The sequence below is a fragment of the Nothoprocta perdicaria genome, unplaced genomic scaffold, assembly GCF_003342845.1.
Source record: "Nothoprocta perdicaria isolate Ctin4 unplaced genomic scaffold, notPer1 scaffold_112, whole genome shotgun sequence".
Classification (NCBI taxonomy): Eukaryota; Metazoa; Chordata; class Aves; order Tinamiformes; family Tinamidae; genus Nothoprocta; species Nothoprocta perdicaria.
Window position 1 is genome coordinate 842138 of NW_020454228.1, and position 69171 is coordinate 911308.

The 69171-nt window shown below is 48.9% G+C and overlaps 3 protein-coding genes, 1 long non-coding RNA gene and 1 other non-coding gene across 6 annotated transcripts in view; 2 read left to right on the forward strand and 3 right to left on the reverse strand.

Annotated features, from left to right (window-relative positions):
• Window positions 1–1234: 1234 nt before the first annotated feature.
• Window positions 1235–15282, reverse strand: RS1 (retinoschisin 1). Its single transcript, XM_026052293.1, has 6 exons — window positions 15215–15282; window positions 7409–7434; window positions 6650–6755; window positions 2336–2477; window positions 2026–2221; window positions 1235–1388 (listed from the first exon to the last, which is right to left on the reverse strand). The coding sequence occupies exons 1-6, from the start codon at window positions 15264–15266 to the stop codon at window positions 1236–1238; spliced, it is 675 nt and encodes a 224-aa protein (XP_025908078.1). The 5' UTR covers window positions 15267–15282; the 3' UTR covers window position 1235.
• Window positions 15283–17343: 2061 nt separating this feature from the next.
• TRNAV-UAC lies at window positions 17344–17416 on the reverse strand. Its single transcript has one exon. It is a non-coding gene; the product is annotated as a tRNA-Val (tRNA).
• Window positions 17417–20556: 3140 nt separating this feature from the next.
• Window positions 20557–26606, forward strand: LOC112958482. Its single transcript, XR_003251428.1, has 2 exons — window positions 20557–20851; window positions 26484–26606. It is a non-coding gene; the product is annotated as an uncharacterized LOC112958482 (long non-coding RNA).
• Window positions 26607–26623: 17 nt separating this feature from the next.
• Window positions 26624–53030, forward strand: PPEF1 (protein phosphatase with EF-hand domain 1). The gene is made up of 17 exons (XM_026052214.1): window positions 26624–26675; window positions 29935–30062; window positions 30864–30915; window positions 35752–35915; window positions 37641–37755; window positions 39801–39847; window positions 42561–42727; window positions 44186–44222; window positions 44689–44838; window positions 46594–46737; window positions 46834–46893; window positions 48311–48496; window positions 49080–49222; window positions 49852–49958; window positions 50702–50865; window positions 51627–51714; window positions 52187–53030. Exons 1-17 carry the CDS (start codon window positions 26624–26626, stop codon window positions 52372–52374), a joined length of 1992 nt encoding a protein of 663 aa, XP_025907999.1. The 3' UTR covers window positions 52375–53030.
• Window positions 53031–57027: 3997 nt separating this feature from the next.
• Window positions 57028–69171, reverse strand: part of PHKA2 (phosphorylase kinase regulatory subunit alpha 2) — a 36294-nt gene continuing 24150 nt past the window's right edge. The window contains exons 19-32 of one of the 2 annotated variants that reach the window (XM_026052027.1): window positions 69117–69171; window positions 67933–68021; window positions 67339–67472; window positions 65531–65687; window positions 64456–64535; window positions 64163–64241; window positions 63911–64040; window positions 63359–63460; window positions 62616–62734; window positions 60645–60698; window positions 59857–60021; window positions 58783–58836; window positions 57382–57582; window positions 57028–57224 (exon numbers count right to left, since the gene is read on the reverse strand). The exon at window positions 69117–69171 is cut by the window's right edge and continues 119 nt beyond it. In XM_026052027.1, coding sequence (XP_025907812.1) covers window positions 57051–57224; window positions 57382–57582; window positions 58783–58836; window positions 59857–60021; window positions 60645–60698; window positions 62616–62734; window positions 63359–63460; window positions 63911–64040; window positions 64163–64241; window positions 64456–64535; window positions 65531–65687; window positions 67339–67472; window positions 67933–68021; window positions 69117–69171 — 1593 coding nt within the window. In that variant the 3' untranslated portion in view covers window positions 57028–57050. The remainder of the gene's footprint in view (window positions 57225–57381; window positions 57583–58782; window positions 58837–59856; window positions 60022–60644; window positions 60699–62615; window positions 62735–63358; window positions 63461–63910; window positions 64041–64162; window positions 64242–64455; window positions 64536–65530; window positions 65688–67338; window positions 67473–67932; window positions 68022–69116) is intronic. The other variant, XM_026052036.1, reaches the window with a different exon arrangement.

The window sequence follows — 69171 nt, forward strand, 5'->3', positions numbered from 1 at the left end:
TGGGCACAGGCAGTGCACGCGTTGGTGCCTGCAATAACGCTGCAGCATCAGGCTGTGGGCATTGCTGGACACGGCTCCCCGGGCAGGGCAGGGACACAAGCAGCAACGGGCAGGCCGTGGCTCCAAGGCTCCCTCGCTGCACCTTGCTGCTCTGGGGGATGCTGATCAAAGCACCCACATGGCAGGGGTAACCACATCGTCAATTCCTTGGGAGATGTTGCATACCCCAAAATCTACCTGGGTAACATTTTGGGGGAGAAAAACAGTGGATAACCAGCAGACTCAACCATTGCTGAACAGTATTAATTCCCTTTTCTTCATTTTATGCTGAGGTAAACTCTAGAGAATTATGAAAACYCAAGGCAAAAGAAGGCTCTGTGTTCACCCCAAAGAGGACGTGTGTTTGGAAASGGAATGTTGAGCGTGGACTCTACAAGGATGCTCAGGGGAATGTCCCCATGTGCTGGCTCCAGGGGGCTATGGAGAGCTGCCATTAGAGCACAGAGCCAAAGAGCCAAGCACAAAACTTCCTCCTCGAGCTCGTCTGAGTCCTGTTCCCAGATCCCCATTTGCCTTTACRCGTCCACAGCGTGCCGTGGTGATGGTTTCCATGATTTAACACCCAAGACCAGAGACGGCACGTCTCAYGTGAACCAGGCCATGGCAATGAATTGCCCGTGTTTGCTAATGTCTGCCCCATAACTATCCATCAGCTTTTGCAATAGGCTTCAAGCTCCATCGTCATGTGTGCTACAAAGCAAWGTTTTATTCAAGAAAGCCTCAAATTTTGTGGGGCTGGGCATTTACACTACAGCATCATAGCCACAATGCACATCAATAACAGCATGGGGAGGTTATACAGGCGCACAGCTACACATTTGGGTCACCTTCTGTTTTTAAAGAATGGAATTTTTAACCACCATTTTTAAAGAAGAGCCCCCTACGTCGCTACTGAGTACCCTGCAACTTGTGGAAGCAGACACTGAGCACAACACAGCTCCTCGCTATCCTCCGGAGGGTGAGATCAGCCACTGAACTAAATCATAACCAGGGAGCGGACAAAGCCGCGTGAAACGGCGGAGCTGTCCAAACCCCAGGAAGCCTGTGCCGGATTTCCACGCAGCCGCGGCGGGCTCGGAGGTGGCGTCGCGTGGCGTGGCGTGGCGTGGCGGCGCAGGCCCGGCTGGGGGCGGCCCCGCGAGGCCAGCTCGCGAGGCGAGGCCGGGCCGCCCCGCTCAGGAGCACTTGCCCAGGCACTCGAGCAGCTCCATGCGGATGGCGATGCGCACGTGCCAGCCCAGCGGGATGAGGCGGATGTAGCGGGCCACGATGGGGGGGCGCAGCAGGTTCTGCACCGAGGAAGAGCGGTCCGAGTTGCCGTAGAAAACCTGGAGGGAGACGTGGGCGAGGGAGGTGAAGGAGACGACCCTGGGAAGGGGGCTGCAAGGAGTCATTGGCGCAGGGCCGAGGAGTGGGATGGCCACCTCAAGCACCACCTCAYACCAAAAGGACTTTGAAATCCAGACAATTTGCATCGCCTTGACTGTGTTTTCTGAGCGGTCACCTTTCCCCCATCTTTTCATCCTTTTTTTTTCCAGGTAGGCTAGACTTGTGCTCATTGATTCAGCTCTCATTGGGCTTCCCGTGGCCAGGCAGTGTCAGGCACATAGATGGGGCGGYGGATCTCGACTGTTTGCAGTTCATGAGTCAGGCTCGCAGCCTTGACAGCACAGAACAGAAACACTAGGGAAGGGCCTTGCAGCTTTCCCTGCCGCTTTGCTGGGAATGATCCAACTGCAGCTTTCATGACCTGCTTTTCACTGAAAGCTCGGCTTTTCCCCAGGGCTTGCAGCAACTGCTGCTCTAGCAAAAAAATACACTAGAAATGTGATTTTGCTTATGGTGAATCCTCAGGCAACCCTGGGAATGCCATGCACCCGCCCTCCCATCTACCGGTTTTAGGGATCCACTGGTTTAGGGATCCCCCATCTCCCTCCACGAGGCTGCCACACCACGTCTGCTCACCCGGTTGTTGCCGGTCTGGTCCTTGTAGTAAACCCAGTTGAGGTTTTCGTCGGTGCGGTACTGCACGCTGTACTTGGTCATCCACTCATCGGCATCGCAGCGCCCTTGCGTGAGGATGCCCGAGATCACCTTCACCTCCTTGAGGTCGATCTGCAGCCACTGCCCGTTGTCCTGGTACTTGGAGAGCCACGCGCACCTACGGGGGACACCGCCGCGCCTGCTGCTGCTGGCCAAAGCGCCGCTGCGGGCGCCGGGGCCGCCCCACGGCTCCCCATCCGCRGGCGGCATGGGGCCGCGCGCCCAGACTTACCCGAAGCCTTGCCCGTTGAGGCGGGCCTTGTTGGCGGTCCACGAGGAGTACCAGCCCGTGTACTGCTCGGGGTTGGAGCAGCTGATCTGGTCGGAGGTGACGGCGCCGGACTCGAAGCCCAAGGGCTTGTGATAGGGGCACTCTAGGGCACGAAGGAGAGCACGGGCTGGGGSAGAGCTGCTTGTTAAGGTGGGACGCGCGGCGTTGTTCCTTGGTGGCATTTGCTCAGCTGTCCTGCCAGCGCTGCGGCCTGCGGAAGGCCAGGATGCTGGGGGTGCTCCTGGGCCCTGGCTGCAGCCCCGTCAGTGCTGGCTGCCCCAGCACTCGGGGCTCTTCGTTTCTAATTCCTGCCCGGGGTGCAGCCGCTGAAGTGCATGCCATGCCTGGCTGTAGGCGGCCAGCAGCGCCTGCAGGGCAAGATTTCCTTGGCCACTGTGGCCACTGAGGCGCCTTCCTCCTGTACCCAGCCCCCACACTGGAAGGGGCTTCCAGTGTGGGGACCCTTCTGCCGGGTCCCCAATAAAAGTCAGACATGGCTTTTCCTACTGGGCCTTATYGCCTCCAGCTCCTGCGCTCACTTGAACTGTCTTGATTTATGTCTGTGCCTACATGGCAAAATTACTGGGCTGCTCTCATTATCTCTCGACARGCATCCTCAGATCTCTTTTTTTTCCACTATAGGGATGATCTTTGTGCGCTGCAATCAGTTTGCCTCATGGAAAGCCCCGTGGAACTCYACATATTTACGTGGGGAGAAATGCTGGTACACCCCCCCGCCCCCTTTTTTTTTTTCCCAGTGGGAAGAAACTGCCTTTATTGAAAGCTCAGGGATCTCCCCATGAGCTATTGCCTTCACATCTTCCTGCCCCCTTCCCGAGCTGACCTTTTTATGGATGAGAATAAGGAAGAGGACATGGCTGTCCCCACAGCCTGCACAACTCACCTGAACCTGCCCCGGGCTGAGGGGCTCAGGGGCACCGAGTGCTCAGCTAGATCCCTCCCTTTCSTTTCTCCAGAGGGGATGAGGGGAGACTGGTGCTGGCCCCCGGGACATCACAGCACCTTTCCTAGCTGTGACAGTGGCTTGGGCAGACCCTTGATGCCATCAAGGGACGACCAATTTTTCCGGTTTGGCGCAATTTCACAGATTGCAACAGTGAACAAATAAGCCAGGCTCTGTGGACAAGACATTTCCATGTCTTCGCCACAGCTCAGAGACCAGTCTAATGTCTCGTGGTTCAAGGGAGCATCCCAGAGCATTGTATGGCCACTGCCCCCACAGACCTTTCCCACTTCGTTCCTGCGACACTGGAGCACTTCAGCAGAGTGATCAATGTCTCATTAGCAAATGCCACGAGGTCAATAGCCTATACATGGCTCTCTCATTAACATACCTTGTTCAGTCAATACCTCATTAATGTATTTTTCCCCTCAGAAAACATAGAGCTGCTGTCATGGCTTCCTCCAGGCTTGGAAATATCAAACCCAGGAAGTCTAATAACTGCCATGTGTACAGACTGCTTGAACGCCCTGTGCACGTACTGCAAACTTTGCCTTTCAGATGACATTAAGGGAAAAAAAATCAAAAGGAAATGCAGATTAGCTTTTGCCTTTCTGAAGGTCTGAACGTGACACAGTGGCAGGCATAAAACTGGATTAGCTCGCAATGCCACCGCCAGCTTTTCCACAGCATTAACAGCAGTTGCTCGCACGGTGAAAGAGGCTGAGCCTGGGTGGAGGTGGCCCCACATGTTTACTCCGTGGCCAGCCTGTCTCCAGTGCCGTGTGTGGAGGACACGATGGCTWTACTTTTAGCAGCACTAAGCCACCCTTCACCCGACCGTAATGCCATAAGCAGGTCACCTTCTGGCGCAACAGGCTGTGAGACAGAGGCCTGGCGGCCACTCAGCCAAACCAGCCAGGCTGTTCGATGCAGTTATGGCTGACTGAGGAAATGCCTTGAAGGGTTTATTGGGAAGAGGCAAAGGGGAGAGCTCTGCTACCCTCCGGCACGGCCGATGGACAGGCCAGCACAAAACAGGGGTCCTGGGTCCTACCTCTGTGTGTTGCCTGGGCAATGAGTGACACTGAGGACGACGAGTCCTCCCTGTGCTTGGGAAAAAGGAGGCCAGGCAAACAAGTCCATGTACAGAGGTCAGCACTGTAGACACTTCAGTCTGAACAGCCACATCCTCCCTTCGGGGGTTACCTGGGCACGCAGGAAGCACCTGGGCGAGGCCCAAGCTACGTCAGCATCCCCAAAGCAGAGGCCGGGGTGTCAATGCAGCACGGACTGAGGCCTCCCGACAGGGTGAGCAAGCAGCCCCGGGCAGGGCAATGGGGAGCCGGGCAGCCCCGAGCGGGACAGTGGGGACAGGGTGAGCGAGCAGCCCCGAGCGGGGCAGTGGAGACAGGACAAGCGAGCAGCCCCAAGTGGGGCAGTGGGGACAGGGTGAGCGAGCAGTCCCAAGCGGGGCAGTTGGGACAGGGTGAGTGAGCAGCCCCAAGTGGGGCGATGGGGATGGGTGAACGAGCAGCCCCGAGCGGGGCAGTGGGGACAGGGTGAGTAAGCAGCCCCAATTGGGGCAATGGGGACAGGGTGAGCGAGCAGCCCTAAGTGGGGCAGTGGGGATGGGGTGAGCGAGCAGCCCCGAGCGGGGCAGTGGGGACAGGGTGAGTAAGCAGCCCCAAGTCGGGCAATGGGGACAGGGTGAGCGAGCAGCCCCAATTGGGGCAATGGGGACAGGATGGGCGAGCAGCCCCAAGCGGGGCAGTGGGGATGGGTGAACGAGCAGCCCTGAGCGGGGCAGTGGGGACAGGGTGAGTGAGCAGCCCCGAGCGGGGCAGTGGAGACAGGATGAGCGAGCAGCCCCAAGTGGGGCAGTGGGGACAGGGTGAGTGAGCAGCCCTGAGCGGGGCAGTGGGGACAGGGTGAGCGAGCAGCCCCAAGTGGGACAGTGGGGACAGGACGAGCGAGCAGCCCCAAGCGGGGCAGTGGGGACAGGATGGGCGAGCAGCCCCAAGCGGGGCAGTGGGGAGCCGGGCAGCCCTGAGCGGGGCAGTGGGGACAGGACGGGCGAGCAGCCCCGAGCGGGGCAGTGGGGACAGGACGGGCGAGCAGCCCCGAGCGGGGCAGTGGGGAAAGGACGAGCGAGCAGCCCCAAGTGGGGCAGTGGGGACAGGGTGAGCGAGCAGCCCCAAGCGGGGCAGTGGGGAAAGGATGAGCGAGCAGCCCCAAGTGGGGCAGTGGGGACAGGGTGAGCGAGCAGCCCCGAGTGGGGCAGTGGGGACAGGGTGAGCGAGCAGCCCCGAGTGGGGCAGTGGGGACAGGGTGAGCGAGCAGCCCCGAGCGGGGCAGTGGGGAGCCGGGTAGCCCCGGGCGGACGTGGCCTCCGGAGGGAGCGGGCGGGAGCCCCGGGGGACGCGGGCGGGTGGGGGCCAGGGAGCCCGGCGGGGCTGAGCCGGGTCTGGGCGCCCCTCGGCTGAGTCACGGCGCGGCAGAGCCGCCTGCAGAGCTAGCGCGCGCGTGGGATAGGAGCAGCTGCTTCCCCCCTCCTCATTCCTGTGTGCTGATTCCTACAGGCACTGCAAGCCGTGTCATCGCTCCTGTCGCTGGTAAATAACATGGTTTTATTTGTTCCTAGCTTGTCCCGGCTTGCACTCAGAGCACTTCCAGGGGAACTCTTTTAATCTTCTCTTCCTTCAGGGAGGGCAGAGTTGTTGGAAGCGGAGCTGCAGGGTGACCAGTTCCCCCATCCACCTTCCCAGGGTTGCTGGAGGTAGCAGGACACGTCTGAAGCTGCTGCACAGCCTCTTAGAGGAGCTGGGAAAAGGGTCTGCTAGGGGCACATCAGGGGACACTGCATTTGGGACCCGGCCCAGGAGGGCAGGACAGGGGGAACGTGTCTGGACATTCGTGTGGCAGAGGTGTAACTGGGAGCAGGGCTCCTGCAGGACGGACCCACTGAGCAMAAAGCTCCACTTGGCACCACTGAAGCCTTTCTGGGGTAATATGTCATGGAAAACATGGATTGGTCACGGGAAAGGAAAAAGTGACCAGAAATCCCACAGAAACCACAGCCAGGGAGCAACAGCTGCAGGAGCTGCGCAGAGGYAGCCCAGGGGGAGATGAAGGCAAACAACATGGGGGCTTTCTTTTGCACAAAAGCGGGTTACAAGAAAGCATTAAGCCGTTTTCCTTGATGCCTGGGGAGGGCCGCTGTTGGAAGGCACCTCGGTGCCGTGCCGGGTGCGAGGAGAGGAAAGGTGTCACGTGCCACGCGCAAACACTGCGCGGAGAGATTAGCCCGTTACCTGGCATGCACTCCAGGGTGTTAGTCCTGCTGGACCAGACCGAGTTAAGACCCCCTTGGCAATCGCATTTGCAGGCCTTGCTGTGCCACAGCTCCAGCCTCTCATCCTATAGGGAGGTTAAAAAGAAAACCAACATATCACCAAAAATAGTGGCATGAAGCTAAATCTGAGCCCACAAGCTGGAAACCTGTGTAGTCGTGTACAACTACAGCCTCAGCGAAATAATGTGTCTATATCTGAATTTTCATCCTATCCTATCRAACCGTGGTGTCATCACAGCCTTGGGGTTCCCAGGAGACGCAGTYGGCGCCCAGAGTCACTGTGGCCGGTGTGAAGGCCACGAGCTGCAGCTCCAGAGTCGCCTGGCTGCAGCGATTCGCAGCAGAACCTGGCTGTGCAGGGCAACAGGCTCCTTGCAGCTCTCCTGGGGCCGGCAGCTGCTCCCAAATGCTCATCCAYGGTGTGACTGTCACTGACGGGAACCCCGATCTGTTCCTTAGCATCTAGGACCATTTAAGGAGACCTTCAAAATATAGATATTTTAGAAGAGCCTCCACTAAGGGAACCAGTGCTCTGAGACTCGTAGCAAACTAGCACAAAATGTCATCCTAAAACCTTCCTGCCAGGCTCCATTCGGAGCCTGGAGGTGCTGAGTGGTTTCCACTTGTCTCAGCACCTCTAGGCACCCACGGGCTCCACTCGGGGTGAAGTTGGCCCCACAGTATTTAAACAGCAGCCAAATAAAGCAGAGAGACTCACCTCGCCAGGGGACAGTGCCAGCGCCGCTGGGCATGGAAGGAGGAAGAGAAAGAGACACAAGAAATGAGCAYGCTGCCAAAAACCACCAGGAAAGGCAACACAAGTTGATTTGTTGACTGCGCATAAGTGAATCCTGGAAGGGCTGGTAAATCTAACACGCTTGCCCAGGCTGACTGCCACGGCAAGGCCGGAGGGCAGAGGCATCTCCTGTGGGCAAAACCCACAGGTGCTGCGTGTCCCTGCGCGGTGCCGCTCGCTCCCCTGCCAGGGCTTCTTTCTGACCGCCTTGATGTCTCTCCCCTCCAACCGGACATGCCTGAAACATCCCGAGTTGATGAGGAATCCCTGTTGGCTCCCCAGGCCACCACACTCCGACTTATTTTGCCCCTACTCTTTCTTTCCCCGCTTCCTTCCTCACAGTTTTGCATTCCCGCTTTGCCGGTAAAGCCTGTGAGCTAATGATCCACAAGGGTGAAATCCCAGCCTGGAGCCAACAGCAAGTCCCCTGGCTTCAGGGCAGGTGGGAAGCCTCTTGAGGGGTCTATCRTAAGGTGAATCCCTCCGAATGAAATGACAGAAGAAAACGAAATATAAATAAACAACTTCCCAACTTACACACGAACCCSCTTTTCCCTTTTTTCCTTAGAGAAGACCAGTTGTTGCAGGCACAAGACGAGAAGTGCTGTTTTTATAACATTTGACCTGCTTTATCTTCTGCCTGTCCCTGAGCAACAGCTCTTTTATAGGCCCTTTCCTTGATGACAGGTCTCAGCTATTTCCCAAACGTAGTCCAAGGCAGACTAATAGTACTAGTAGTATTTGGAATGGACTCTCACACAACACTGTCCAGGCAATTATAAAATTATATATAAAGAAAGAAATCATACTACTGATATCTCAACAACACAATCCAAATGTCAAMTATTAAGTTTCCAATACCTGCAGTCAACTTGCAAATCACCAAGGACTAGGCTACAGAGCAGGCAAATAACTGAGTACAAGTACAAGAAAATTGCAATCTTTTAGAAGAGATTTTGTAAAGAGGAAAAAGAGGCTCTTAAAGTTATCATAATTATAATATTTACATATTATATGTTACACATTAGTATACACCCACCCACMCACACACACACACATATATATACCACACACACACACACACACATATATATATACATGTGTATTTGTAGTTACAGTTTATTCACTCATGCACCGTTCCGTTTCTGAGCCTGGCAAGGTCCAACTAACGCTGGCAATTTACAGCAACATTCATATAGCAAGTTCCTCTCCAAAGATTCACAAATGCCATGTAATTATAATCAGCTGTACCATAAATTGTGTCCAAACATCTGATTATTAGTGAAACGCAACTGCTCCTGCAGTTTGGCTTTAACGTATCCAGGATCAGAAAGACTGAAATAAAGAACAAAATGATAAAGAATTGCAAAAAAAACCCCAACAGTTTCTTTAACCTAGGACACATCTCTGGGTTTGGTCTTTGGGGAAGGCCAGGCTCATGTGCAACCCAGTGCTTCACCTTTCTCAACCCCGCTGTTACATATTCAAGGCCGGTGGCTGCGTTGTGCAACAAAAGCATCAGAGCAAAGGCGCARCCACCAGGTCACAAAGTTCAGTGCTGCTTATCAGCCGCCTTGTGCAACAGGAGGCAAAACAGGTTAGCTCGAAATAGCAGGAGGGCAGTTTGAGTTAACATACCCCCGAGGTCAGATTAGTAACAGGGAGATCAGGCTCTTCCCGCTTACCGAAACTGCCCCACCTCTGCCAAGAGCAGCGATGCGGCGTGCCGCCTGCCTGGTGTGTCTCACCTCACAGATACTCTCAACACACACTCTGAGCTTAAACCATTAGTGGTTATTGAGTGAGTTACGCTGGCATGAGCGCTGCTCAGGTGGACTGGGTTTACAGCGCTAAAACCAGGAGTGTTCAGGTGATGGCTGCTCTAGGAAGCACGGGGCCTTCTCTTGGATGAGCTCCCTGCTAAGCCAAGAGGAAGGGCTGGAGCAGCCCCTGGGTCGCAGCACGAGTGTGGGGTGTTTCCTGGCAGTGACAGGCTCAGCCCAAACCCCAGCACTGTGTGTAGGGGCACGTGTGCCCACGGCCAAGCGACCGCTGCCCAGCTCTGAGCAGCTGGGGCACAGCGGCTTCGATGGACATAGCTTTGATTTACTCAGTCTTCACAAGCTCAGCATTCAAGACATGTGTTTGCTAAATGCTTTTAGTTAATTTAATTCTATTTTGAAAATACTGWTTTTTTTTGTGAAAACAAAACAAAAAAATAAAAACAAACAAATAAAAAAATGTTTTCTTTCCTGTGGTTAAATGCGTTTTGGACAAGGAATGACCCCATCACTAAGTGGAGCCATACAGAGGTGAAGGCAAAGGTGCCATCACCTCTCTGCCTGATTGGGCTGCCAAGCCACATCCCCAGGGATGGTGACATGAATTACCAGGCTGATGCAGAGATACTGCTTGTGATACATGCGACCCCGTAAGGAGATGTCTCAAGTATTCAAGAAGATAAGATCAGAACTATGTGCCTCAATGGCAGCTGCTGGAAACCCAACAGCTGTGAACAAATCGAAAGGGAAAATAAAAAGGAAAGGAAAGTTTCAGAASGGTGGGAAGGCAGTAGCACCTACTCAAATGAAAAGGAATAAACTCTGGCCACCTGGCATTGTTTGCATGGTTGCACTGCATCTTGAGCTACAAGAGCTGCTGAGCTTTTAAGGTTTGTCAGCCTGGGAAATTACTGCAAAACAAGCAAGGGAGTGAATAGAAAGCACAAAAACAAAACAAAACAAAACAAAACAACCCCCCCMAAAAAAACAGTTTTAAATGCATTTGTCCTGTAAGACCCGAGACATTTAAGGGGTACAAATGCAGCATCAGGTCGGGCAGAAGCCATGTGTCCTATGACTGCACACACTTGGCTGAGGACTTGTAGATACTACTGCTTGGTTCGCTGCTGTACTTGTTTGAAGTAGGAGACCTAACATTGCTTATTTGAGCTAAAAGAGGTTAACTACAAAGGGCTGACTCCGGCAAGTAGCTCGGGCAGCTCAGCAGAGCTGGGAACCACAACTCAGGGAGCGCCAGCGTGGGCCTGCACAGCGGTGGCCTGGGCAAGGACGTGCAAAGTGGCCCTGGTTGCCGCTGTCCCAGTGTTGCTGCCCCGCTCCCAGGGCTGCATGGACGTGCTTGATACTCCTCCATCCAAGAAGAAAGCAACGGGCTTGTCTTTAGGCCACTGGCCATTCACTGAAACAGCCCAAACCTGGGCAGCACAGCCTGAGAGCCTCTTGCTGGCATCGGGAAAGGAGAGAGAAGTGGAAAAGATGCCCTTGACTGCAGCTGTCTGGAAAGAGTAGTAATGGATATATTGGTATGTTWACGGCTGTGATGGGCCCTGTCCTATAAAGGAAATGAAGAGGAAAGCTGGATGTCAATAGTCTAAAAATGTGATGGCCAGCATGCTTTTATAGTGAACATGTTTGCCTTCAAGGGAGGTTACAAAGATAATTGGTAATTGTAGGTCAGATAGAGAATGAATTACTGCAATTCGTGGGAGAGTCATAAGTCCCGCATGGCTGCCTGGGGCAGTTGTTTTAAAAGTACACAATTGAGGAAAAAAGGCAAAAGGGGGAGAGCCTCATTTACATTTAGTGCCCCAGGACATCCAGCAAACCATCAATTCGGTGAAATCAAGTATAATCTGTGCGTGTTCATGAGAGACAGCACGTGCCTTTCCTGTCCTTGCACCCCAGTCTGCGATGTGGGGCCTCCTAAGCACCAGGAGGCCATGCACGAAGGCCATAGGTATCGGGGGGACTGGGGCTCAGGCCATCACCTGGGGACAATTTTGTGCTCCGGCACCTGTGCAGTTCGTTGGTACCTTATTTATTTTCATCACTCTGTGAGTACTTGGCTTAGTCCAGGAGAAACCCTCTGCTTTGCCCAACACATTCAGTTTGATCCCTCAGTAATGGGCTGTCTGGTTTAGATCTAGATCTTTAGATCTTTAGATCCAGTCTCAAAGATCTGAGCTCTTCGAGGTGGGGTTTAGGTCTAAAAAGAGCTTCTCAGCCATCACTGCAAGAAATCCTCTAGCTCCATATGAGATTTGTTTGGCTCTGGCACATTCCCAAGATGGGGAAATCCAGAGCATGCCCAGGCAGTCGCAGAGGAAGTGCTTATGCTTTCCAATAAACATGGAAGGCCACCACGTGGTTGGAAACAATTAAAGGGAATTCAGGTCAAGGCAGGTAAAAGCAGGTAGAAGCAAGATAAAGTGCTTCACATTGAAATATTGGCATCATAGTGACAGGAGCAGATAAGTGAAAGTCTCTAAAAATTCCTAATCATTGAAAATGAGACTGAACAAGAGAGAGAGAGAGGAGGCAGATAAGAGAGGTCAGGAAGTAAGGATTCCCATCGTTTCAAGATGGTCACCTGTGAGAAAACATATTTAAGTATCCCAACCACAGATCCATATTATAACCATAATATAAAGTAAAATGGACAAGTAAGATATAACATGGAGTTAACATCCCTTGTTTTACTTACCAGAGTAAGTTCACATAAACATAGCCATTGAAGGCAAAGTATGTGGAAACTGTTAATGATTTTGCTTATTGGCTTGATACTTTAGGTGACCTAGATGCATGCATCAAGCCTGAAAACTATTAATTTTACCTCTCATCTGTGCAAATAAGAGCTCAGTTTAACAGAGCTCACAGAGATGATCAAAACTATTCTCTGTTAATAAGGCAACTCGGTCCTGGTGTGATTGCTCCTTCTACAGGGCTGGTTAGATTCTTCTCTGTTGCTTGTGTRGGCCATTTTAGCGGGGGGAGAAGGAGAACATTTTGGAAAAAAATAGCAAAAACTGTGCCTGGGAACTCAGAAAAGCTGTCACAGAAACGAAAGAGGTGAGCGAAATGAATGACACGCATTTTATCACATTTTGCTGCAACTTGCTGAATTTTAAGTTGCTTTTTTCCCCCTCGAATGCCACAGCAGGGAGGCAGTGAGGAGGGTTATGTAAGAGAGTGTGTGAGCAGCACAAAGGGTCAAGCTACCGAAAGCAGCATCGTGGAACCTCTTCACTCATCAGGTGCTAGCTTGTGGGCTGCTCTATTATTAACCCGGGGTATTTTTATATCCCACGTACAGCTCTGGAAACGGTGCTAGCAGAGCAAAGCGACTTACGTAAGGCTGCGCCAGCCTGGGGAAAGGAAGGGACACTGGTGGAAACAGGGTGCATTGGCCCCAAAAAAGTGGGAGCTGCTGCAGAGGGAGGCGAACAGGACGTTTTCCTGTTCCGTGCGCCACGCGGTGCCAAAGTGCTTAAGATATTTTCCCCATCAGTGACATTTTGGAGGGCTCACAGACTGGGGGCCTGCTGGGGACAAGGCCGCTGACCCAAGGTCTACAGGCCAGAGCCACAGGGCCTGCATGCAGAGGAGACACTCCTACTTTGTATTCAATTTATTCTATTCAGTTTTTTTTTTTAAATCTATTTATTTCTCCTCTTTGTCCTCATTTCCATGTATTAATCAAAGTTTTTTTTTTAATCCCTTTTGCATTTGCATCATACTTTATTTAATACTCGCTCTTACCTATTTAAAAGTGATAGAAAGCTTACCCAAATTATGGGAATTATACCTATTTAATCAACACTTGTTTTTCTTTCATGCCCACTGCGCTCAGCAACATTTCTACCACCTTTTTTGATGCTGTGAAAAAAAATAGGAAATAACTGAAAAAAAAAAAATCAACATTTCCCTCCTTTTTGAGAGAGAGATGGAGGGAGGTACAGTTATCTTCACTTTAAAAGAGTTCAACTGAAAATCTTTGCTACCGTTTCCCACCTTAGGCTTGTTCCTTGATGTTCTCCCACCATACGCGTGTTCCTTGATGTTGTCCCTCCCRGGTTGTCCCTTCCTCGTTAGGGCTTGGCAGCGCATTGCCCGCATGGCGCTCTCCCTGCATGCCCCAGTTGGGCTGAAGGGTGTTGCTCATGGTGCTACTTGCTGGACAGAATGAGTGGGTGGGTGGGTGGGTGGCTGGACACATTGAGTGGGTGCTCGCTGGCGGCCTGGGCCCCACGGCGGCYGCGGCCTTTGTGTCCGGGCCTGTGMGTGCCCCAGATGCCGCCGCTCGGCGCCGTCCCCTGCGACCGCGTGCCAGGCGAGGGGGGGCCGGGGCGCCCGGCTAAGCCCCCTGCTTCTGCTGAGGAAAATCCCTAAGGAGCTTTTGGGGTCACTGCGCCTGGCTGAGGCGCTGGCCTCAGAGCACCCTCTGCGCRGCGGGGGAGCTTGTGCCACGAGGGGCACCTGGGCCAAGGGCACCAGGGCTCAGTATTTATACGGAGGAGGGCACCCGGACCATGCAGCGGAGTCAAAAAAAAGTTAAATCATGTCAATAAATGGAATACTAAAAGAGCGATGCCTAGAAAGTGATCCTGCAAGGAGTTTTTCACTGCAGGCTCTCCGAAAATATCCTGGCGTGTGGGTACCTATTAAAAGCAAGCTGTRTCTGGGATTCACAGCAAGGTATAAATTCATTCCAAGGACTAACAACAGTTATGACACCAATAGGTGAAAAGCGTCAGAGTGTGGCTCAAAAGTCGCTTCCAAGGAGTTGAGGGACTAATAGCCCTTCCATGTGAAGCTAAGGACGGCAGAGAGATAAGGTAGGAGAACAYGGCACAAGCACCTGATGGATGATTAAAAAGGAACACCTGGTATTTAATTAGATGGAGTGGGGGTAGAGCTAAGCATGATAGGATGAAATGGAGATATGACTCGCTTAGGAACACTTTCCTACTCATAAAAATTGATAGACCAAAATGGTTGATGAAAATAGAGCAGGACTTAAAAAGCAAAACGCTGAGAATTCCACATGGTGGAGGGAAAAGCTCAACAGCCTGCTAAGTCTTTCCCACACTGTGATATATCATTATTCTATTTATACATCAAGGTTGGATATTACTTAACACTTAGCAAGAGTAGCCTCAGCCTCGTTTGAGATAATAGGAGCCTTGCTATTGACTTTGATGAAGTCAAACATTCAAACACAGCTCGGGAAATGATCTCCTTGTTCCACGGCTGGGTTAATTAAAGTGGAAGGAGAATGTGACCCTGAATTTTCTGGCGTCCTATAGCTCCCGCTTATCATTGCCACTCTTATAAGTAAACTTGAGAAAGACTGAAAATTGGTAAATACTTCTTCCATTTTCTTGGCTTATAATGCTTCTTATTCTTTGGGTGTCTTTGGAAGTCTTTTCTAGCACAAAATACCTGAGTCTTTAAGAAAAAGCAAATCTGAATTGGCACAAATACAGTGCCTTGRTGCTAGAAAAAATGACTGGTTTTTGATTAATCAAGAGCTCTGATTAATGAAGGACCAGTCTTTCGTGCTATACTGTACCTCATTTTTCAAATCAGCATTATTATTTACTCACTGCCTCAGCTGCACTACAATTTTCCTTGCAAATTCATATTTTGACAAATTATATGGCAATTTTTTTACACTGCAATTACTTCGTGAAACAGAGTTGTACTACTGAATATTCATAGAGCTGTAGGAACGCTGCTCCCTCATGTACATAAATTACACATCTCCAGAATTTTCCTGTTCCTCACATCATTATGCTTCCAGGAGGACGCCAAGAAGAGCTCGCTCTGCACCCTACAGCCAGTGGCACGAATAAAGGAGCATGGAGGACGCGGGGATTACAAGGAGGGCCACCCAAAAGCCCCTCTGGGGAKGCAAAGCGCATACCTTGGTGCCAGAAGAGAAGAGACAGCAGGAGGCTCCCCATCTTGAACTGCATCTTTGCCTTCCTCTTTCGGGAACAGCCGGTCCGCGCACAGCTCAGTGCCCTGTGAAGGCATGAGATTAACTTAAGCATTGCCTAAGCACCTTACTCTGCCTTCCTCTTATGATTTTACCAAGTACCTTCAAGCCAGCTGCACAGTTCCTAGTGTCAAGCTCCGTCCTAGGGGATGCATCAAGAGTAACAGCTTTGCAAAGGTAGGAAATAGCTACCAGTGTACTGGATAGGAGTGTGAGTGCATACACTGGTACACATCCACGTAAACATGGATACCCTCCTATAAAACCAAATATACTTCCCCACCATCATTGCCAACACACAGAGGCTACTAAATTCAAAGCTTAAAAAGTATTGCATATGGCCTAAAGCTTATAAAGTATTGCATACGCATGTGCATGCGTATGTATTAATTATCCCCCACCCCAGTTATTTACATTTACACCATCAATGCCTTTCCTAATAATTGCTAAGTATAGGAAATGAGCACTGGCCTTGCTGCTCTTTCAGCCAGCTAATCATGAAGGGCTGGGAACTGCAATTACTTGATCAAACAGGAATAGCACATGTTGGTTGTTTATTTGCTGAGCTGCAAAAATCTCAAACCGAAAAAATAAACCTCCCCTCCCTTACAGCTCTGCTTATTGGACTATCAACCAATTTGCATCAAAGACAATTATAAAATTTGGTTTTCAAATGACTGAAAGATTCAAGCCTGCGACAGATTCCAAGTGATTCTGCTTGGATTTTGGGACTGCTCCTATAATCTGTTAATTATGTACAACTAGCAGTGCATTTTTAATGGAGACTTTTAAAAGGGATTGCATTAGAAGCAGCTCCATTCATTCCAAAAGATCTCTGATTTTATGGGTAGAGAATGGATTAAATCATTAAATCACTGCATGGGGTCACATGTTGAATTACGCTGGTCGCCTCTCTAGTCCCTTGGTCTTTATCCATTCCAGAAAGACGCTTGTGAATAAGGATGCTGGTTAGGAGGGCAGCGGTCCTTCAGACGGCAGGTTCCCAGCAGCGTAAAGGTATCAAGCAAATATAAACCCTCAGCTGTGCAAACAGCATGCCTGCATAGGAGCTGCTCCAAATGCTGGATTATTTTAGGAAGCAAAACCAAATTCTCTCCCATGCAATTTAAAATGATACTTTTTTTTTTTTTTTAATAAAAAAGATCGATTCCACCCTTAATAGAGGCAGATTTAAGRTGAGCCATGCAGCAGCAGCGCAGCTCTACCCAGGGCTGTGCCATTCCAAGGGGCATCCTCAGGGCTGCCAGCTCCCCTGCCACGTTTTCTCCCCTGCAGGAGAGGGGCCGCCTTTGCTCAAAGACACGTTTCTAGCATTAAAAACCAGCAGTAACGCACAGCAAGCGAAGCGGGCTCGCGGGACGAGCGGAGGCCCTGAAATGGCTGCCCAAACCCCGGCGCGGCCCGGGTGCCCGGCACCTCACGTCCTCGGCTTGGACACGCGCAGGCCTCCGGGGAAGGGGGCGGCGATGCCGGGGGGGAATCACGCACCGGGAAGGGCGCCGTTCGCCCTTGGTGGGGAGGAAAAAAAAGGAGAAAAAAGGCCAAAATGGGTCTGTGGTTGATAGCGGAGCAAAACTGTCCCTCGTGTAAACAGCTCTGAATAGGGCAATTTGGCGATACCGGGACCCGGGGTGCCAACCAGCCCCACTAAAGGGATGGGGGTCTGGGAGCCGCAGCACCACGGGACACCACCCTYGTGCTGCGGGGCTGCTGTCTGAAATGTGCCCACGGGCTTAGGGAAAAGGCAAAAATCGGGGGAAAAAAAAAAAGAGTGCTTTGGCACAGCTGCCGCTTGCTTTTATGGTGGGATTTATGGTGGGATCAGGTTCCACTGAACCTGGTGCTTGGCGAACCCCTTTTGTGCCTCCTCTTGCTGGGCTTCCCTGGTTGAATGGAAATCAGCAAAACRCCAGCTGCTCCCCTGCCTCCAGCAAACACCCCCTTTCTTCTTTTACCCCATAAAACGCTGCCCCCTCTGTGAAAGGAAGCGAAAARAGAAAAACGGGGGAAGAGGAGAAAACAGCAACGGGCATTGGTTCCACTGGGGCTCGAACCCAGGACCTTCTGCGTGTAAAGCAGACGTGATAACCACTACACTATGGAACCGCCACGCGAGCAGCTCCCCGCGCCGCTCCTCTCTGCGCGCGCCGCGCGCTCCCTCCTCCACGGCCCCGCCCACGCGGCACGCGCCGACCGTTGGGGGGGGCGGGGGAGCGCGCGAGGAGCCGTTGGGCGCGCGGGCAGCGCCGCAGGGAGGGCGAGGCCTGTTTTATTTGTTACTATATGTTTGTTGCTTTCCAAAAACTACTGGTCGATTAAAAAGTGGTCATTAAAACTTTACCACCCCGCTTCCCCCTTGTATTTTTTGTGGCGCTCGGCTTGCGGAGGAGGAGTGCGGGGCGCTGGGTCACTGCCGCCGCGCCTGCGCGGTGCCGCGCGTGGCGGCAGCTGCCCTGCTGCGCAGCCGGCAGGGGGCGCCGCCGCCGCGCCGCGCCGCCCCGTGCCCCGCGCGCGCTCTGCCCTCGGCGCCGCCCGCGCTCGGTGGAAACACTTTTCTGATCATTTCCCACCATGTGTGTGATGGCTCCAGTAGTTCATAGTCCTTTAAAAAAAGCAGACGTAATTCCTTTGAGATACTGATCCTGAGCGCTGTAGGTAGTGGTTGTCTCTAGGCTCCAGCTGGAGGAGGGCACATTGTGCCACCAGGCACTGCTGTCCACAGCAATCTGCAACCGGACGATAATTTGGGATATATATATATTTTTAAATCTCATTTCAGAGAAGGTACCTGGATGCGTTCATGGTGTTCTGGTCTAGCTTCTTGACCTGCAGTGGATTCAAGGCCCTACAGCTGCCTTTTCTTTCTTTCTTTCTTTTTTTTTTTTTTTTCCCCCCACGTTTCTGATTTTCTGTTCCCTTTTCCAAGGATGTCAGTTTTGAAGTCTATTTATTTATCATCTCACCCAGAATTGTCCATTTTGGGGGGAGAAATTTCCTGCCCATCCAAGTTAACCTTCTCATTGAGATTTGTGATAACGTGTTTCTGACCTCTCACTGACTGAGACGGAGTTTAATAAGGAAGTAAAAAAAAAAAAAAAAATCAGGTAAAAATGTGCCGTTTATTACCCTTCTTCTCTTTTTTAATTCTTCTTATTCTTTGTGTTTGGGAAGGTCTGTCAATCAGGGATTTGGCCTCTGGCTCTAAAATACCTTGTTGGCTCATACAAAAGTAGCTTCCTGAGCGCAGGTAGCCTACGAGGAGAGGAACCATGGTCCGAGTGCAGAAGCAGCACACTCGTGTTGACTATGATCTTCAGTCTTCTTGGTGGGGGGAAAAAAACACAAGAAAAGCAGAAGCAGCAGTTGCATCCCCTTGCGGGGCGGCTCTCGGAAGTGATCCCGAAGCAGAGCCTGAATTATGTATGGGGAGRCCAGCATGGAGGCTCGCTCGGAGCTTAGTGTTTCCAGAGCATTCCAGGCAGCGGGCGCATCGCCTTGGCTGCACGAGGGGTGCCCGGAGAGGCCGCTCCCATGTAGTGGAACTGGCGGCTGGTTTCTGCGGTGCCGCCGGCGCGGGGCAAACGTCTCCTGGGCATCCCAAGCRCAAACGGTTGTAGGGCGTGTGGCCTCCTGCTGGGGCTGCTGTTTTCTTTGCCCTATGTAGACAGGAGGGGGTTTATTTTTGTTCTGTTTTTTGTTTTTTKTTTTTTTTTTTCAGGTGCAGCCCTTGTCCTTGGGCTCAGGTAGGAAAGGTTAATTTGGAAAGCACCTTTGCTGGTGTGTCCTCAAGTTGCATGTTACTGTGATCCCTGTGCGTAACTGGAGAGGTGGCTCCGTCCGGCACACTGACTCTGGCACACTGCTTGGTTGCATCGGGCCCCCAAGACAGAGGTTAAACGGCTTTTATGAATATCAGGAGAAAACATGTGGTGTAAATCTGCATCCCACAGCACCGACGGGCTCCGGGTTTGGCCCCTGCCCTGTTCAGCTTAAGTGATTCTGATGGATTCCTGGCAGCTGGAACAGACCGTATAGCATCTCATTAGGCAGAAGGCTTGGTAAATGCCAGTGCAGGTGAGTTTAGCAGATACAGTAAATGTTTTGCATATATCTTCCGGAAAAAGGTTATGATGCAATTTTTGCTGGCTGAGTAGCATGATCATACATAAGTGATTAGCTACTGTAACTCTGACTGGGAAAGGTGCATCCTAACAGAGAAACGAGCATTAAAACTCTTCTGGGTCATGCACAATTATCATCCCTCATATGTATTTTATTTACTACCTGTTTCCACAGAAAAGGAAGAGCCTTGAAAAGGTGTCTGTAATTTCAGAGCCTCCAGGAGCCGCCCCAGTCAGTGGAACCAGCACAGCGCACTCTGCTTTAGTGGCTTGGCACTTTGAAAGCAGTTTACACAGTGGGAAGTGTATTTGGTGCGTCGGAGCAGGGGGATTTTTCCGTCTGTCCCATGGCACGATGCAGTGACGGTGCCTGAGTCTCCTCTTGCCCTTGCAGGGAGAGCAAGCTGCTCGTGGCCGCGGCAGAGCTGCCATCCCACTGCGTGTCCTCAGAATGCAAGTGGCAGTGTTATGAGGCCTCTGGGGCAAACGGGAGGCATCTTGCTCTCTTCCCATCTTCTCTCACAAATCCTTTGTTCCCTATCCGGCCTGATTTCCCTGAGGGAACAGCACCTGTCCTTGGGGAACTCCATTGTGTGCAGTGCAAGGGGGCACTGCAATCCCCGTTTCCTGCTGCTCCATGTGCCCACCCCAGGCTGCCTTATAACCTGTAGCCACCTCTAGAGCCCCAGGCCCCACGGACTCGGCTGCGGCGCAGAGGCCGCAGAGGCCGGGGCAGCGGTGCCTCCCCGGCGAGGGCAGGGGGCTGCAAGGGCACCGGGTGCTCCCTGCGTGTCTGGGCTTGGTGAGAGCTGAGAACGCTCGTGTCGCTGCCATGCGGAAGCGATGCCTACGGGTACAATCYGCTGCCCCCCTTTCTGTCCTTGGTTTTGTAGCCATGCCGGCCACGACAGATATCCGCGTACCTGAGCRGCCTCTGTGTGTTTTTCCCTGCAGACTAGCTCTGCTAAAATGCAAATCATCGTCTTGCCACGGCAGCAAGGCCGTTCCTCCTGAAGGATCATGTGACTGGAGATGTGAAGCAGATAACTTCAGCCCATCCCTTCCTCTGCCTGAGATTCGGGAAGCAAAGGGTTGGCAAAACGTCACCCTGGAGCTGCATCCGGGCAGCCATGGGCTCCCGCGTCGGGATGCACCGCGAAAACGCCTTTTCCCGCTGACTGCTTTYGAAAGGCAGCGATCAAGAAATTTCCTCTCAGGAAGCCACATAAGAACGTGGAGAGCAACTGTGCTGCAGCTCGAGAGCCCCAGAGGAAACCAGAGCACCTGTTCTGCAGATCTGCACCCTCCTAGCGCAGTTCTGGTTTCCAAAAAAAGGACTGCTTTATCTCAAAAAAAAATCTTCTAAAGATATTCTGATGAGAGAAATCTCTGCATTACTGAAGCATTAAAACAGAAACAGGTAATCTCTTTGGGTGACTATACTTTTTTTCCTAGCTCATWTGCAAAAAGCAAATTGCCTGCCTCCTAAGCCTGTGAGGTGAATGACAGAGGTATGTGGTGYTATTGGTGATTTTGCCTTGATGAAAATGTGTGTTTTGAGCTATAGTGTCTGAACTGGACCGAGTCACTTATACACAACTTCTGACTTCAGATGAGGTAGTTTGCATAGTTTTGTGACTATTCTATCTCATGTATATATTTAGGAAAAAAGCTGGGTTTTTTTTTTTTTTTTTGTGATGATAAATATGAAACTTACTATGATGCTTAGCTTAAACTTTATTAAGACCAGTATAAACTYCAGCTGAGGTATGAATTTCATTTTTAAACTGACTTAGGTTTTAGCACATGTTCAGTCTATTCTGGAGCCTTGCTTTTTAGCCACTTCCCCCCTGCAGATAAAGACAATTAAATGGCATGTCTTGAAGAGTGTGCTTAGTAACTGCAGGATGGTGGGAAATTCAGATTTCACTTCTCATCTGGCTGTTGTTGACACCCTCCAGCGGAGTCCAGTTTACTAGAACTAACTGTGATCTCCAAAGTTTTCTTCACGTTCCTGGAAAAGCATCTGATGGCTTTGTTTATTCTTTCAGGTGAGCTGCACCCTATTTACATACTTCACTTTGCTCCCCTCTCCTATTATTTTTTTTCACATTCTCCCAGTCAAAGTCTTTCTGCACAAAAAAGTGAATCATTTTCCCATAGACTTCAAGTTTGCATTCAGTTCCTCAACTCAGTGACTGCTTGAACAACTTCTGTATGTTCACACCTTTGCAAATCTTGCTTATATTTATTTCTGCATTGGATTTTTGGGCTCAGGAATACACCTTCCACCTTAATAATATACCTACCTCCACCTTAATAAGCTGGTTTGTCTTCACTGTCATCTCAACAGGGCATTCGTGGCTTTCCMGTATCTTGCTACAGCCATCCCCTATTGACTGCTGGCTCAAACACTGAGATCAATCAACACAGCCATTCCTAGAAATTACTCCATCAATTCTATACTGTGCTTAATCTCTCTCTCTTTTTTTTTTTTTTTTTCTGAGTAGAGTGAAGGAATTATCTGTCTGTTACTTGTATTTTTGGTGAACGTATTGAAACAAAAAGGCTTTCTCATTTCTTTCATGTCTGAAAGTCACTTGATAGAAATGTCATGATTTCTCTTTGTCCCATGGTTGAAACTGGCAGAGCCATAATCACATACTGGTTTGTCTGTGCGTGTTGTTCCTCCATCAGCTCCTTGGTAGACCAAGTTCAGCAGTAGTGTCAAAATTAGAACACCTGTATTTCATAGTCTGTGTCTCTTTTACTCCCCTAGCTGACAGCAGCTGCAGCAACCAACTTTCTGCAGAGTGGATCATTTAGCTGATCATATAATTATAGAATCACAGAATCCTTATATTTGGAAGGAACCTCTAGAGATCATCTAGTCCAACCCCCCTGCACATGCAGGGTCACCTACAGCACGTGGCACAGGGCTCTGTCCATGTGAGTTTGGAAGATCTCCAGAGAAGGAGACTCCACAACCTCTCTGGGCAGCCTGTGCCAGKGCTCTGGCACCCTCACAGGAAAGAAGTTTTTTCTTAAGTTCCTGTGGAACTTTTGGTGCCTCAGTTTGTGGCCGTTTCCTCTAGTCCTATCTCTGGCCACCACTGCAAAGAGGCTGGTCCCCTCCTCCTCACTGCCTCCCTTGAGGTATTTATAGAGRCTGATCAGGTCCCCCCTCAGCCTYCTCTTCTCCAGGCTGAACAGGCCCAGCTCYCTCAGCCTTTGCTCATAGGGCARATGTTCCAGGCCCCTGGTCATCTYTGCAGACCTGCGCTGGACTCCCTCCRGCAGCTCCACATCCCTCTTGTACTGGGGAGCCTGGAACTGGAGTGTCTTTAACTCATCTCTGGATTCCCAGCCTTGAAAATCCCATACCTGGCAAAAAGATTGTTTTGAAGGGCTGCTCCTCTACCTCTTCTTGCCTAGTTATTATGTCCTAATGTTGGGGCTCTCCTCTCCAGTGCATCTTGCTCTCTCTTCTGCTTGATTCCTTCAGGAATGCGTGGGAACCCACATTATAGCATCATTCTTCGTTCTTTGCAGTTCTCATAGCCAAAGAAAGCAATTCCAAGTCAACTCTGTGTCACAGAAAATTAAAAAAATAGTATCAAGAAGACATGAAGGCAAACCATCTGGCATGAGAAGGATCCATCCATTAACCTATCCTGTCCTTGTGGAGAAAGCTGTCCCCGTTTCACAACCACTCCAACCACATGTACCTTCCAACACAYGCTATGGAGGAGACCAGAACAGCCTGATCTCAAATATTGTTGAGAAAGGGCCAAAAGGCAGAGGAGGCATCAAAACAACTTGCAGGTGAAGCACCATAACTGTGGAAATCTCAGCCCAACAAAAATAATGGGAGCAACCTTTTATTCTTTGTTTATCAAAGTAAGAACTAAATGGAACAAGGAGAGCATCGTAAGTTAAAGCCTAGTGGCTCATTTTTTGATGGTCTCCATATCTGCAGGCTTCACCTAGCTTAGGCTTTCMTGCCAGTAGCACAGCTCATCTAATTTTTAAAAATTACGCTCTGCTTGAAAGGATAGCTCCGTGCCCAAAGGACCTGCCACCTGATTTCATTAGAAGTCAGCTATAAATCTTTACAAGGTTTCCATTTGTTCCTGAGGCAGAGCAGTCTTTATGTGACTGATGTACTGAAAGCATGATTGATTTGGGGCAGCCCCTGTTAAATCCAAATCAAATGGTACTTGTTCATCATCTCTGTAAATCAGGATCTTGACAGCTCGGGTCTCGAAACCTGAGTTTCTGAGCACTCGTGGCAGGTTTAGACTTCAGTGACCCCTATCCAGGAGAAGAACAGTGTGTGTCCTGGTGMGTAACTTGGCAGCACTGGAGTGATGTTTTATGTCGCATCACTGGATSGGCTGTGTATGCAGTCCCTGTCCATCACAAAATTGCCTTCTTTTTGCTGAACTGAGRGAAATGCAGTAATTTCTGGGAGTTATTTCTGGAAGTGGGACTGATCGTTGGCCTGTAGATACTGAATTATTGTCTCTTTTAAAATGAATGYGACACCTTCTCTCCTAAAATTAAATGAGTGGTTTGGTAGGCAGCGTGCTAACGCTGCATTGTGTACCAGGTTCTCATACAAYCAGGGTGACTCTGAGGCCTTTTCTGATACCATGGTAGATGAATATGGTGTTTAAAATACTAGTTTTCCACCCTTCTCCCCAACGGTGGGTCTTGATGGTCTTTGCCCGGTGTTTCCCAGTGAGTTGGCTCAGGAGGGCAGAGGCACCCTGGGCAGGAGGTGCCTGGAACTGGGGTACCTGGACAGGATGGGTCTTCCCCCTTGGGAGCTGCTCACTTGGGAACAGTGAGGAGCTCTTCCCCGGGGGAGCTACCAGCGCTTTCCGCCCTCTGTTGTTCCAGTTGTTCGTGATTCTCTGGTCAGACCAGCAGGGCCCGGCGGGAGCTTGCCAGGCCTGGGTGGAGACTCTGCTTGAGCCTCTGCTGGCCGTGGCTGCCTGCAGCCCAGGAACACAGGCTGGCTGCTGGCGTTGGCCGGCCGTGCCCGCCTGAGAAACCTGCACGAAGGCCGATGGGAGTTGGTGTGCCAGCACTGTTTGCATTGGGATGCAGGAGTCTGGCACCAAAATGGTGACTGCTCTCCTGGGTAGCTCTTGGAGGGCCAGATTTGGCGTCTTCAACTGGTATTTTAAGGATAGGAAACACCTGTACAAGGTTTCCTCCAAGTTTGGGTGTATATTTCAGGCTTTGTTCACTACTATTACCATAAAATTTCTGTTTCCATGACTCTTTTTTATTTCTTGGTTCAGGGAGGTGCTAGAAGTCCAAGGATTCACACAGAAGTAAAGAGAAGAATGAGGGTGTTTAGGCCAAAAAAGATTTGGATGGTTGAAAGCGGCGAGTGGGGAGSATCCCGGCTCCCCGCTCGGCAGCGCCTGCCCGGCGCCGAGCGGGTTCTGGGCTCCGCCGTGGTTCTGTTTGCCTGTCCGGTTGCCCGGACACTGGGTGCAGAGCAGCCTGCGCYGCAGCAAGGAAGGGCTTCCCAAAGCTGGGCCTAGGCCAGAAGCTCCAGCCTGCTCCGACGTTACGGTCTGGGGCCTAGACCAAGGCGTGACCGGTGGCGCTGAGAGGGGCTCATGAGGACGCAGGGTTCTCCTGGGCAGGCAAGTGAGGAGGTGGCATCGGGATCCCAACCCTGCTCTGGAGAGGAGAGTGGAGCTGCTGGCAGCGTCCGTGCTGTTGGCTGTTGCTGTTTGGTGTTGCCAGAGCGCGTAACGGCGCCTGTTCGGTGTTCAGTGCTAGCCCCTACGGAGGAGAGAGCAACAGAGGACATTGTGGGGAGAATTTTCAGTGTTTATTTCCTATATTAAATAAACGCTTATTTCCTRTAATAAGTACTGGCTTAGAAGTTGGTTATCCCGACGCAAGTGTAGGATACCCTTGTGTTGGGGGACCCTGAAATAGCCCAATAAACTCCGCCCAGCTATTGATGTTGAAAATGGGCTAGTTACTAATTTGTTGCTTTTTGCTCCCATCTCTTATCTTCCTGTTATTTCTGTGCTTGCTAATGTAAAACAAAAGCAAGAAGAGGAGTGCTTAATTTTATGCCGATGAATTTCTTTTGTATTAAAGTTAATTAAAAGATAAGGAATATAATAAATGCAGTAATTTAGACATGTTAGACATGCTGGAGAGAAGCAGCGGGGMGGGAAGGAGTGGGGTCAGAGCGCTCCTCTGAGAAATCCCCAGCTAAAGCAAAACTCAGCCTCTCTAAAAGCATCAGTGACTTGTTTTTGTTACTTAGAAATTAACCAGTTTTGTGTCTCAGTGGAATTTTACTCATTTGAACTTGGTGTTGCAAATGATAAGACTTGATGAGGAGATGAGGAGAGGCCACGTTGCAAGATGTACTGTCTTCATTTATTTAACAAAATCCAATCTTTTATTTAGGATGCTTCAGGAGAAGTGCAAGAGAAAGCTGGATGCATACTTTAAGTGAAATCAATTATGAAACCCTTAGCTATGGTGCTGTCCCTCCTTGYAAACTTCATGATGCTTGCGATTCTGTTGAGCATAAATATGTGATAGGGATTTCTGCTCATTTGGCAGATGTGGGAAAACTTTCTCTCTGCAAACCAGCTGATGAACAGAAGCAGGACACTGAGCGATGAAGTGTTAGACACTCTCACAAGGCAGGTTTTCAAATGGGCAGATATCAGATGTAATTCAGAGTCCTTAATGCTCTGCAGTCCCCATTTTCAAATCAGAAAGATAAAAAGTAACATTCCTCTGCAGTCCCTCGTCTCCCTGCTAGGCAGGCCTTAAGTAGCCCTGCTTTCCACTTAGAGCTCACTGGTGCATGTGGCCTTTCAGCGAGCAGGTAGGTAGGAAGGAGGCCGCCTTTGACAGCAAGTTGATGGTGACATGATCTGAAAGCTAAACCCAGTCTGGGTTCCACGCTCCAGGTGTGGGACTGAGCTGTCATTCGGAATGAGCTGCAGCTGCCTAGATGCCCTGTGCTCAATTACTTTTTCTTCTCGCCCTTGCAGTTGTGTTGCTCTCAGGACGGGTAGGACCTCGCAGCTGGTCACTCCTCGCGCTGAAGGATCACCCCAGCAAATGTGACAGCCCGGAGAAGCTGCCTTCCCATCAGGAGCAACTAAACTGATGGACAGTCTGCACCGGAGCCATGGGGTGTAAAACTTCYGTGCCCTGCAATGCGACGAAAAAGTCAGAGAGGTGTAAGTGCTGCCTTTGTCTTTACAGTCAGTGGTGGTTCTCTCTGTAAAACCAGAATGGGTAACATTTTACCTCCTGTGCAATTGTCAAGTACTTTTTCAGTTAAACTATTCTGTATGCCATCTTTAAATGCTTGCATAGCTTCTCGGGGCTTTCAGGAGGCCTGTGTACAGCAGCTGTAGTGTTGGATCACCCAGGAAAGGCTGAATTTCAGGTGCACGTGTGCTCTCTCTCTCTGTTACCAGTGAGGGGTACGGGGCAATGCATTGAGAGGGGCCCTCTGCGGCCTTTCAGAACATGGATTTCCTGAGCAAACTGCTCCAGTTTCCCTCCTGCTGGGTGACCCTGATTATGAAGCTGCTTTAATAAGGCAGAGCAGCTGCAGTGACCTACAGAGTCATTTTCCTGCCACACGCAGTAGTGGCCCTGAGACTCTCTGTGATGGTCACTGGAGCTGTCAGGTGCACATCTCTGCAGGGCCTGGATCACAGTTCAATTAAAATATCTGTGTGTCAGCCCCTTGCTTTTAAACACATTTCACTCCAGTATAGACACATCTTGGCTTTGCATAGGCACATGAAGACCAGAATTTGAACAAAGAAGTCTGTTTGGACCTTTCCAGGTCTTGTTTTATCACAATTCCTCACAGTCATCACAATTCACATATCTGTCAGAAGCCGTTACACAAGGCCCAGTGTGTTGTCTTAAGAGACTACAGTGAATAACCATGGAAAAATGGGTCCTGTTTCTGGCTACAGAGCAACCAGACCACAAGTGTCAGGAAACCAGTGGCTGTAAGAAGCTGGCAACTTAGTCATGACTATGGGGGATCCAAGTTAACTGGTTTACAGTTGGGCTCTTAGCTCTATCTACATCACTTGTCCCTGCATCATCCTTGATGCTATATAATGCATTCATGGCATGAATTTTAGAGGTGCTTGACCTTTCCCAACACTTCTAGGTGAGCACTTTAGTGCAGTGTGAAAATCATATTCTGTCTCATTTATTACTGAGAGTAACAGTGCTGTAGTAAGTATATAATTAAAAGCAAAATCTCAGGAATATTCTGTTGGAGTTGCAGCATTACCCCTCATTGCCGATAAACACGTCTGCCCCGTGTGATTTCTGTGGCGCTCTGCTGTGTTACGTGCCCAGGACCAGACCATTATACAACGCAGAGAGGTTGAAGCGATGTTTATTGGTGTTGTCCCAGGGAAGTTTGTGCTGGTGACACTGGAAATGTGTTTCTGGGTCCCACGCTGCTCTCCTAAGCAGGGAAGTTGATGCCATCCTTACTGTGGGCTGACGGGCTGCAAAGTGTGTGTCCATTCCAGAAAGGACAGAAAACAAGAGACGTCCCAGAGGCCTGTGGAGGGAGGGTGTTCTTGGTCCTATCAAGCTTAGGTTGCTGTCAGGCTGGAGGTTTCTTTTTCTAGGAGGCATGAGATATTTGCAGGATGGGAGCCCAAAGTGATAAGTGATCTTGGCCTAGTGTGCTGGAGACCATCACCACTTCAACTGTACTGCTGTGTTTTTAAGCAAAAAGTCAGCAGGCATATTGCTATTTCAATTCCAATAAATGTTTTCATTAAAATGATTACATAGTATTAAACATATATTAAACATATATTAATCACAGAATCAGTTTTCCACCTCATTTTAWTTTTTTTTAACCAGTTTGTCTGTCAGTTTAGGAAAAAAATACTCTTACTCATGAGACTCCATTTATCCAAGTCTTATAATACCTAGTATTTGTGATGAGCTAAAATAATTCATTGGTGTAATCTGTTGTCCCTGCAGTGCAGAGCTCTTCTGGGCTTGTTTCCCAAGGCAAAAAATCACTTGAAGCTCTCAGATGGATGTTTTGTTTTGTGTTATTTGRCTTTGATAATTGCTTTTTATTTCAGGAAATAGAACAGAGTGCAAACATATTAGTGTTAAGATGTTAGCGTTGTTGCTATTTCCCATTTTCTTCCTTGCTCATAAAGTTTTGCAGTGCTGCACAGTGGTTTTTTTTTTTTTTTTTTTTTTTGTAATTCTGGAGCACTTTTCAATTTTATTTCCTTTTTTTCTCCCAGTCATCTGTGTTCCTGGTCAAAGACAGGCCATGGGCCTTGGGAGCGCTGGGAGCCCAAGATCAATGGACCCCTTTGGTCCCGTGCCCTTGCCAGGGTGGTTGTGCAGCTGCTGGGCCTTGCTTCTCCAAGGTCAGGAGAAGCACGGAGACGTTTCCCTGTCACCACTGCTCACTGTACTCGCCCATTGAGGGCTGTGTCCCTTGGGAGATGGATTGACATGAGAYGTTGGCTGCAGACTCTGCCTTGGCATTTCTGGCCCTGTCTGCCCAGCTGAGAGTACGAGGGGGAAAAGTGTGCAGAAAAAGTGCCAGGAACCAGTCAAGAAAGCACAGAGCTGCCTTCAACTTCAAGCAAGTAAATGTGACTTGTCTTGAGAGCAGCTCCCCCTCACCTTGTTTTACTTGTGTTTCCAGGCAAGGGTAGGGCCCAGACTTTGYGCCTGCCTGCGGATGGCAGCGTGAGCCGGCAGCCCTGGCTTCACAGGCTCACAGAATGGTTGAGGTTGGAAGATGGAGATCTCTCTGGAGATCATCCAACCCAACCAACCCCCTGTTAAAGCAGGGACACCCAGAGCACGTGGCACAGGGTGGCATGCAGGTGGCTTTGGTTTCACCCTGGTTTCAGCCCCTGCTGCCGACTGGGTGCCAGGAATAGCAGGGGGTGTCTGTGGCGTGGTTGGGAGAGAGGGATGCCCATCAGCTCCAGCAGCTCCTGCCCTCGCTGCTCTCACTAGCTCCTCATGGCAGCCTGCAAAGGCGAGGGCTTTTTACTGCAGCTTGGCAAAGAGATACATTTCATTTGCAGCCCAAATTGGTCATCTTCCTTTCCTCACCTTCCTCAAACCCACATGCTGCTCATCAKCTACACCTGGCTGCCTTCTTAAATGGGTAATATCTTCTGCACCATCAAGTGGGAGAGGTTTGTTATGATATTAGCCTGAACAAGTCAGCTCATTTGGGACCTGCAGGCAGAAACAGTCGGCACATCATATATTCATCAGCAGGAAACATTTTTGCAGCCTCGCTTTGACGGAGCCCCATCTTAAAGCCGTGTGGGCACAGCGGGCTGGCTTTGTCACCTGCCTGCTGCTCTCTACAGGGGCAGGCGGCATTCCYGGGAGCAGGCGGCATTCCCGGGGCAGGCCGCGCGTGCCCACGTGTGCTCCCCCGCTCTGTTCCGGCAGTGTTGCGAGCCGCGCTCCTCATCCAGAGGTGGTACCGCGCGACCATGGCCCGGATAGAGATGAGGCGCCGCTACTGCCTGAACATCTTCCAGTCCATCGAGTACGCCGACGAGCAAGCCCAGCTGCAGGTCGGTACGGTCGGCGCCCCCACGTCGACATGCAGCTGTGGTGGGGCCAAAGCTGCATGTGCAAAACGTGTCGGGGGTTGCAGGGTTTCCTCGTGCAAAACTGGGAGCTTTCTGCACAGAGCTGTATAAAGCCACTTGCCTGCCTCGCAMGTGGACTGTGTAAGTGTGGTGAATCTGCACAGGCAGCAGGACATCGTTCTGCCTGTGCAGCCTCATCTGGGTCAGATGTTTCTGTTCTGCTAGCCACGGGCTGCAGGTCATTGCTCTATGGGTGATCTTAACTGTGCCAGTGAGGTTAGACGTGTGCAAGAGAGACGTCAATATCACAGCAAGTCATCCCAGGCCTCCTTCAGGGTCAGTTCAGGGTATTAGGGTCTTCTAGGGCATTGCATTCATCCWGTGTCAATGTCTTAACGTGAGTGAGGTGAATTATGGTGGTTTCTTTTTATTGGTTATAGAGAAAATCAAGGCAAGTAATTTGGATTGTAGGTAAAATGAATGACACCCAAAAATGTCAGTAGAATAGATAGAGGCTTGGGACTTTTCATATAGTGTCAACCTGCTAATTCACAATAAGAAAGAAAAGAATAAGCTGCAATTTTTGTAGGAGGACAGAGGCTGGGTCATAAATATAGATWGATGCTATAAGATGGGAAGATGGAAGTGGTATCTTCCATCTTGGGAAGATAGAGTGGTATCTTAGATCCCCCAAACAGGAAATTAGTAGTGACTGACTAAGAGAAGGGAATGGTAATGCCTGTTGGAACTCATCAATATGTGTTTGTTCTTTTCCTTAYGCAGTTATCCAACTTTTTTACATTCATGATGGATCAGTTTTCTCAACCTGATGCAGGTAAGGAAAAAAGTCAACGTAATAGGAGGATTCTGTTTGAAAGACTTASTGGGAGATAGTTAATTTTTCAAGTGTTAAATTTTAAAACTTGTTCTGGGTTTTGCTGCAGAAGATTTACTATCAACAGGAATTTGGCTACGCTCAATTGTTTTTAAACTATTCTTGTTTGCAAGTATAAAAATTAGTACTTGGAGATGTTACAGTATTCCACATAACATGTCATATAGCTGAATATTTTGGTCTAATTTAAAAAAATGAATTTAATTTTAATTATGTACTGATGTCACTTAAAAATTAAATGGTAAGTACTATTGACTTGACATGATTAACAGTTTCTTTGTTACTGCCTGCCTGGTGTTTCCCTCTGTGATCCCTCTGTGAATGAGAAAGTYCAAAGGTTAGGGAGCATTCAGACACAAAAGCTGGAAAAGCTGAAAGGCCAGAACAGAGCGTGTCAGGGGAAGCTCTACAACAGCAGTATATTGTATCTTTATCTCAATAACGTATGAATGGAGCAAACATAACATAGGAGTGCAAAACTCCTATGGATAACATAGGATAACCTATTCCTTAACATGGAATTCCTTAACATAGAATATATGGATGGTTAAAATGAATAATTTAAATTGATAGGGATAAGAGTTTAGTAGGCAGCTCAATTAAAGAAATGGAAGAATAACCTTTAATTTTTGAAGTATGAGGAGATGCTAAGATAAAACTCAAGTTCAACAGAAGGCCAGATTGAAATGACCTTTCTAATTCCAGGAAACAAACACCTATTTCCCTGAACAACTTGCAAATAGATCTGTTCCCTTATGAATTGAGAGGATGCTGCCTGCCTCTTACTGAATTATAAGAGGCTATCCTTTCTCTTCCATCTGGTCCAGGTGCATGTTACTCCAATTAAAATTTGCACAAGACACTGATAGGAGAGTGAAACCACAGTGAAACCCTAAGTGGTTCAGTGTTCTAATGACAACCATTATAAATTGCATTTTTTCTCCCTTAAATACTTTAGAGTGCTTAATGATCTTGGGTGCTCTGCAGAAAAGGAAATTAGATTTGCACCTTGCTCCAGAGCCAAGATGGATGATGCAGTAGTCCTTCACTTTGAAGTTATTTATTGCCCCTGCATTCTGCAAACAACCTGCTTCAATCATGGGACTTCCTGGGAAGGAAGTGACCCATTTTAAGAAAAGCAGGCTCTGCTCACATCGTTTATCTTTCCTATATACCTTAGCGTGCCTTGGTTCAGCTTGTCTTCTGAGTGGGAAGCAAAATATTAGTGCTAAGCCTGAGAATTGGGTAAAGCAACATTAATCTCCATTGTCATTAAAATATCAAAAGGGGATTTTACATGTGCCCCCCTGGAGATGTGATTTGTCCACCTTTACTAACTAAGTCTATTGACTTAAGGCCTTGAGTGGCAGAGGTGACACAGACTCTACCCTGGCAGAGCCCAGGAGTGGCCTGGCTGCGGACCCAGGCTCTTCCCATGTCGGGGCAGGCTGACCTCTTTCTTGGGACAAATATTAACCATGCAGACAYGGTTAATGCTAAACCATGTGAAAAAGTGTATGGTTTTTGGTAAAGCTCCCCTTTGTCTTCCTTACGCAAAACTTCCATCTGTTAGCACTGAAAATGGTAGGGCTTGAGACCTGCCCCAAAGACTTCATTTTTGTCTTGGTTTGTTTTTCCCTTTCTGATACCCTGTGTAACTTATATCTAAACCCCACTAAGAAATGGAAGGTTTCCAAAATGGAGAGGCAAACTACGGTCTTGTGTCCAAAGGGGCTGTCTTTGGTTTTTAGACTGAATATGTTGAGTGTAAAATTGAATTTGTGGTTAAGCTTGTCCAGCTGCTGCCTGCGTGCACACCTCATTTTAAGCTCTTGGTTGTCTSCCCTTCTTCGTGGCCTTGGCAGCACTTTGCTCTCCCTCATTTAAGCAAAATCGGTGCTGAATATAAAGTTTCTCCAGCAAGTGCTTCCAATTCTGCTGAGTCACAGTCCTAAGATGTGAGGCACTGTGAATGCAAAACATAGCAAGCAGAGAGGCTTCACCTTAGCTTTGCTATTCCCAAGTGCATTCTGAAACCTGCAAACTTTAGCTTTTTGTTTTTCATCTGTGTGTGCTCACTTAAATTACGGTGGTCAGATATGATTCAAAAGCCCTCTCTCTGAAGATGGTATCCGGTATTCTTACCAGAGCACAGCTTACCTGTCCTACTCGGTGCTGGATGATGAGGAAGMTACCTGCAGATTTTGCGACTGTTTTTCCTTCCATTATAACCCACTGAATCTCCCCTACTTAGCACATCACTTTCCTCTCTTTCATCTTCTCCTTCAARATATGTTTTATTGAAAGAGAAAGCAGTCCCTTTCTCATTAGCAAACTAGAGCTTTTCATAGGATTGTTTTTCTGCCATACCCCGTAGCTCTTTTCATCCTCTCATCCTGTTTGAGATGTCAGTGMAGGTTTAAATCCTTAGCCGGTGCATCTCCTGGGATAGCACATCGCTGTGTATCRGAGCCCAGGAATCCGAGGTGTTTATCCAAGCCAAGGAGCGAGCTGCTTTCCTGCYGGGAGTGGATCCTTGCAGCAGTGTCGGACTGGCCGGGAGCAGCCGCAAGGCGCCGGTGTTGGYGGGAGAGGTGGTTGCCCCACTGGTGATGCTGCCACGCGCGCTGGTGCAGCGCCGAGTGCGGCTGCTGCCCTGCCGGGGGGACACGCTCGGCTCCCAGCTTGGGCTGCCCCCCGTGCCAGAGGATGGAGCAGATCATCACCGGGGCTGTGCRTTTGCAGAAGGGTATCTCCTGCTTTAGGCTAGGGGCTAAGCCAGGCACTTCTAGAGTCATCATCCTTGTTTGTGCTTACGGACTAAAGAGCCTGGACAGAGGGACTAGAACCATGGCTTTTAGTTGACCGAAATGAGGGTGTCCTGCAGGATTCATCCCGCACAGGGCTGTGGCGAAGCTGGGGACTCCAGGCTCAGGGCACGCTGCTCTCCTGGCGGCTCCAGGGCATCTCTTCCTGGATGAGGGGCTGCCTGCTCCCAGGCAAGACGGGAAAGAGCCTTAACATCTAGCTGAGTGCCCAGGGAGGGTGTAGAAGAGCTTTCCAAGCCTAAAAACCACAGCTGGCTCTTCACTCCACATCCAGCAGCAGAAAATGGGGGTGCTTTTCATGCCCCCCTTCCCTGTCAGGGAAGGCGGTTCGGTTTCTTCGCCTGGGCAAGCACGAAAAGCAGAGAGAGACATCGAGGCCGGTGGGCCCCTGCGTGAGCCCTGGTGGGCAGGGGATGGCTTGGGTGGTGTGAGGGAGCGGCCCTGTTGGGGGCAGGGAGCCGCTTCCCGAGGGCAGGGATGCGGGAGCGGCCCTGTTGGGGGCAGGGAGCCGCTTCCTGAGGGCAGGGATGCGGGAGCGGCCCTGTTGGGGGCAGGGAGCCGCTTCCTGAGGGCAGGGATGCGGGAGCGGCCCTGTTGGGGGCAGGGAGCTGCTTCCCGAGGGCAGGCATGCGGGAGGCGCCTTCGCGTGGGTGCCCAGAGCCAGTGCCCCGGCGAGGCCCTGCTGGCTCTGCGGGTGGCCCGTGGCCGAAGGCTGCCRGTGGGGCTGCACAGGGGGCACCGCCAAGCCTGGCACCTTGCTCCTACCCGAGCGTGCTCCCAGCTCTCAGCAAGGAACCACTGGAAAGCAGAGCTTTTTATCCAGGACTGGTAAAAGGGGAGCTTTTGGCTGCTTGTTCCTTTAAAATGAATTTTCTGCTGTTACAAAACCATCCAGTCTTTGTGAATCTCCCGAGGCCACGCGCGGGTTTCAGCTGCCGTCGGCTTTCTGTCCCGGCCGTAGATTGCATCCAGCAATAAATAATACATCTGTTTCCAGTTGCATCTCATGAAGGTTCCGGAACATTTACCTGCAACCCAGCTAAAAGTGCTTTGGACCAGTCGCCTCACAAGAGCAGCCCTGTAAGAGCCACTGCTGTGAACACCGTCATTTAGCATTCTGGCTCCCTCTTTTGCCACGAGAGATGGTAAAGACAGTCTGCAAGAAGAAAGCACTTAATTCTGCTTTCACGCAGATGTAGATATCCCAAAATATTGGATGGAAGCAATTAGCCCTGTTCCCGCTTTCTCCGTGCTCCAGGAAAATCCGAAGAAGCTGTGCTCTACTTTTCCACCCATGCTTGTGTTTTCTGTGTTTCATCCAATGATTTTATGGCAGCCAGCCAGAAGCTGGCCTTGCCTGCGGCGCTTTGCACACCACTGGGAAGAAATCGCATTCTGTTGTTGGCCTTCTAAATCTTCAACTTCTGGTGTCCGGCTTGCAGGGAAAACGGGAGTGGATTTTTAGAACAGGTATTAGAAGTGTCGTATTGAGTTGTAACGGGGTGAAGGTCACTGAATGTTCAGCTGTGGCTCTTGAATCCCCTTGCTCCATAGGGGTCAGAGAAGCCGCTCTGTGACAGGTTGTGTTTCTCAGTGTCTGGGAGAGCAGATTGTTCCTGAATCTCCGTGCAAAATGTTTTACATCCTAACCACAGCTACTGGCTGCCAGGGGGATTGGTGTTTTTTGTTTCTTTGGGTTTTGTTTGTTTGTTTGTTTTTGTTTGTTTGGTCTTGTTTTTAGTATTATGATATAATTTGGGGAGATAAGGAGCTGTGTACAAGGTAGGAACAAACCATAAACCAAGAACTGTAACATTCCAGGGTATTAAGCATCAGTTACACTCATAGGTCTGGTCACACTGTTGTCATGCTCTGAGGGACCTGTGGGGGTTTCTACATTGTCACACTGTGGGGGCTTCTACGTTGTTTTTCTTCCTTCTTGTTCCAGATTCCAAGGGCCCTAGTGATTTAGAGATGACAGAGTCAAACTTCAGTTTAGCAGAATTTGAAAGAAGGATTGATGTCCCAGATTCCTATTACGGACCACGACTCAAATTCCCCCTCACTGTTGCAGATGCCAATGCTCTTCTTGATGCTTTCAAGAAAGAAGAGGTGGGTTGCAACAATTTTTATTCCTTTTTCCTCATTCTAACTGCCTGTCAAGCTCCACAATCACTTGCATCTGTACTTCTGCCAAGGTGGGTTTCTTGCTCATCGTCTTTTCCATGCCTAGTTATGCATTTCTGCTGCTCCTTGTCTGACGTGGTGCCTGGAGGTTACCCAACAAAAACCCACCCGGTCAATTCCCAGCTGGACTTAGTCCCAGGGTGGGCTCACTGCTTGGGCAGCACTGGGGAAATGGCAGGGCCTGCTGAGCATATCCTCTTCTGGCACTGAGATTGTGGTGGCCTTGAAATGGGAACCACCAGCAGCTGTTAGATGGGAAGCAGTGAGGATATAGGATGGGGAAATGTTCCCTAAGTCAGTCCAGAGACTGGTTATCTTCTTTTTTCACTTTGTTAAAAATGAAATTGAAATGCACCAGGCGTAGCCCAATGGACTCTTTTTAATTTCACCCTGTTTTTTCAGAGGAATTGAGGTACCAGAGTTGATCACCTTGTTCTGGTGTGTGAGATCTCCCCCGAAAGGGAGCGAGTGAATACAAACACTGCCAACGTAGCTGAGCAGGGTGGTACTACAGACCTCACGAGCTCTCTTTCTGCTGCCGCCAAGGCCCTGAAGAGGCTCCGTGCTGGTCCTCTGTGCTTGCTCTTTAGGAAGCCCCCTTGCCCCTAAGATGGGGGCAGGATGGGGAAGCATCACCTGGCCGTGCTTCGTTGGACCTCTTAAAGTTCGGCATTTAGGCTTAACAGGGTATTTACTAGAAGTAGAGGACAGCAATCTATCTTGGTACTTAATTTACTAAATAATGCTCTTTTTGGCCTCTAATTTTGTGTGGAGGCTGCTCGTACAAGTAGACAGATATAAAGCACGTGTTAAGTGAGAACACACAGCCTTCTCGGTCAGCTCTCTAATCTCTTTCTGTGGTCAGCACTTTTTTGAGGAAGTGATTATGTGTAATTGGCTTTTTTGTTTATTTTGAAAACATCCGTCTCACAAAGTCAATCTGTGGCCTAGCTGTCTCCTGTACCAAACTTCCTCAGAGATTGCTGTGTTTGAGTTAAAAGCCTTAAAAATCACTGCCTGACAAAATCACCATAGAAAACAACAGCAGAGCAGAAGCCCAGAAAAGCACTTAGAGGAGCAAGGACATAAATCTCTTCGGAATCTTTAAAGACTGAACGTTTCATTCTCACAATGTGTGAGCAGAAACAATGAGCAGAAAGATGAGTATTAATGAGGTAACACTCACTGGAGTTTCCTCCACTCATGTGTTTTTAATTTGCTAAAAAAATTTAAAAAATCATTTATGGCTTTTTTTTTCCCCCTCTTCTTCCTTTCTTAACTTGCAGCTAGAGGTAGTTGCTGCTGGTTTTAGTTTCTTTGAGCAGATGAATTTATGCAATGCTTCTAAGAAGTGTGGTACTACCTGCTTTCTTATCCTTTCTTTAGAAGGGGGGAGAGTAAAACAGCACAGTAGGAATAAGGGGAGGAAAATGAAAGCAAGTTCATTAAGGGCCTCCTATCTGTTCAGTGGTAAGGGAGAAYAAACCTGTGAACATTCCTAATTCCTGGCACTCCTGTTTTAAGGAGAGGTGTAGTGTAAATAATTTGATAGAGCTTCCTTGGCAATGACTGCATCTGGTATTAATGAAGCAGGCAGATTTCTTGCTGCTCCTAATGAGTCTCCCTGGTYTCACCACGTTTTTCCTCCAGCTGCTTCATGCCCGCTACGTCCTGCAGCTACTGCACGAAACCAGGAGGGTGCTCAAGGAGATGCCGAACATCACTTACCTTTCCACTTCCTACTCCAAGGAGATCACCGTCTGTGGTAAGGGCCACAGCAAAGGCCTGCTGCTGGCAGCAGGCTCATGCCCTGACAGCTGGGGGGTGGTATGGATGTTTCCAGCTGTAGCCATTGSAGGAACGTTCTTRATTTWTTTTTTTTTTGAAAAGTGCAAAATGGCAGAAACCAAGAAAAATAAGGTTACTGAGTCACTATAGCGTATTTTAAGAAAGTCCTTCACCTCCTTTTCCCTTTTCTCTTCTTGCTAAGTGTTTCTGAATGAGTCAGTATTAAATCAGCTAACACTGCAGCGTAGCCTGAATATTCCTGCACTTCCATCTCTGAGAAGGCACTGAGTGTTGTSATGACTGGCTGCCAGTCTCACCATTTTCTCCTCTTACTGAGAAAAAGACTTTGCCATCACAATTTACTCGGTAATGCTTTTAATGAGAGCTTAATAGGGGTGGCAAAAAAAAGACCTTGCAGTGACAGCATGACTGTCTGGAATAAATTGAAATATGTAATCGACTCATTTCTAAAGGGACTCATGGGGATGAATCAGTCTTTGTACAACAAACGGATTAGCCTCACAGAACAACGTGAGGTGTCCCAAGGTAAAGGCCTCGGAATTAAGAGCCCATTGCCCATCGTTTTATTATGCTCTTGTAAATTATGGATAAAGGGATGCTGCCTCATGCCTTGTCACAGGGGGTGATGGTGGCAAAACAGAGCAGCAAGGCTGACATTAACTCAGAGAGCTAACAGTGCCTGTGGTGTGTGCAGTAGGAAAGGGCACTACGACACACGCTGAACAGCTACTAACGTTTTTATAAGATGTGGTTGTGCAGCTCCTTTGATTGCCAGGCAGGGAGTTGTTTACATGAGATTTTGCATAAACAATAACTCATTAATCAAGGAGACAGACCCTCTGTCCAAGCCAAGGGAACATGGATTCATGTTTACTCGCTACAMAGCGAGCATACCTCCTCTTAGTTGCAATCACCAAGCAGCATCTAGAGGGTTCCCCTTCCTGCCCATCCATTTACAGCTTTKGTCATCAAAAAGATCTTCTGTGAAGGACAAAAGACCAGTTTTTTAAAGGTATCAGGTCCAAAAGGTTCATTTCCTTAAAACAAGGTGTCCCTCATACCTTTTTAATTTCAAAGAGTAGTGAGGATTAAACATGCATCTGAAATGTCTGCACCTCCCCTGTGATGTAAAAGCTAAAGGAGCCCTCAGAGTGACTTCACCTCTGGATGAATACCAAAAGTTGCACAGAAGCCGTATGGATGGGACAAAAAAAGGCCACATCATCTCTATCTCTCTCTCTCCCCCTCTCTCTCTCCCTTTTCTTTTACTCCAGTCAGCGGTGTTGAATCCGTACTGTCACAAGACAACTATCAGAGGTGTCCCATGGCCCTGTGGTGGTGAGGGCAGGTGGGAGAGGGCAGGTTCTGTGTGCCTGAGGTTTGCTGCCCTCCAGAGGGGAGCTGCCCTGCTGCCTGCTCCGGGCACAAGGATGAGGYCAGGATCAGGTCCGTCTGTCCTGCAGCCTCCGCCCCGGGCTGTGGGCAGGAGGGAAGTCCCGGACATCTCCACCAGATGCCAGCTGCTGTAATCAAGCCCTGGGTCAGCCCTGAGGATGCGCAGTGTGCAATGGACTGCTCTGTAAATTTGAAATCTTGTAGTAATTAGTGGTCTGTCATATTTCTAAAGTACTGATTCCTTTCTGTGACACACTGTGTTTCTCAGATGCATAATGTAGTAGTTCATCTTACTCACATTTCTCTGGACTGATTTTTGGGCTGTGTGACTGGTTTGATCTTCTGATTCAGTCAGGAAGTCAAAAAAAATGTAAGACATGTATAAACTCTATTAAGTATTTCATTGCCAGATTTCACTGAGCAACTTGAGTAGGTGTTTTAAAATGCTGTAGTTCTATTGCAAAGCAAATTATTAAGGGGAAACATGAGGGAAAAGTTAGCACTAACTCGTTTTTTTAATTCTAGTTTTCTCTCTTCCCTCTTTCATGTCAAAAAAAAAAAAAAAAAAAAAAACCAAAACCCAAAACTTGTTTTTGTTTCCTGTAGGAGATTTACATGGAAAACTGGATGATCTTTTGATGATTTTCTATAAGGTAAGTAGGTGTCCTGTGACATAGCATTTTGAATTCAAGGCTTGCTGTTAAGAACACTTACTTAATAGTTTTCAGCACTTTTCGAGTGGTTCATGTGGTGTGTGTGCATCACACACGTGTATGTGAAGAAGTACTAATTTGAATGGTCTGGGTCTGTCTAAATGACAATCTGGAGCGTGAACCCAAACTTAAGAAGGTTCCTTGCAATTTCTCTAAAGTCATGTTGCTGTTTTGTATTCTGTATTGGTTCAGGTTTTCTAAAATCAGGAGCTAACTTAGCTTCTTATGTGTCGGTACATCAGGGGCCATTTTGGCCCTCTGTAGTGAATGCAGAAGCTTTTTTGGGCCCATTTACACCTTCCATCAATACCTGCAAAATACTTATTTATTATTATTTGTTTACAGGAAGCAAAAAGGAGTAGCATCTGCTTAAAAGCCTTTTAATTCCTGAAAGTAGTCAGGTAACTTGCACAAAATGGATGTGCTTTGGACACCATTTACGAAGCTTTCAACAGCTGTCCACTTCTCATGTTAAACAAAGCAATTCGGTTTTATCGATGTCCAAAAAAGCTCCAGGCACTCTTTTCCACATAGAGTCTTGCAGGGTGCAAGATGCAGGAGTTTTCCTGTGTTTTGTTGCACGTTTCTCTCTAGCATGAAGACACCTCTCGTGTAGCAGATGTCCCCTCTGAATTTTCAGGGGCAGAGGGCTTGTGTCTGATGGTTGTGTGAAAGGAGGCTGTAATGAGTTAAGGCAGCTGCTTCATGGTGCAGTTCCCCGCTGCTTCCGGCTTCCATGCACTTCAGCCCCCGTTGGCTGAGTGGGAGGCTTGAGCCAAGCACACGCCTGAAGCTGCAGGGCTCAGCCTTCCGTATGGATCAGTAACTTCAGCTGATCCTTGGCTTGTTGTATTTAAGTTGTTACTTTGACTTGATGATTTTCCTATTTGAAACTGGGTATTAGAACAGAATAGGAGTATSATTCAGATTGGTTTTATGCACCTCACCTGGGGTGGAACAGAAGAGCGATTTTGAAGATAAATGCTCAGGGGTAGCTATATTTATGTGAGGAATTGACCTCATAGTCTTTCAGAGCTGGCAGAAGATGATTCCCTTCTCCTCCTCTAAGGAGATAATCCRAAAGAAAAATTCTCTTAGAGCAAACATGAAAACCCAGCACTAGTAAATTCAGATAAAAAGCAGCCACAGATTTCATGGGCTCTGCACAGAGCAACCAGCTGGCAGCCTGTGGGTTATCAGTGGGTTATCAGACCTATACACACACAGTTGTGTCTATAGGTCTTAAAACCGTTTTGCGTGGTCCTAAGATAAGACCTTTTCCTCAGTAATCTGCAAAATTCATCCAGTCTCTGCCGGACTGCAGCATTTCCTAAAGTTCGGTGAGACCCCTGAATTTTAAGTTCTGGATTGCTCACCGAGCTTGCTGAATGGGTGCTATGGATAGAAAGGCCCTGAAGCCAGAGAAAAGGCAAACGACAAAGGGAAGTTCATTCATCACTAGCCCAGAGGATGCAGTAGTGATGCCTAGCAGCAAGTGACCCTGCAGCACTTTCCTCCCAATCATCAGAGGGCCTCATGCACCTCTTTGGTGTGTCAGAGGCTGCCACGCTCGTTGATTTAGCGTTGCTCTTACTGCTGGTCGGAGCTGCAGGAAGGGAAGTGAGAGCTTTGCATGAGTGAGGAACAGAAGTGTCGCATCGGAGGGGAGACTTCAAAACAAACCCGCGTTTGAAACTAAGAGTTGTGGCTAAGCTTTTCCAGGAGAAGAATGGTAGGGAAGATCCATATCCCCGTGAGCACTGCAGCTGCATGTGCTGACAGTCTCCTGGTAATTCAGACACCTCTTAGCTGTGAGGCAAAGTTTTGATTAGTGCATCTTTCCATGAGCTGCTGCCTCGTCTGTTCCAGAAAAAGGTGATTCCAGAGATCAGGACGACTCCTGATCTTTTTGGCCTTCCTAATAACAGCACAGGSTTCCAATTGGGACAAAAGAAGAATGGGTTCCAGTGAAGAGCATAGTTGGGCCMCTGGCCAAATGGCACATCCCACAGCAAGCCCGTTGTGGCAGTGCAGTGCTGGCCACGCTGGCAGGAGTAGCGTTTAGCAGGTGTGATGTTTTGTGAAGCTGCCAAAGCTCACAAGCCTGACTTCAGCAATTGTCATATGACTTAGGTATTTCTTTTTCTTTTTTTTTTGAGGAATGTCCTCTAGACTCCAGTTTTTCTTAGGAACTTTAGCAGCGTGGACTGCAAACAATATAAGGGTAGGAAATCTGATTTCTCATTGTGTAAGGGAACACAAGGACCTTCAGAATTTGTGCCATAGGAGAATTTTTCCTGAACTTGTTGTCTCCCATAGAAAATGAATGATTCTTTTCTATTTGTAAGTGTGTAGCTTCCTGCCAGCAGTTCCTTTAATTTAATAAAATTAATGTAACAAAGAAAAGGGCCAGAGACAGCATCATCAGAACAGTCAGGGAGGTCTTCCCTCCTYTGATGGCTCATACAGGGTGTCTGGTATGGGGACATCTGCCCCAAGCACTGGGAATGCAGAAATACTCCATTTTAAACCTCTATATTAGGCAGACTCTTGYAGATTTCCTCACACTCTGATCTCATTTGGAGTGCTGTTTCTTTCATTACAGTGGCACAGCAGGGTCTCCAAATTTCCTTATTTCYGTTTCCTTCTGCAGAATGGTCTGCCTTCAGAAAAAAACCCTTATGTCTTTAATGGCGATTTTGTTGATAGAGGGGACAATTCTATGGAAATACTTATAATCCTGTTTGCATTTCTTCTCATCTACCCCAACGATTTACACTTGAACAGAGGAAACCATGAAGACTACATCATGAACGTGAGGTAGATTTTACTGGTCGGGGATGGGGGGGGATTTGTTTTTTCATTGGAAATGTTGGAGTCTTTGATTACAGCTTTAACCACTGTGCCACAGGTTTGATCCCTACAACAGAAGGGGTTTCCTGTGAATTCTGGTGTATTTCAGCATTTTTAATGGGGCAGGGCGGGAAGAACATTCTCCTGACACACAAGCCCTTCAATTCAACTCATTTCTTGTCTCTCACCTGCTCAAAGAGAAACCCCAAATAATAACCTTGGGGAAAGGAGGCTTTGGCTTGTTCCACAGCATAGCAAGAGCCGTAAGAGTACAATAAAATGGAGCTAGGAAACCATGAGTTAACATTTCATTTTCCCTTCTTCACTGCTTTTCCTAGGTGTCTCTCTGTCCTCACTTTTGACCAGGATCTCATTTCCCAGAGGCAAGGCGCTCCGTTTCGGAGCAGCCCCGTCCCCACACCCGTGCCCGGCTGTGCAGCCCTGCCAAAGGGAGGTCACAGCCGGCGTCTCTGGCTAACGACAGGGCAACTCCTGGGCAAAATCATCTTCCCAACGTGAGAAGAACCCAGGAATATTGGTCCCTGCAATTCTAAACTCCTACAGTAAACTAAACTAAACCAAGTGGCTCGCAGGGCACTCCTTGCTCTCACTTGGTGCATGTACACACAATGTATTACTGCTTTAGCACAGACATGCACCTGGGTTAGCAGCCCAAGTTCAAATCCTGTTGATGAACCATGTAAGAGAGACGTTTTTTACATGCTGCTTACTTTTTCCTGGCACTGCTTCAGAAAAAAAAAATAAAACAATGGAGTTACTTTGACTACAAGGGAGTCAAATACCCGCTAAAAGCAGTGGAGAACATTATCTAAGACTGTGATGGTAGATGGCAAAGAACATGGACATTACAGGCTGCAGCTTTTTGTTGCACGTTTTAGTTGGCAGTGTTGCACACGAGTGGATTGGAAGGCTGAAGTYGGGCCTTGTGAACATCCCTCACGGGAGGACTGTACTGGTGTTAAAAGAACAAGGAAGCAAAATCCTGGTTCCTTTGGGGGGAAACAGGCATTATATTGGCTAATAAACACAAGTGATTTAAAATGGAAGCCCTAGGGAATTGGGATATTTTGTGGGAAAAAAGTCCCAGTGCCCATGTCCATGAAATTCCCTTGAAAATTCTCACTGGTATCTAGAAGGTAAACTCTTTCATTTAGATGAGAATTAGACCACTGTTACAAATTCCTGTCTGGATTCTGTTCCTGATCCCTTGTATGTGCAAGAAATGAGTCTTAAGTCAATTCTTAATTCTTAAGCCAGGGCAGAAGAAAGCAGATTTAAACTGAGGTGAGACCGAAATGGAAGGACAAAAGAAAGGATAGAAAATTTGGGGCAATCACTGTAGTGCAGAAAGASATGCAGATGGGGTATAATGGCAACCAGCTCATGATGCTTTCCTGTTTTCAGATACGGCTTCACAAGAGAAGTTTTGAGGAAGTATAGGGTAAGATTCCTCCTCTGTCCTCTTTCTTTTCCTCTCAGCATTGCACTTGTGAAAGTGAAACCTATCTAAGCAAGGGAGATTCCCACCAGTCTATATAGGTGCAGTGCAGGGTTATTTTAGGAAGGTAGTTAAAAGTATCTTGGATTTTCAGTGGAATAACTGTCAACACAGTTACAAAGTTAGCCTTTTATGCTCAGAAATCTATGCTGTAATATAAAAAACATGCATAGGGCCACTTAGGCACRAAGAGAAAATAAAAAAAAAGAAATGAAATGAAATGCTCTAGGTACAACCAAGCAGTTCTTAAAGGAAATTTCAGATCATGTTTGTCGATGTTGCAGTTCTGGGTGTTTCACAGATGAGTGGAACTGTTCAGACAGCTGCAAGCACATTGAAAAAACCTTGAACTTAGAAGCAACAGGACCTGCCAAAAATAGGATCTGACTTTAAAAAGTTTATTTTACAGGTCCAYGGGAAAGTAATCCTGTATCTTTTGGAAGATGTCTTTAGCTGGCTTCCCCTCGCCACTGTAGTTGATAGCAAAGTTCTCATCCTACACGGAGGCATTTCGGACACCACCGATTTGGATTTCCTGAATTTGTTTGAGAGAAGCAAGGTAAGAGAGCACGTTCATGTGGGGTTACTTCTGTCTTCTTTAAAGAATTTAGCAGCATAATGCGAAGGTGTTTGCATTAGGAAAGGAAATGGATCCAAGGTAGAACACGCAGGGAAARAAGTCTTCTTCTTCAGTCTGTAGAAAGCAAGGATTCAGAGCTGTTGCRAGGCAAATCTTTGGCTACTGACAAAAAACATGGGTCTCTTGACTTCAAAGTAGTTATAAAACTCTTCAGACGCCTCCTTCCCCCAGTGATGACACATTAATGAGGGAGTATGAAAACTCCTGCGCGCTCAGGCATTCCTGGGCTCCAGCCTCGCCAGCTGCTGAGCTCTGCCACGTGCCTGCGGCTCCGCTCCTGCTGCCCGCTCCGCGTGGGAGCGCTCCCGCTGGGCGGGCCCTCYGCCGCGCGCAGGAGCCTTCCCAGCAGGATCGGCACGTGCAGCGCGGCCTCGGGAAAGCAGAGGCCACTGCTCGTCAGCACGTGGGGAGATCAGTGCAGGCTCTCTCAAGTGGTGAACAGGGAGAGTTCTTTCAGACCAGTGGGAAATGGTGGATGATTCGGTCCTGAAGAGCTGGACGACTAAACTGACCTGTCTGCGTGTGAGCGGGGCACTTAGGCTCCTCATAAACAGTGGASACCAGAAAATCCACTGGCAATCCAGGGCTTATCGTTGCCCAAACAGCTGGGCGATGGCCAGTGTTTTTGATGGAGGCACTTGGTGGCCTTGGGATGTCCTGGTCTGGTCTTGCTCAGAGGTCTTTGCCAGAGGTTTCCTGCAGGTCCAGCTCCTATCTGCCCACCTCATGCTAATGTCTCAGGTATAATAGAGCAGCTCAAATTGCACACACACACACACACACACAAAAAAAAAGAGGTATTGTTAGAAAATATCAAGAGGGAAAAAAAGATACTTCTGGAGTCTGTGTTAATGGGTATTCACAGAGCCATAGTGCCCAGCTCCAGGAGAGTAAATGTCCATATGTACTGAAGGTGGTGGTTGGGTTTATTTAACAATAAAGGGCCTGAGGCAAAACTTGATGAAATTCACTGTTATCCTGCTCATAATCCATTAATTTCAGCTGAACAAACCTAGCAGATTACTCCTGGATAAAAGCCCTGACTGTCCTTTGACTGTCAGTGTGACATACAGGGATATTTTGAGTTTCCAGTGAAGCTGGGCACTAACCCATCTGCTTGTGTTTGTGGCTTGTGATGATGCCTGTATCTTACTAAGAGCATGAGAGTAGTTCTGGAGAGGCTGATTGCTCAYATCACGTATTTATATTTGTAAGGCAAAATTGCTCCAAGGGCTAAACACCAGCAAGTCCCAACAAACCTGTGAGATCAGGGCATTACAGGAGTTAAATACTGAGTAGAATTACATCCTGAGTGCAAGCAAGGGCAGCATGATGTGCTTTTCACCTGCCTTCTCTGCATCACTAGGAATAGGACTAGAGGAAATGGCCACAAGCTGAGGCACCAAAAGTTCCACAGGAACTTAAGAAAACACTTCTTGACAGTGAGGGTGCCAGAGCCCTGGCACAGGCTGCCCAGAGAGGTTGTGGAGTCTCCTTCTCTGGAGATCTTCCCAATCCGCTTGGATGCAGCCCTGTGCCACATGCTCTGGGTGACCCTGTGTGAGCAGGGGGGTTGGACTAGATGACCTCTGAGGTCCCTTCCAACCTTAAGCATTCTGTGATTCTMTGATCACCTTTATGCTCTGATTCACATTCAATATTTTGTTTTTCAAGGTGAAGTCTTTGATGCGGCCACCCAGGTCCGTTCTAGACATGAGGCTTCAAGTGAAGGAGAAAGGCCCCAGCAGCAGCACGCCCAGTAAGCACAGAGCCCATCAGGGCGCTTCAGAGAGGAGGAGAGACCAGTCATCGTCCGGGGCCAGCCCGAGGAGGGACGTCTCCCCCTCCGGCGCGGCCGCCCGAGAGCCCCAGAGGCCGGTGCGGGCCGGCGCGAGCCCCGGCCTCCCCTCTGAGGCTGTGGGGCCTCACGAAGAAGACTCCTCTCGAGATCCCACCCAGAAGGAATGGCAACAGGTATGGGACACGGGCCTGGTCACGGCGGGTGCCGTACCAGGCACTCTCATAGAGAGTGGCACAGGTGACACACAGGTGTGTGGCACAGGTGGCACACACGAAATGGGAGCTGCCCCGTGCAGAGGGTGTGGGCCAGAGCCAGCCTCTGTCCCTCTGGACAAGAAACCCGTCATAAACCCATCATTCTCAGCAGGATGCTACTCAGCCATTAAGTATTTGCATATTTTTTTGTAGACCTAATGCTAGRAAGGGCATAATAAGGGCATGTGATTTTTAATGCCTTCCAAGTACACACAGTTTAAAGTATGTTTTTCTTAGCTAATAGGATAGGAGGAAGAAACTGCTCAGCATGAGATGTGGTGGCATGCCCTCGTGTCGTTGCACATCTTGGAACATAGGTGGCTGTCAGTTGAAATAGGCCAGACTTTGCTGTTTTATTTTATTTTATTTTATTTTATTTTATTTTATTTTATTTTATTTTATTTTATTTTATTTTATTTTATTTTATTTTATTTTATTTTATTTTATTTTATTTTATTTTATTTTATTTTAYTGTGGTTTTAGCAACTGAATGCTGCTGATATCCTACAAAATTGAGCTCCTGAGACATATAGACTGATTGTTGAGAGAGGGAAGTTTTTGTCCTTCTGTGCAAATTTGAGTTTCTCTCCCGACAGCTGCTTTAAGAGGTAGTCGTCRTGTTTTGCTTCTTGAGAAGCCAGCCTCTCTCTGAAAATGCAATTTCCCAAGATAGGCATCTGACCTAGAAACGAATGTCATGGACACGAGCAGACTCCCAAATCTGGCACTCCCCCAGGTAGCCAAGTTTCCACAGAGCCCGGCCTGCAAATGGGAAGCAGAACAGGTCACCTTAAACCTTTTCCAGTGATGTTTAAACAAAGCGCCTCTGGCCTCGGCTTTGCTGCTGAGATGAAAYCCTGCCTGATGCCTGAATCCTGCTGGTGGCAAAAGCTGGTTTTGAAACATGAGCTCCCCAAAGACAGGAAAATCAAAGACAAATACTGTCATGTTTAGAGCAGCCATTCCCATAGCTATGGGGGAAACCCACATAGTTATCACACGCTAGGAAATAGGAAATGGCTTTTGCACCAACAAGCACCATCAGCTTTCAAAGTAGCTTTCCTGTGTATCTTTCCTGCTGCAGAAATCTTGGCTATAAAAGGAGGTGTATTTCTGATAATAGTTTGTGTGAAGAAGTTATTGCAAAATTTAGATAGTGTTTCTTAAAAGTGTAAAAGTAAAGCAAAAGTTTCAGGCTAAAACAATGTCCTGCTGAGGAAGCGGGTGCTGGAGCGATAAACCAGAGCTACTTGTCAGCCACGTTTCTCCCTGCCCTTTGGGACGGTGACTGTGGGCAGTGTTTTACTGTGTGTCCTCACGTGCTGCTCTCCCACAGACCCTTGATATCCTCTGGAGCGACCCGAGGAACCAGAGGGGCTGCATCCCAAACAAGCTGCGCGGAGGGGGCTGCTACTTCGGCCCCGACATCACCGCCAAGTTGTTTGAGAGGTACAACCTGAAGATGCTGATCAGGTCTCACGAGTGTAAGCAGGACGGCTACGAGATCGGTCACGGCGGCAAGGTGAGGTGCTGGGGYGCTGCTCCAAGGGAACTGGGGAAAATGAGGAGCAACCTCCTTAAAACGGGTTTGGGGGAACTGTGCCCTGTGGGCGTAGCGGARTGAACCGTGGTGTTTTGGAAGCAAATGGCTTCAGGACCGCAGGGAGCAGGGACGCACTTCTTACTCGGCTGAAAACAGGTAAACCTGAAATCCCCAAGGACAGCGTGTGTAAATGCAGTCCCATGGACCTGTGGCTCTGGAAGCCTCCACTGCACTGAGCTGCATCTCCTCTGGGTTTTTCTTCTGCCAAGGTGCAGCAGGAGGCCACCACAGAGCCTGACAACCAGGCCTGTCTTAGAGAGGTTTCCCTTGAACAGCGAGTTCTCCTCTGCTGTCTGCAGCGCTTCCTTCCTGGGAGAGTCCAGAGAGGCCTCAGCTCTGATAACCCCAACCCTGCCTTTCWTACCCATTTTGCATATGCATTTTGTAACCTGCACATTCTTCTAAGATCAATTTTAGAAACCCGCCCCTCAAAGAGTTGTTTTAGCCCATCCAGTTTTGGTTTTTTTTCTCTCTTTTTTTTTTTTTTCTCCCCTATAATCAGGTTATCACTATTTTTTCTGCCTCTAACTATTACGAAGATGGGAGCAACCGAGGAGCATACATCAAACTGAATCCTGATCTGATTCCTCGGTTTATACAGTATCAAGTCAGCAGGAACACCTGCAGGCAGAATCTGCAGGAGAGGTGAGGATGCACCCTGTGCGTGCTGTACATCCTGCCCTTGCTGCCCATACTGTCCCTGCAGGTGCACTGAAGGAGTATGTATGCAGCATGCAAGAGTACTTGCCACAAACATAGAGCTTAATTACACTTGAATAGGCACCTATTTTTCTTTTTTACAATGTAACACAGAAGATCAAATGAGTTCTGAGAGCGCTGACTGGTCTCCTGGGAAATTCCCCGAGGCAGTTTAAAGGGATAAGCTGCTACAGCCACCGATTGTTGGGGGCTCTTAAGGTGCCTGTTTCGGTCTGTCAGGTCTGCTTTAAGGCTGCAGCATTAATCTGGAGCAATCCTGTTATGAAGTGAGTCCAAAAAGTTTAGCATTACAGCTTTGCCATGACTGGCACTCTGCTCAGATTTACTAAAGCAAAGCAGCTTAGAATTACCTGCATAAACTTGATTATCTCATAAATCCAGATTATTCTTCTAGGGGTTGGCTTTGTGGGTTTTTTTTTACCTCCCCCAGTGTCATCTTTTCAGGTGATTCTGGAGAGAGGGCTGTTAAAGGATAGCAGAAGGTGATAATGAAAGAAGAAAAAGCAGGAGGCCTGAAATCCTTTAGCATTCCACTCTGCACATTCTCCTCCTAGGATAAACACGGTGGAAGGGGCTGCCTTAAAGGCCTTACGGGAGAAGATCTACGCCAACAAGACTGAGCTCATGGAGGCTTTTATGAGCAAAGATCTCACTGGCGCAGGTAATTCCCGCTCTGCCCAGCGCCAGGCTGGAGGCGGCCGGGCCTCGCTGGCCGCCGTCGCCCCGTCCACACGGCAGGGTAGAGATGTGAGGGGGCAAATAAAGCAGCTTTGTGCTGGCTGCTGGGCAGCGAAGTTGGACAGGCCAATCCGGTTCCGAAGGCTYGGGCTGCCGCCTTCGTGTGGAGCCCCTTCAGTCGGGGGGGAGCTGGGGGCTCCGGTGAAGGGACGTGGCCCCTTCTGAGTTGTTGGCTGTGGCTCGTGCTCACCCAGCAGCTGAGGAGAATCCAGTGATAAATGAAGGTAGGAGGAGCAAAGTGTTGATGACTTCCAGCATAAATACAACCTTTCCTCATGATGGCATCTCCCCTGACAGGGCTGTCACTCGTGCCCCTAAAATGGGCACTCAGTAAGATACTTTTTTTCATTTGGCAGCTAGGCAACGCTCACCATGTTTTTGTCTTGCTGGATTTTCAGCCCAGCCTGTCTCTGTAGCTGCAGCACACTGCACATCTGCAATATTCATTATGGACAGCATTTGTTTTCTCACAATATATTAAAGCAGGTGGGGATGTAGTTGTAGAACCACAAAATTGTTGGAAGGGACCTCTGGAGAGCAGCTGGTCCAACCCCACYGCTCACTGTTTATGTTTTGCAACTGTTCTGAAACCAGCTGGAGAAAGGCTGGTAAGGGAGGGGTCTGTGTCACCCACTCCGTGTAACCACGATCGGCCCCTCCTGGCAGGCAAACTCTCCGTCAGCGACTGGGCCGAGGCCATGGAGTCCGTCCTGCAGCTGGAGCTGCCCTGGCGGACGCTGCGCGCCCAGCTGGCGCGGCTCAGCGCGGACGGGCGCATCGAGTACACCTCCTGCTTCTATGACCTGGAGATAGAGAAGCCTGTGGAGGAGGTAAGGAGGAAAATACCCAAAACACGCCCGTGAGAATCTCRGAGGAAGAGCAGCTGGGGCCGCTTGAAGGCACCGGACAGGGTGGTTGGATTAGCTCGACACCTCCATGTGAACTGGTTGCCTGGCTTCCTTCTCGAGGCAGCGGGGAGGTGGGCACAGCCCCTGCTAAGGCAGAYGCTCAGGACAGGCTGGATGATTCACGTGCTAGTTTTGCTTCTTTCAGTTGCCTCTACAGGGAGCTCAGGAGAKGCAGCCTCCTTCCCAGAGCTCTCAGCCCTCCCTCTTCTGAGAGGAGCTTTTCAAAAGCGTTCAGAGCTATGTCAGGCACCTGTACAAGAGCCACATTTGGAGATGGGCTATTACACGTTTGATGGTAACAAGAGATCTCTTCTACAGAGCCCACTTTTAGCAGAGCAAGTACTCGGAGGGTTGTGTTTAGCTGCCTCTGACCTTCCAAAGCCCAGCAGGACTGGAGCACATAGGGATGGGGAAGCTTTCTGCAAGTGGAGGACATGCAACCCTGGGCCTTTCAACAACTCATCCCAGCAGCTGGGAGGTGCAGAGGGCTCCCTGCACCCACCAYGGCAGCACGGTGAGGGAGGCAGGTTGCAGCCAGTTACTTGTTGAGGGCAAGGCACGAAATACCATTCCTGGGAACACAAGYGTTTTCCTAAGGTTTCACAGCTCCAGCTTTGAGGGGGAGGGAGATACTGTGGTTGCTCAGCCCAAGGTCTGAGTGGGTTTCTGTATGATTTCAACAGCAGGTTCAGCCATCGTTGGTGGAAACACTGTGCAAATACAGAAAGGATCTGGAGATGATCTTTAACTTCATTGATAAGGATCAGTCAGGTAGGTCCAGCTTCCTTTGTAGTAGCAACTCGTGGAGAATGACACTAGTTATCATCAGTGCCCACTGTGTTTCCTCCCCAAGGCTTCTAGATAWAGAGAAATGAGAGATGATGTAATTTTTCTAGCTTAGTGAAGACTAAGCACTGAAACTGCACCTGTGTAAGGGGCAGTGCTCAGAACCCACCTCAAGGCAAAAAGTTTCCACATAACCTGTCTGCAAGGCTGCCTCCCTTCCTCTCGCACTTGAGCTACTGGCTGCTGCCTTAATTCTGAAGGGGAAAGCACCTTGAAGTACTTCAAGCACCGCCTGAAGTAAAAAACAATGTCCTCAGCCATGGAGTGGCAAAACCTGTTCAAAGGCCTGAGGGGTGGGTAGCATCCTCGCCCTGTGGGRACGTGCATGCAGGTAGGCAGGAATGGGAGCAAGCGCTGGAGAAAGCCGCCTGTCCCCTCCTGTGTCCCCCCCCTCCAGGGCTGATTTCCCTTGAGGAATTCCACCACACCTGGAGGCTCTTCTGTGCTCACATGGGCGTCGAAACGGACGACGAAGCCATCATCAAGCTGGCCAACACCATAGACTACAACAAGGACGGCTACATCGACTTCAGTGAATTTTTAGGGGCCTTCCACGTGGTTCATAGACTAGACAAAGGCAAGTGAATGACGGGGCAGAACATCTTGTGAGTTCCTGCTGGAGGCTCTGCTTGCCTCTCACACRAGGCACGGGGCACTTGGGAAGCCCCTTTCCAGACTGGCAAACGACGACTGGGCTGCTTGATGGGGTAAGATTGATAAATACATGGGCTGGAACCAACAAAAGCATCGTGCTCACTGTGTAAGCCTTTATTTAGTCCCTTCTGTGTGACACACACCTGCTCRTAATGCCACAGAGGAGATGAGAACCAGCATTACTAACAGTGTTACAGCATCCCTGCCACAGCTGCATGTTACCCTTTATCCTCACYCTGTGACCTGCCTGGGAACAGTGCTGGACCTTAGCGTGAGAGAAACCCTGGTATGTTTTCCTTAGAAATCATGGAGGAAGTGTCCTGGTTACCACAAGGACCGTGCCAGCCAGACTAATAATATGGGATTCTAACAAAGCTTAAGCAGCCTTCTGTGGACTAACCAATCTAGGAGGGGAAAGACAGGGAAAAAAGAAACAGCTAGTTAAAACATATAGTTCTGCATTTAACCTTTCTCTTTGCATGATGCAGTGACACTGAGCAGCCCAGGCCACTACCCCTCCTCTCTGAAGTTTACAGACACAAATCTAAAGGTTACTCTCTTAAAAGTGTTTACACGTGGTAACAGGATCTATCCTCTGGCCACCGGTTACTCCTGCCTGCCTTTGTGGGGGTTTGCTCTAACCCCTGGTCTTAATGAATGCTAATTCCARAGCATGTTATCTTAACACGACAGATAACACAAAATAAAGCTTTAGCTTTCACCATAATGGTTAAAAAAGCAGTGTCCTTTTGTATTTTAGTATCCTACATATATTACAGTAAAACACTGCTTTCCCACCCGCCCCAGAACGTCAACGGGATTTCCTCCAAACAAAGAGCCAAGCAAGAACACAAAAGTAAAGAGATGTCAGTACTCCTGAATGTAAAGTCAAGCCTAACGCCTTTGATGTTGTCAAGCACAGGAAGCTGCTGTACACGGGCCTGTAAGTGCCGGCCCTCCCTGCTCCCGAGGGAGCTCCAGCCCCGCTCCTGCGCCCGGCTCCCAGACCAGCACCCTGCTGCAGGCTCTGACCGGGCGCGTGACCGCAAAGGATCAAGTGCTTTTGGGTGGGGAAACATCCCCTGAATCACAAGTGAAGAGCTGTGGTGTATTCAMGAATAACAGTTTTTAAAGTACAAAAATAGCACCTTTCCTACTTGGTCCCCACAGCCTGTAAAGGTGGTCTGTATTGAAGGTGCTGTGCTCCTATTCTTTATTTAAATCACTTAGACTTTGTTCCAGTAATATCCTGAACAAACACACATGCACTTTTACTGGAAAGAGAGGAGAARACTCTTTATGAGCACAAGCCTAGAGCCTGGAGTAACGTTTTAGCAGCACTGGTGCTGTTGAGTGGATGGCTCTAGCAGGCAGCTATTGGGCTCCGTGCCCGGAGGACACTTCCCTCCCTACTCCATGGGGCCACCAGAGGGAAGCTGCTCCYGGCCTGGCTGCCCCACACGGTGCTTGGCGAGATCTCACTGCCCTGCTCCTCGCTGGGGAGCAGCCCAAGGTGGAGGGCACAGCGCAACTTGGAGCCCTTTCCCACAGCCCCCCATTCCCTGCAAAGCGCGAGGGCAAAACCGGGGTGCGCAGCAAGAGGTGGGAGCTCAGGAACCTCCCGCTCCATGTCCCCTTCCCACAAGGCGCTCCTGAAGCTGCCATTGAATTAATTGGAAGGCTGCTCGCCTTGAGGGACCCTTCCTGAGCTAAAGGTAAGGGTGTAACCCAGGGCTTTGCTTAGCAAGCATCAAGAGCAGGGAAGGATGGGAGGGCCGGAGTCAAACAGGCACGGAAAGGAGGAGGAAGAGAAAGATGGCCCTGCCTGGCAGCCATTACAGGCCCACAAGAGGCTACGGCGGGGACTGTAACATGTACTGCCAGCAATAACCATCACCTAGAACTAAAGCTGCAGAACTAAAGCTCAAGTGAGCCACACTCACTGAGCAACCCCACTGCTGGCCTGGGTTTCCAGCTGCTTAATAAACACATGTGGATCACGCATGTGGATCCTCAACCCATGGGGAGCTCCCGTGGGCCCCACAGGGGCTGCACCTGAACCCTTASCTGCCGAACCAGGTCGGCACGGGCTGTGGTTCCAGGGTGCTCCTGCGTGAGGGGCAGCGCGGCAGCGGGAGCAGCAGGGCCCGGCCCGGCGGCAGAACGGGCTCTGCTTCCCCTCCCGGCGCTCCAGGTCCCATCCGCATCCACTGCCCTCCTAGCCGAACTCCTCAGGGCACCAGGCAGGGGGTTTCAGGTGCCTGAAGATCTGAGAAAGTGGGAGAAAAATAACCCTAAGAAGCACTGTTTCAGGGCAGCATCTCATTAATAAGCTAGGCCATGGTATGACTTTCAATTTGAAGAGGCTCAATGCTGCCCCCATTAAAAAAATATACAGTCAAARGTGAGTATGTATGCGTTGCTGTGGGCTGCAAACCACTGTCTTAGACCCGAATGCAGCCTAAATCTAAAACCAGCCATTTTAACCGTGCTTCTTGTTTCTGAAAAATTCTACTTTAGGACTTTGTGCTACAGGAATAATAAAGTAAGTCTGAGGGAAAATTATCTTGCATGTCTCAAAAAAGGAGTCCATGAGAAACGCAAAAACACCTGCATCCCCACACTTCACATAATGCTGACTAGGACAGGAAACTGCCACACACGCTTTGGTGTGCTTGGGCTTGGTGTGCAAGCCTCGTCYCTTTATACTATATGAATGATTTTACTTCTTTAACTTACTGGTAAACAATCTAAGCGATCTCTCAGATTACATAAATACCCTAWGAAGTGTAATGAAAGCAAAACTACACAAAGGCACAGCACCAATAAAGCACCTTCCACGCCCAAGTGTATTAGTCATATATGAACCATATTTTATAATGAGCATCCCAAGAGGTCTGCGGTTCTCATGGTGGTGGACACAGTACCTGTCTCACTGAGAGCGTAAGTGCACCCAGTGCATTAGGATCCAGTGCGTACTGCACATACGTGTCCATGCAGAGAACCGAGCACGCTGCTCCTTTCCTAGAGCAGCCCACGTTCTCTGGGAACCCACGCTGTGCCCCCCGAGCTCCCGCACCTCCAGCGCTGCCCTCGCTCCCCAGGGCGCCCGGATGTTGCGAGGGCAGCGCCAGCTCCACACGAGGCAGGAGGGCCTCCCGGACACCCTCCCGCGAGCCTCTGCAGTGGAGGCCCCAGGTGCCTCGACACCTCACGCGCCCTTCGCCTGCCAGCCAGACCCGCTCCGACCCTCTGCGCCCAGAGCAGCCGTGTCCGTGCCCCTAACGCTACTGAATGGGGCCTCAGCAGGCATCAAAACCACAGCCCACGTCAAAGGCAGAATGTCCGTAGGCTGTCACACCAGTTCTGTGCGGTGGCAGTGCCAGTAAAAGTGGGACACCACAGCTGGGGCCTCTCCCTTCCATAGGCTGCCTACCTTTGCTTCCAGCTTAACTGGCCACAGAGCCATTTCCCTGCAGGACATTCCCCCATGTCTCCTTACAGTGGAGAAGGGTCATCCTCCCGCCGGATCCATGGCGCGGGGAGGGCTCTGCAGTGCTGCACCCGCTGCACCCGCTGCGGGATGAGTCTGTGCAGGCTGCACGCGGGGCAGCCGCGACCGCCGCCCTCCRGCTTCTCACCGGAGCGCCTCCCCAAACCGCCTCTCACCGGCATCCTCGGGGGAAGAGGCAAAAGAAGCAAAACGAAAGGAATAAACCCACGGACACCTCCCAGAAATCCAGCACATGCTGCAGGGGCGGAAACTACACTGCTCTTGACTCTGAGACTCCCCACGACGGGAAGGGCTCAGGACTTGATATGGACATTTGAGGGGAGGAGGTTTGTCCTTCTCCTTTCAGGGGGGAGAATCACAGGCAGGAGGTCACCTGTCCCCTGGCAGAAGCTGCAGCCTGAGGTTTTGGCTCCAAAGTTTGGGGGGTGCAGGGAGGGAAGTAATTTTCTTCATATTAAAAAGAGAGAAACAAACAGCTTCCTTAGTCAATAGTCTCTCTCAAATTGGTGGGTAGTGCAAGACATTTCTCTCCACTGGTGCAAGCCCTGCACTACACAGGTGCAAATGAGATGAGAACCAGGATAAACCTGTATGAAACTATTACCTGTTTATTTCAAGTTATTCCTCTTTCTTTAATTTACATGTCCCTGGCTTATTTGCACTGTGCATTAGTGATTCACAATGATGCAGGTTTACAGACAGCAGGAGAAAAACTAATGATTTCCACTACATTCCTTATTGGAGAGGCTTCATGCCTGAAATACAGCTCCCTCATTATGCCTTTTCATCCCCACAGTCTCCTCTCTCTTCCTGCTGGCACAGCAGCATCGTTCTTGCTGATTTGATCTGAATTGCACCTATGCACGATAGGCAGAACAGGCCTCGGTGCGTGTTGGTTTCCCACGTGCTCCCTCGGAACGAGGCCGAATCCCAGGTACCTGCCTGGTGCGGGCAGGGGCCGCGGGCTGAGCAGTGTTGGTGCCGAGGGAGAGCCCGGACCCACGCGCAGCAGCTGAGCCAGAGGCTCGTGCYGGCGCACGCGGAGAGCGAGCCGGGCTCTCCCTTCCTCCCTCCCTCCCTCCCAGGGCAGCGCCTACTGCATGGTGCAGGCTGTGCTGGGCAGGAAGTCCTGCAAGTAGGTCATGATGGCTTTTGTCAGGTAAGTCATCGTTCCGTAGGCCCCACTCGGAGCGCTGTCATAGAAGAAGTGGCAAATCCCCGTGGCTACGTCCTTCTCCAGGATGTAATCTGCAGCTCCAAACGATTTCTGTAAAGACACAAAGAACGAAGCAGGGGAAAATTTAGTATCTATGCTTATTTATCAAGTAAGAACCTCCTGGTGAGCGTTCTCTATTTGTGCAGGTAATCCCCCCTTTCCTCAGGATTCCTGGACACGGCTTTCCAGCACCGCACTCCGAACTCACCTGTTCCTGCAGGAACAGGTCGTTGGCCATGTGCACGATGCGGTCCACGTGGACGATGCCCCCGATGCTGTTGACCTCAACGTCGCAGAGGAAGGTCAGGACGAGGATGGCCTCCACCAGGAGCTGCCGGTACTCGGGCTGCGACACGCGGTTCAGCACCGACTCCACGTGCACGGCAAACTTGATCTCGCACGGGGTCATCTGGCGGCCGGGCACGCAAACAGAAAGGAAAACTGACACTTCCAAAGCACCAGCTTCCCATGCCCTCCAAACACTTGGGCACACGCTCCCCTTCGCACACCGGGGCGGCCGGACTGAAGCCAGCAACAAGTCTGCGAGGCCTCGTGCCTAGAGGGACTTGTCGTGTCACCAGATCCTGCAAACTTGTTGTGCAACTTCCCCCAAACTGCTGCAGCCCCACAACCCATCACACACACACGGTTTAGTTGCATGCAGGAACAGTGATGCTTAGCGTGCAAATGAACTCCTTGCTTCGAACGCAACAACAGCCTCATGCAGTCTCTCTTCAAACCATCTTTCTGGCACTGCARGTTGGCTGCAAAGCCAAAATTACTTTGGTGATTCAGAAAGAGCCATGTGCCTAAAATAAGCGCTGCTTCACACTGAGCTATAGCCACGCTGTTTGCAGAGCAACCTAATTTGCACTGGCAGAGCTGTGTGGATGCTACGTGAAATGCTGACGCCCTAGGAGGTTTGTGCTTATTTAGTCTGATTCTTTCACACAGTAAAATTAGACACTGTGTGGGTCTGGCAGACTTAAAATATAAGCCTGGTTATCTACACAATAGGAATAAAGTTCTCCATTCTGAAAAATAAGGTTGAAATTTGGTAGAAAAATTCCAGCTCTTCTCTTCAGCTCTTACCACCCTCTCAGAGAMGAGGGAAGCCAGAGATGCCGAGGGGAAGGAAGGCTCAGGCTCACAAGCACCTTTCTTTTGCCCGTGATTACCGTTCACGGGAGTTGCCTGTTACACAGACATGAATTTTAAATTTGCCAGAATGCCTAAAGACAGCGTCAATCCAACAAAGGAAAGGGTATGGATTTAAAGAGTCAAGGCTTTGGTCAGTCTCCCTTAATTGGCATTTTCTTTGGAGACTGATGTCAGAATTCCCTGGCTGCACTTGCAGCACTGCAAGGGGAGAGCAGTGAGGCAGCAGAGACTGCTCCTCTCCACCACAGCAGAGTCTTTCCTCCCTCTGCCTTGAACGATGGCATCAGCAGCCCTCTTCCCTGCCCAGCGTGCCCAGGGACCCCGGCCCCTGCTTCAAATGCTCTTAAAACCAAGGGGCTGCAGCAACAGCCCCGCTGCACCTTTATGCTGTAAAATCAAGCATTCAACCAGCTGGCTACAAAAGCCATTTCGCTGTGTTTTACTGTACCTCTCTGGTAGTTGAGGAAGGGAGGACATATCCATCGATGGACAGGCCATGGCACTGAAACGAAACATTCAGACAATAAACAGGATTCCCGCTAGTCAACCCGAGCTCCTTCTGAACCAGGCCAACTTTTCTCATAGAAAGGCTGATCTTTGAAATGTAGCCATTTTCAGTTAAAAAAAAAAAAAAAAAAAAAAAGGCAAATGAAAAATTACTCTTAAAAATCTTTTTTTGCCTTTGCTGAAAAATTCATCAGGCACCCAGTTATTCTGCAATCAGGTGGATAGTTTAAATAACCTGTATAAATAACCTTACATGGCCCCTTGGCAGTGCCCTTCCAGCCTAGCTAATGAAGGGGAGCAAAGAACTTGGGCAGGCACTACTGCCAAAGGCACCCAAGAGCTGAAGGCCAGCAAGGAGAACACTGGRAAAGGATGGAAAAATAAACACAAAAACACAAAAGCATGACCACAGACTACCTAAGGAGAAGCTTTATTTCTTATTTTGGCTAGCACAAGAACTTCTTTCAGTGTTTGAGATTCAGGGCGCCACTAGCACGCGAGAAGGGCTGCCAAAACAAACGGCCAGAAGGCAGGCAGAGGGCTGGCCCGTGTCGGTGTCTGAGGTACAAGAACGTACCAAGGAAACAAGGGCACTTCCATGAATAAGCCAAAGAAATTAGGAACAAAAGACTGAGGACAATTTAAGCAAGTGTAATTCATAGCCAGCAAAGCACTCAATCCTCCCAGCAAAAACAGGAGGTCAGGACAGGAGCAAGGCTCCCTACCCTGAAAGCCCCCCCAGTAAATCCAGCAGCTAAACGTAACTTGTTTGCTGCAATCCACACCAGCAGCTTCCACCCAAGGCTCGCTAAAAGCAGAGCCAGCAGCAGCTGGAGAGGCAGATCCTCCTTCCAGACACAAACAGCCCGGTGCTGCCAGGTGCACATTACCAATGGGAATGTGCGCGTTGAATTCCAGCGTCCGTGGGGGCCGCCCCCAGCTCCAGGGACACRGCAGCTCCGCAGCCCCCTCGCCGTGACCCTGCAGCTCCCCGCTGCCCCGGGGGGCCGCTCACCTTCTGGAGGATCTTCCAGACCTTCTCGTAGAAGCCGACGGGAACTCTGTTGATGGCGCCGTCAAGCCTCCTGCGGCGGAGCCACTGCCCCTGGCGGCTGCGCCCGCCGTCGCCCTCCGAGCCCGTGGGAGAGGAGCTGCTGGGCGACGACGGGGTGCTGCCCCTCTGCAAGACACACGGAGGCCTCCCTAAGCTACGCTTTTTGACCTTCCTTYTATATCCGTTTGCTTATTTTTACAGCCACTAGTGCCTCTCCTGCAGGCGAAAGCCTTCTGTCCCTTCAGTAGAGATCTGAAATCTCAGGCATAAAGTCACTGAGGTTTCTCTGGGCAAAAACTTTTAGCAATCACCTTCATTCTTAAAACTGAAAGCTGAGGAGGAGCATCAGCTCTCTGCCTTAAAAGAAGCAGACTACTGGGGAAGACACCCRTGGCCTTAATACCCCATCCTTGCAATCCGGAGCAGTGTCAGGTTCGTTACTGTCCAGAGGCCTCCAGTGGCACGTTGCCTTGAACAGCAGTGACACAGGCCACCATCAAGCAGCTGGACCTGCTGCACYGCTCCCTCTGCTACCCCTGCCCAGCCTTCAGAAATGATATGGCTCTGAATGTAAGACTCTGAGCTTCTACTGAAACACAGGTAAGGCCTCACTCCCAGCGAGGGCRAACTGAATAAAGAAATTATGTCTGAAAACGGGTTTTTAGGCAGGAGAAGCCACACGAAGCGTTTAGACCCAAGGGTCTTTCCCACAGTGGAGAAAAGGTGCACGTTTTCAAGTGGAATTTTACCATGGACTTGGAAGCCACCATGCTGCTGGCCGCAGGGGTGCCCTCGTGGAGGAGCTAGGAAACAGAAAGAGACAGGGACGAGTCAGCCGGGCGACGCGGCAGGGCAGGACACGAGCAGCCACAGGGCAAGGAGCAGCATGGAGCGGGCGCCGCTCCCGCAGGGAGGCTCCGAGCCCCTCGCGCTGCTGCCGGCACCTGCTTCCCAGGCTCGCCCAGCTGCCCACACCGTCTACCCAGCTCCGATTCACTGCGGGGGGGAAAACACTGCAGTTTTCCACCTCTGTTCACCCTCTGCCACAGCGTCAGCAGCTTCTGCTTGYCCCCTCCACGTGGGGGGCAGTGCAGGGCAAGGAGCTGCAAGGCAGGATTTCCACGGCCGTGCAGATGTGTCACCTCCCACAGGAGSTGCCTTCTGCAGCTGCCCCCTCACCGCTTGCCCCACAACTGAACGTTAGCTGATCTCGCTGGCCATCCAGGGAAACGCTTCATTTTACCTGCCCAGAACAGCCACRGGAACTGGAGAGCTGGAGGCATCGTCTTATCAGCTCTGGTACAAACAGATGCTGGTAACAGATGTTGGCRCAAGTACTTGAGAGGCTCCTTATGTCACTCAGATGAACCTTCTTCCCCCCACTAACATGCCACTGAATTAGTAGTTAGTGAATTATTCAGCCCRCAGCGAGGCCTGGTGGGAGGCGGCACGGATGGAAAGATGGGGGAGAGCAAAGCAAAAGGAGCGAGCTCCTCTGCTCAGCAAAAACRTCTGATGACGTTTTTGAGCGAGAGGAAAGGCCTCTCCAAGCCCAAAACGCTCCCAGGGGCTGGTGGCTCAGGCTGCCTCCGCATTTATCCAAAGCAGCGCTGCCACCTAGCGCCACATCCGCCCTGCTCCCTGGAAAGGGCGTCAGATCCAGCTCCCCACACGTCAGATCCAGCTCCCCACACGTCAGATCCAGCTCCCCACGCCACGCTGGGGTCTGGAAGCGAGCCCGCAAGGAGCAGCTTTCCCCTTGGGTCCACACCATGTACCGAGCCACCAGGCAACCTTGGGGTCAGTGTCCAAAGGGGCTGCTCTTAAGAAATGCTGCCCCATTTTACAAGCTTTACAAGCTTTGAAAGCTTTACAAGAAATCTGTTCCACAGAGTCAAAGGAAAACAACACATCCATCGTTAGGGATTTCTGGGAATGCCCTCACGTGAAACGGAAGCTTGTGTCTTAAGCTCTCAGGAGAGACAGTCTTATTGAATAGCACTTAATTCTTACAAAAATACCTCGCTCTGATTGTTACCTTTGTWTTTACCTACAGCACATAAAATTGCTAATGGAAACAAACCAAACACAGGAATCACCAGACAGRTTCTTTCAAAATACTTGGGGATGTGTTTTGTAGAGTGTCTCTGAACACCCTCAGTGAGTGTGTAACTTCAAGTACTGGATATGTTCAAAAATGCTCTAGCAGTAAAGCAGTAATCATCCCTCCATCCAGTCTTAAAAAAAAGCTGTCTAATACTTCCTTTCTTTAAGTGTATCTTTCCCTAGTGGCACGTAGACTGTATTGCAGAATCACACAGAGTACAGGAATGAACACTTGAAGGCTGCTCTTTGTAAATCTGACTTTTCTTAGCCAAAGATGATAAAAAAAGGAGTTTTAATTTGATGCCAAGAATGTATTAGAGGCCACTCATATTCCTTTATATTCAGAATGTGAAACAAGAACAGAAAAGGAAATACATTCCCTCTTCCCTATATTAAGTGATCAGCTTTAAATCAAATGATCTTTAGAAGTTTTTGATTTACCAAAAATCTAAGTAGCACTAAAAATAGTCTGATGAAATTAACATGTACAAATCCTGCCCCAGGGGGAAAAAAAAAAGAAAAAAAAAAAGAAAAAAAAAAGAAAAAAACAAAAGAAAAAGGAATTCTATAAACAGTCATGCTTTCTGATAAACTCATTAACAGAAACCCCTCACCTGCTTCATCTCACTCTTCAGTTTAGTAATACCACTTCTTTCTGTTTTGGTTGCTCCAGAATGTCCCATTTCATGAATAGAAATTGCAGGGCTTGATGAAGAGGAATCTACGGGTCTCACTAGAAGAAGCAAATGGACATTTTTAGAATGCTAGAGGTGGGCAGATGAGGATAAAAACATAAATAAATAAAAAAAAAAGGTGCATCCTTTTCTGTAGGGTGCAATCATCTTGGTGAAAGCACCCATTTAAATCGTAAGTCATTGCTTCCAAGATAACCAGGCCAGGTTAAGTGCCTAAATCCACACTTGGGTATTGGGTAGCCTTTTCCAAGGCACTGAGCAGCTGCAGCCCCATACGGCCCCAGAGATGCAATGAGTCTGTGAGAGCCAGACAAGGAGCCCTGGGGCAGCTGCAGGGCAGCCAGGCACCCCTGGGGTCACAGACCTGCTCCCTGCAGCCAGGTTACACAGGCCCTTCTTGTGCTTCTCAGTCTGCTCACACTAAGGCTTTTTGTTTCCAGTTTGCATTCGTATCACTGAAAACCTGAGGCACTCGGTTTCAGCAGAAGGCAGCTTTCATCAAACACGTGTGCTTTGTACACAAAGATGTGTACCTTTTTGTTTAACATATTACCTATATGTATTTCACRTGACCGGAGAGCATTTTGTGCTTAACAAGACAATCTCAACTTGCATTTGCATTGCTTGCATAACATATACAAGTACTCAAATGGACAACTCACAGCTTCTTTCCACGCCAAACTCTTTCCCGCTCAGAATATGGTGTAGGAGATTTTTCATATCRAAGGGGCTTAGATTCATCAAACTCTCCGAAGCTTCTTCACCTAGTTAAGGAATAAAAGAAAGAAAGAAAAAAAGAAAAATATTGCTATAGATTGAGTAAAAATGGCAAGAATTTTGAACTATCAGGGCTCAAACATTCAAAGATACCCAGGAGCCTAATTCTCACTCACAATCACAGCACTGGATCACTGACTACATACACATATAATTTCATGACCCAGACATCAAACACTAAAAGCTGGGAGGACTTAAGAAAAAGCATGTGGGGGTGTATGTGGGGGTGTGTGTGGGGGTGTGTGTGGGGGTGTGTGTGGGGGTGTGTGTGGGGGCAGTGCCATTAAGTCAAAAAAGAAAATTATTTTCAAGTCTGCAAGCACGTATTGAATTAAGACATTAAAGAAGGAATTTAATGTACACGGAGGAAAAACGGGAGTCGCGGAGGTGAGGCAGCAGCAATGCTGTTGGTGCTGCCTGGGGTGAAACGCCCTTACCTGAGCACTTGAGACTCCGAGCGAGCTCCGTGGCCATCACCTGAATGATGAGCCCGATGCGGAGCCGCAGCATCTCCGCGAAGAGGCTCGGCTGGGAGCGCACGCACATGGCCAAGTACATGATCATCTCCTGTGGGGACAGGTCCGCAGCGGCGCCCGCTCAGGAGCGACGGCGCCGCGGGCGGCCGCGCAAGCAGGGCCACCCTCCTGCGTGCCCCTCAGGGCAGGAAGCCCCGGCCACACGCCGCGTACCTGCGTCAGGACGGCAATGCTGATGTCCTGGCCACTGGCCTCGTAGATGAGATCGATGAGCTCCTCGGGCGGCAGYGGGCTGAAAGAAAGCACCCCACGCTCAGCAGCACCTCAGGCCCTCGCTCCTCACCTCCTCCTCGTGCCCCRGTCCCCCGAGAACGTCCCTGCAGCACAGGCCTTTCCGCCTTGGTGCTCACAAACCCTTCTGAAGGGGAGAAACGGGTTGGAAAACAGGAGGTATCACAGAGGGCCGGGAGGCGGGTGCTCCCAACGGAGAAGGAGCCCCGACTTACGCGGTGATGGTTCTCTCGCGGGGCTCCGGYGGCAGCCCCACCGTCAGCTGCTTGTGGTGTGACAGGAGGTCCGTGCAGGCCTACCAAGGCGACAAAAAGCAAGAGACCCTTCTCTGAGTCAGGTGGCAGTGACGGGTTTTAATTCCAGAAAATGAAGATCAGTAAASGACTTCAACTTTTATCATAAGGATTTCCATTTTAGCTTAGGATAAAATAGGTGGAACAGCACAAATGACTTCTGTGCTCAGCCTCCCCACTTCTTTGTTGATACCCTAATAATTTAACACACGCAACCTTCTGCGAGCACATGTGCACTGCACTGCAGCAAGGCTGTCTGCACAATGTCCTGGGGCTGGAAAAAAGGGTATTCACTTAATGGAACACCACTCATGGCAACCATCACAAGTTGCTGCCCACAGATAAGACCGGTGGTAAAGAGGCCATGCTAAATAGGACAGCCAAAGCTTTGGAGATGGCCAGGAACAGCCAGGGAGTGTCGCTGGGAAATGCACAGGATAAACAGGAGATTAAAGCAGCTGAAAATAAACATTACTTTTGTAATGTTCAAAATCTAACCTATACTTTTACAATTGATCTTTCTTGCTAACCTTAAATAGTTCCAGACATGCTAATGCTGCTGTATCCACATATATTCACACTACAGACTGTAGGCCCAGTGGAACAAGAATGGTCAGATTATGGTCCTGCAGTCTTAAGCATCATAATATATGGGTCCTCAAAAATCCTTATATGCAATAAATACAGTTTTYAAAGCTCATAATTAAGTTTCTGTGAAAATACAGATTAAATGATGCCTTCACAAACATTTACAGCTCAACATTTTCAGTCYGCTCCAGCCTTAGCACAGTTTCAGTATTCATTAAAGGCAGAGATGCTGGGGTAAGACTTCAGATCAGAAAAGCACAGAGGTTTACCAAGAAATGCTGCACCATGCTGTGAGGTAAGACCAGAAGTGGGTGAACACAGGCCCCATTGGAGGTTTTGTCCCTCACATCCCTATACTCTGTTTCCAGGAAGGAAMTGGAACCAGAACTATTCTTTATTTTTGTCCTACCTCAGCCAGGACTTCCACTCTCTTTTTAAGTATACCCGAAATATAACGGATTAAGCCCCACTCTTGGTTGAGGCCTGCCTTTCTGTAGAGCTCGTTGAGCAGACAATGAACAGTGACACCATACTGTCCATTTAGCTGGGTATCCCAATCAGGACCTCTGCCATAAAAGAGAAACAAGATAATTTTCATTAGATAAAACAGACAGGTTTCTAAGGGGTCTTTTATGAAGAAGAGAGAGAGAGAGAGGAGAGAGAGAGAGAGAGAGAGAGAGAGAGAGAGAGAGAGAGAGAGAGAGAAAGCAGGAAGCTTAAAATGCTGCCCTGCCTAAGCCCCAGTGAGCAGGCACTCACTCACACTGACTGCACTGCTCATTCAGGTGACAGACAAAGTACAAGGGCCACGGGGGCCTTCACCAGAAATCAGTCACACGGGCAAATGCTTGATAACAGGAGCTTTGGCACCCCCCTGAGCATTCAGCCCTAAGCCTGAGACTTCAGAGGGACCACCTAGGCTTTAAAATACAGACAGAGATGTCTTGCTGGAGGAATACCCCCCATTCCTCGCTCTTTAAAGGCAGAGTTTGGCAATTTCTTTAGAACCCCTGAAGACTTCACCCATTTCTCACAGGCCCCAAGGGCATCTTTCTCAGCTGCTGACCACACTTTCACACTTCYTACATGACTGACAGTTCCTCCCCTAGTTGTGACATTCACTGCACAASGGCAAGGAAGGTGCTTCTTGGTGACAATGCTCTCCTGTATTTTTGAATGACCTTTCAGCTCTTGGACCCAGTGTCTGGCTGGCCAATGCAGTGAAGCAGGTCCAGAACAGAAAGGTAACGGTGTTACACTTGGTTACAAACCGACATTTTTTTCCAAGCTTTCATTTGCTCTTTAAGAAAAGCTGCTAAAATATTTTGCTCAGGAAAATGAATAATAAAAGCGGAGGTGCTCAGAACAGAAAAACTAATGCAAAAGAACAAATTGTGAAATAATAAAGAAGTCCCCTTGCAGTCAGAACACATKGCTTTTAAATCTAGACTAACCTTCTGCAAGAATCCAGGAGTTTTTATCTAGGGGTAAAAGTTTTTATCCAGGGATAAAAACAAGCAGGAAAGCAAAAGAAATAAGAGCTATACAACAAATACACTTTAGATGATGATTCTGGTGGTTTGTATTTGTATTTGTTCACATCAAACTTGTTTAATCAACAACCCCAGTTGTTGATTACTAGTTTAATTTACTAACCCCAGCAGYTTGGGTTAGACCATTCCCCAAAACTTTAAAGACCAAGGTTTAGCCAATGGGATATTTAAACATATGAGTAGGGACAAAGAGCAACCAGTTAATAAAACTGGGTTTGTGCTTAAAAGTCAGAAGATGCCTAGATAAAGTATCTCTCTGAATACAGCTATTCTGCACTAATTCACTAACTGCATGAAACACACTTCTCTCCTTGTGTACAAAAGTTCACAAAAAATGATGCAATTATTAAGTGCCATAAACATAGCTAAGATGTTCTCCTTCTTGTTGAAGGTTTGTACATTTTACTTGTGATCTTGACAGCCTAAATGTATTTGCAATTGTGGGCCAATCCGCTCACTGAAATTTGAACAAATGTATTCTGCATCCCAAATTGCCTATTTAGCAAGCTACTAGAAGTTATTCCCATTAAAGCACAAACTATTTAAGCCTCTCCCCACCAAACCTGAACCAGTCTGAACAGYTTACCTGAAGCTTTAGCACAAGAATAATCAGATAGCTGTGACCAAACTTCAAGATGTCCAACTTGCTTCTCAGATAACTTACTTGAGTATATGCAGGATATACAAGATATCTGCTTGATCGTGGAGTGTTGGACATTCCTTCAGCTGTTCAACGAGCTTCCTGCAATCCAAATCACCATGAGCATCTTTAGGTAAGTGCAAAATGTTTTCACAAGCCTAATAGCAGAAAAAGACAAAAAAACAAGAAAAAAAAWTATGAAGAAAGTCATACCAAAAGAAAATCAAACCCATAAACTATCCCTTCCCATGAAAGAACACGAGAGACTAYACGATACGACTCTGCACTTGAAATATATCAGCACCAGGTAGTTCTTGTCAGACGGCCACACACAAGAAAATGAGGTTAATCCCAGGAAGTGGAAACACCAGAATGCATCTTTGTCTCTAGTTTTTGTTCAATCAACAAGGAAAGCCATTTCTGGACAAAACTAGATGTTTTGTCAACACAGAAAACCAAATTATTCGCTTATTTTTCCTGTCATATGCTGTTAGTTAAAAATCAGACAGGTATTATTTTTGTTTGTTTGGATTWACAAATGTAGTTGTAATCAGTTCGGTCTCTATGTGAGCTCCCTCTGTGCCCTGTGTATGCAGCCTACACATTTCCACCATTTACCTTTGTCTCCAAACACTGGGGAGTATCAACAAGATTCAGAGACTTCCGGTGCGTGTTCAGAACTTTAGTGGGAAGAGACATAGAAGGGGCTGGAAAGCAAAGCCACCAGAAAATACTTGTTTTAGTAACATGAAAAGGAAACACTCGCTCAGAACAATTATACAGCTGACAACAGAAAAACTTCTCAGAGTCAAAATACACGAGGCCGTGCTTCTGAGATACTGTGTATGGAACTYGAGAGACAAGCTCACGCTCACATTTTTGGTGCCATCTTCTCACAGGCTTCTTCTCAGAATTTTTAAGATCAAAAKGTCCAATCTCAGGCACTACATGCTCAGCTGATGCTCCTTACGAGGACCAAGGACCTAGCCTAGTTAAATGTCTTACATATTTTCATGGAGATTTCTACAGGAGAAAACTAACTGCTGTGGTAACATAGTTGAAAGAGTCTCATGGTAAAGGCAGGCTGATGCTCAGTGGACTTCTTRTGCTGATCATATCTGAGGATTAGGTAATATGAAAACTGATGGAAAAGATTACAATGAAGCTTGAAAATCCATACTATATTTTATTGAGGAGAGAGAAATTGAAGTCCAGTGAAGCTAAGGCAAGTCCTCCCTTAACCAAGGCACTGGATACTACAYACAGACATATGCAGCACTGTATACACTGGGAACTATGGAAGCCCCCAAAATGCACTGACTAAATCTGCAGGTCCTTTAATGAATTTACTAGCATTTTTTTCTTTACTCCATTTCTTCTTTTAGATTCAGGGTACATAAATATATCTACACTTATTTCACCACAGCTTTGCTAAAAGAACAATTTGTCTGCCTTCATATGGTACAAAGAAAGAGGGAAAAATAAAGAAGATAAATCGCTAACACAGATTCTAGAATTACGGCGAGCTGACAAATCACATCAGTGACAAACCAATCTAGCAYCTACCTAAATTAAATATTCTGTGTTTCATTGCAAATTATTTTATATAATCACCATTGGGTTCTAAGGGAATTCTGGAGGAATTCTCATTTCTTTGCAAACACGACATACTTGCCATTACCTCTTTAACAGAAAAAAAAATAAGAGAAGGAAATACATCAATTTAGTCTTACAGTCCCTAGAAGSGGTTTTCTACTGTTATATTAATTTGTTATTACTAAAAAAGCATTAAACAGAAATACCTGGCACCTCCAAACCCTTTGCCTTGGCCATCATGGACAGTATCTCTCGTGTAGA

Excerpts from the sequence above, each read along its gene's own strand:
- RS1 (XM_026052293.1), bottom strand. The coding sequence starts at position 15,266 with ATGCAGTTCAAGATGGGGAGCCTCCTGCTGTCTCTTCTCTTCTGGCAC. Across the intron at positions 7,435-15,214 it reads TCTTCTCTTCTGGCACCAAG|CGGCGCTGGCACTGTCCCCT; the intron begins GTATGCGCTTTG and ends TTCCATGCCCAG. Across the intron at positions 6,756-7,408 it reads TGGCACTGTCCCCTGGCGAG|GATGAGAGGCTGGAGCTGTG; the intron begins GTGAGTCTCTCT and ends ACCTCCCTATAG.